The sequence below is a fragment of the Phytophthora cinnamomi genome, assembly GCF_018691715.1.
Source record: "Phytophthora cinnamomi strain GKB4 chromosome Unknown Contig50, whole genome shotgun sequence".
Classification (NCBI taxonomy): Eukaryota; Oomycota; class Peronosporomycetes; order Peronosporales; family Peronosporaceae; genus Phytophthora; species Phytophthora cinnamomi.
The window spans coordinates 1,393,545-1,462,871 of NW_027150983.1; the positions used below are offsets into that span (position 1 = coordinate 1,393,545).

The window sequence follows — 69,327 nt, forward strand, 5'->3', positions numbered from 1 at the left end:
ATTCATTGCGCGAGAATCTAGCGACGACATTGCTGATCACTGTGCCCAGCGCAATAAGAGCCGCGAACAGTGCGAAAAGAGAGAAACCGACGCTCCCGTTTTGTGCACCCCGGGTCTCAGCTTCCTTCCCCTCCGTTTTCCCCGTAGTGCGAAGTGCCACCGTTTCCCCCAGAAACTCCGCGTCAGAGGGCCCAATCACCCCCGCCGGTAGCTCCTCGGACTGCAGCGGCATGTTGCTGAGCACAACATCGGCCGTCGAGTTGATCGGGTGCGACGTCGCAGCTCCCTTGGCGAAGGGCACGATTCCCCAGAGAGAACCGCCGTACAGTGGTGTCGTCTGTGAGAAAACGAGCTCCTCGTCCGAAATATCGGGCGTAACCCAGTGGCAGTCCGACTCGATACCGAGGTTGTTGACTCCGCGTACGATCTTGAAGAAGCCTTTCATACCCCAGTAGGTTCCCCACGAGTTGCGCACGTTCCAGAACTTGGTGCCGTCGGCGTCCTCGCCCCAGCCTACGATCTCCACGTCGTGGTCGATATCCAAGAAGCCCGTCTTGTCGTGGAACACGCCCGCGGAGTAGTTGAACGTGAACTCATCACTGCAGGCGATGCCGCAGGTGATGGGGCCGTTCAGCAGTTCCTTCATCATGGCGTGTTCGCCCGACACACGGCCGTACTCCTTGGCTCGGTACCGCACCACCGTCTTGACCGGGAAGCAGTGGGGTCCCTGTGGATGGTCGGGCGTCGTAATGCAACTAAAACATGATTAAATAAAACATGAGAATGACAACCGTTATGAGGTCAAGTTGAAGGTGCCGTGCCACGTACTTCATGCAGTAGCCCTCGGGGGGACACGTGCCGTTGGTGGCCGAGTACTTGCGATAGTCTGTAGCACTGTAGGGAACGCAGGTCTCGTCCGGCAGCCCGTAGTGGTGCATGAACTCGAACACGTCAGAGGGCTCGCCGCCCCCGCAGCCGTCCGACAGGCCGTGCGCCGGTCCGCAGTTGAGGAAGGTCTGGCGTCCCAGCTGCACGTCCGGGCCCACGCGGCCCTGCGCGCGGTGCAGCATCTTGATGCGGTCCTGCGCCGCCGACAGCGCCCCGTGGGCGAAGCATGAGCCGCAGTACTGCGGGATGTGCTGGTTCCACGACGGCGTGCACAGGCCGCGCTCGCACCAGTCCAGCTGCTTGGGCAGCGCGCTGAGCTCCGCCGTCTGCGCCTCCGTGAGGGCCGGCAGCGTGTGCAGCTTCGGGTGCAGGTGCTCGCGCTGCTTCCACGTGCGGGCGCACAGCGGCGCAGCCGATGTGCAGCACGAGAGCGCCGCAGCGGCGACTAGAGCGAGGAGCTTCACCATGGGCGGGGAGGAGAGCGTACGAGAGTGACGCCCTGATGCTGCAGGCGGGACGCCATGCTCACGGGATTTGATGGCCAATCAACCGCTCGGTCTCATCCATCAAAGGGATGAGCGAGTTCTCTCGCTTTTGTATGGGCTGATGGACGCTCAAAGTTAGCAGGGTTGAGGGCGGCTCGTATCGTCAGCGGAAATACTACTGGTACCATAATGGTATGCAAGTTTGCTTTGGCCCGAGTATCCGCCGAGTCTTGCTGCAGGCTCTCGGGTGAGCGTGCGAGTCAAGAAGTACGCGAGGCAGCTTTATTTTTTGACAGCGATCAAGAGTCTGTGATACTAGTACCGGTAGTTGGGAGCTGGGAAGGTTGTGTGTTAAAGTCATATCTCCCGCCTCTCGCAGATCACTGCTACATTAAGTAGTTTCATTCTGGCCCAGGTGCACAGATTCTCGATCATCTCATTTGCCTCAATCAACTGGTTGTTGTAGATAGTCTACAAGCTCGAGTTGTAGGCACTGTCATCAGCTTCATCCGAGCTCGGGTAGATGCACTGGTAATCGATTGGCGTGGTCAGGCTGAGCGGTGGCATCTCGTCCACGCACGCGTTGTCCAACTTGCTCAGGTCTCCGCCGCTGCTCACGAGCACATTCATCCCCCACGTCTCCCTGGTATAAAGGTTATCCACAGGAAACGACCACGCAACAGCCTGTGTGCCGTGTGGTTGGGCGTCACCAGCTCCTTGTTGTCGGACTCGGCAAACTTTTGTGGCGTCTTTGGGTCCAGTTTGCTGCTCGGTAGCAGCATACTCGTCTGACTCAGAATTGTGGCACTCTAAATCCAGTACTGGCTGCGCTCGTACATGATGGCATTCGCGTCGTAGCCTCCAAGTCCCAACTCTTCGCTCCGTTTTGCTTTCTCCTTCGAGAACGCGCAATACACTGGAGCATGCTGGTAAATAGTCCCGTCGGAAAGCCTGGTACTGGCGAATCGGCGTTCATCTCATCGGCCGACGGACCAGACAATTCCCACAGCTCCGAGAAAACGGTCTGGAAGTAAAACAGGTTCGAGTTATTATAGCACACGTACATAAATGTACTGGTAGGGTACAGTTGGTAGGTTGAAGTGACTCTATCCCAGTATGACGATTGGTTTGACTTTCGTCCAATCGGAAAACTGACCCATAGACCGGTACAGTGTACCGCATCGACTAAATCGTCCCATCGGTATCCAGACTGATTCAGTCTTTCCCTCCCTAATAGGCAACAGTCATGTGGCGTCGTGGTCTCCTCGCCGGCGCCGCCTCCGCGCGCGTGCTCTCTCCCCGCCCCTCGACGCGTCTGCAGCTGGCGCGAGCCATCGCCACCTCCGCGCCGCTTCAGTACGGCCGCGCGCGCGCCATCGAGCTCAAGTACCACGACGGCACGTGCACGCTGGCGGTGCCGCTGCCCCTCAGCGGCTTCGACGAGGAGCGGGTCTTCAGCATCCCTCCAGGTAAAAATAAAAATATTTAAAAAAAAGAAAAAAAAAGTGTGTATGCAGGTTCTATTTCTATTTTTTATTTACTAACTGGTTGCTTTATTGTAATTTACTTTACTATTTTGTTGATAGAGACGACGGTGGCCGACATCGTTGCACAGATTGAAGCGGAGGACAAGTCGGTGCAGAGTGTAGCCATCCGCTCTGCCAGGGGGGAGACCTTCCAGCCCGATGACACGCTGCAGAAGGTGCTGACCGACGACTTCGAGCTGCTGCTGAACGACCAGGTGCTGCCCGTGCGCGCGCCCGTGTTCACAGGCAGCGCGTACCAGAGCCTGGCGGACGACGGCGACCTGGACGTGCGCTCCGTGGCGCAGAAGGCGGCCATCATCATGCTGCGTAGCGACCTGGAGCGGCTCGGAAAATGGAAGATCAGCCACCCGGAGTTCCTGCACATGTGCCAGGAGAGGGGCATCCCCAAGAAGCAGGCGCCCGAGGTGCTGCAGGCCTTCCACCAGTCCGGAGTCGTCTTCTACTTCGGCAAGTCGGACGACGAGGACCTGGCCCACTCTGTGTTCCTGCAGCCGCGCAGCATCCTGGACTCGTACTTGGAGTCCATCGGGCTCTCGCCGCTCTCGTCGCAGCTCTTCCAGCAGCAGCGCGAGGCTCTGCTGGCCAAGATTCAGGCGCTCGAGCCCGAGCATGTGGCGTTGGTGAACTTGCGGCGTGAATTGGAGGCTACGGCAACGCGGCAAGCGAACATCATTGCGTACGGACTGTCCACTTCGCTGGTGGGAGCCTTCGGCCTCTACTTTTGGCTGTCGTTTATTCACTTCTCGTGGGATATCATGGAGCCGGTGACGTACTTCACGGGCTTCGGTGTCTCCATCATCGGCTACGCGTGGTGGAGTATCACGAACCAGGAGTACGAGTACGAGAATATCTACCACTACGTGTACACCCGGCGCCTGCGTCGGCAGATGGCCAAGGCGAAGTTCGATCAGGAGCGGTACGCCGCACTAACGGAGGAGCTGCGGCTTGCTCGCGAGCAGCTGGCGCAGACGGAACTGGTGCTCAGCAAGTCCACGCCGCTGCAGGCCTACTACTTGCATCTGCTGGACACCAAGCGTGAGCTGAAGCCGCCAGTCCTTGCTGCTCTACGGGCGCCCATCAAGGCCAAGGACGTACCAGCAGCTTCCTAGACGATGCGCTCCAGCTGACTGAGTGCACGGGTACCAAAATTACGTTGTTGTTTTAAAAAGGTCTGCCGCCGCACGAGTGGAATGCAAAATGGCAGGCGTATACATTGTAATACGAGAAAGTAGGCTAGCTAAGCCTCCCGAAAACTAGTTGGTTGCTCACACACATTTCGACTCGAGTAAATTAGCATAAATCTAAACCCTTTCGGTGGACTGCGCCACATGGCGGATAGCACACAAAATGGGAGTAGTGCACCGTTCGGACAGACAAATACGAAACGGATCGAGTGTTTGATGTGCAGTGCTGTGCCGAGCGGAGTTGTCTGCTCTCCAAGAATCTTCGGCGGACAGGCCACCCGTGACGGACCAGCCAGCTCATCGAAGTCCTACAATCTTCGGCGAGACGGCGGCGAGCGACAAGTGCTCGAATAGATAGCGGTGACTACTGTCTACATCCTGTAATTGGAGGCGTCGAAGTATCTGTTGGAGTGTAGCGAGTAGATGGAGCGTGGTGAGCTGTCGTCGGGGCGGCATCTTGCGCGCGTCGCCAGCATCGAAGTCTCTACGCGAGATTGTAAGTTCGTCGGTTGACGTGTAGGCCACCAGCGCTAGCTGAGGCGGAGCGGGAGGTCTAGGTCGTTGGGCACTTGAAGGAGGGGGTTGCCGATGGAAACGGCAGCAATTGGCACGACGGTGGAAACCGACGGGGATAGGATAGTGGCGCAGGCCAACCTCGACTGCTCAGGCTAAAGTGTTGGGTGTGCTCTATCTCTACGCATCTCGTTTTGTCTCTCAAGCCTGTCGCGCTGTCCGTGTCTTTAATCGCGCTCGGGCCCGTTAGTAGCAGCAGCAGCAGCAGCAGCAGCAGCAGCAGCAGCAGCAGGGTGAGGAGGAGGAGCACGTCCTAGTCTGGCCGATACGTTTTCGCGAAAATCAACGCACAGCGATCTGGAAACTATCAAGGAAGCAACAGTAACAAATCCGCGAGTTGGCTGCGCTGACGAGTTTTGTTCAGGCGCGTAAAAACGATGGTAGATAGAGTCTTTTTTGGTAATACAATCCGGAACATAAGCAGAACTCACAATAGTTTCTAGAGGTAGAACTTCTAGAAGTAGAACCTTTAGACGTTCCAAACTGTGCGATCTGATTCAGGATGCAATATGCTCCATGTTACGAAAAGAACACGGATCATATCTCCGACGCGAAACGATCGTAATTCACTGACTCGTTCGCGTCGTGATCAATTCAATCCACGTGGGGCATGCTAGTCCCCATCGAATTTCTTACGCACGAGGTCTATGGTAACCAAACAGCAACGTGTATTAATTAACAACGTAGCAATTCAAAAGTCTGTGCAGATGCGCAAGTCGGATCGCTCGCCCACAGCGAACGGTACCAATTCCCAATGGCGCCGCTGTAGCAGCGCAACCCAATCTGACGCTGAGCGAAAGCTTAACGGAGCGGTGCCCGATGCTCGCAGCCGATGTCCCCAGGAACAAGCCACGCTTGGCACACGTTAGTCGCCACCGGTGTTCGCACGCGGCCTTGGACTACCGCTGCGACGGCGGTTGGGTGAGCCCGGTTGCGAGGGGCGAGGCGAACGCGGAGGTGCGGTCGTGCTCCACCGGTCCCTCTCGTCGTGCTGGTCGTGCTGGTCGTGCTGGTCGTGGAACGGCTCGCGGTGGTCTTGGTCTCGGGCTGCTGGCTGGGCCGTCGGGCTAGACGGGTGCTGCCAGTGGCGCGGCGAACGGGGCGGCTCCGTCGTGCCCCAGTGGTCCCTGTCACCATGTTCGTCGCGGAACGACTCGCGCCTCTCGGGCGCAGCCGTGGGCGACGGAATGTAGCGCAGCGAGCGAGGCGGCTGACTGCGACCCGGGGAGCGAGGTGGCTCCGTCGTGCTCCATCGGTAGCGCTCATCATGGCCATCGTGTCCGTCGCGGAACGACTCGTGGTGATCGCGCGTCTCCGGTGCTGCCGTCGGACTAGAGGGATGCTGCCAGTGGTTTGGCGAGCCCGGTTGCGACGGGCGCGGTGAACGGGGAGGGCGGTCGAGCTCCACCCGTTCCTGTCATTGTCGCGATCGTGGAACGAGTCGCGACGAGCTCTCGCTTGTGGTGCAGCCGACGGACTGGAGGGGTGCTGCGAGCGCCCAGGCGACGACGGCCTGGCACCCACGGGGAGTGCGGCGCCATGTCGTTGCTATGCAGCTCCCGCACGACGGAGTTCGACTGTGTCTCGACCGACGCATCGGTGGCGGAGGCAAAGCCCAAGAAAGTGGCGACGACAAGTGTTGTGGCGAGCTTCATAGTAGGCAGGAAGGCAGGAAGGAAGGCAGCTAGGCTGGTGGTTGGTTGCCTGCTGGGGTGGGTGAGTACTTGGGTCTTGGACCGAGTTGGTGAGTTGAGGAATGAGATCGGCTCGCGACTCCGCTCGCCTGGTCCGAATAGGCTTCTCCCTTCTGCCGTCGACGACGAGCTGCACAGCACTACCGTTCGTTTCAGGCGAAGCGTCTGGGCCCGTAGCCTTGCAGTGGTTGAAGCGGTCGTAGCGAAATGGCCTCGTTCGGTTGAGCGTCCGTTCGTTTGGAGGCAAGGCTCTAGTTACCTATCTCTCCGATCTACCTCCGTGACTCGACCACACACCTCGGATGCAGCCTGCATCGGGGGCCACTCAGCTGATCTCTGTAACCCTCGATTACCGAAACGGTGAGCACGGTGGGTGAGCGCACTCCGACTCGGCCGACGGTACGTAAACCTCTCGCGTGTAAAAGCATAAACACTAGCCGCGCCCTCCACCAGTTAAGAACGTTGGCATCCGTTTCACGATGTAGACAGTAGTCACCGCTATCTATTCGAGCACTTGTCGCTCGCCGCCGTCTCGCCGAAGATTGTAGGACATCGATGAGATGGCTGATCCGTCACGGGTGGCCTGTCCGCCGAAGATTGTAGGACATCGATGAGCTGGCTGATCCGTCACTGGTGGCCTGTCCGCCGAAGATTCTTGGAGCGCAGACAACTCCGCTCGGCACAGCACTGCACATCAAACACTCGATCCGTTTCGTATTTGTCTGTCCGAACGGTGCACTACTTCCTTGCGCGTGTGTACTTCAGTATCCGCCAAGTGGCGCAGTTCACCAATCGCCATGGCGTGTGCAGATATCTCATGGGGGTAATTGTCAGAAAGCCTCATTACGCACCACTCTCGTGTGTAACGGCAAGCAGTGGTAACGGCATCTCGCTTCAGCTTACAACTGATGCTTGTCAGTCCTGAGTTGCAGATCTTACTCAGTCACCGTACCGCTCACGGACTAAAAGCATAAACACTAGCCGCGCCCTCCACCAGTTCGGAACGTTGGCGTCCGTTTCACGCGAGAGGTTTACGTACCGTCGGCCGAGTCGGAGTGCGCTCACCCACCGTGCTCACCGTTTCGGTAATCGAGGGTTACAGAGATCAGCTGAGTGGCCCCCGATGCAGGCTGCATCCGAGGTGTGTGGTCGAGTCACGGAGGTAGATCGGAGAGATAGGTAACTAGAGCCTTGCCTCCAAACGAACGGACGCTCAACCGAACGAGGCCATTTCGCTACGACCGCTTCAACCACTGCAAGGCTACGGGCCCAGACGCTTCGCCTGAAACGAACGGTAGTGCTGTGCAGCTCGTCGTCGACGGCAGAAGGGAGAAGCCTATTCAGACCAGGCGAGCGGAGTCGCGAGCCGATCTCATTCCTCAACTCACCAACTCGGTCCAAGACCCAAGTACTCACCCACCCCAGCAGGCAACCAACCACCAGCCTAGCTGCCTTCCTTCCTGCCTTCCTGCCTACTATGAAGCTCGCCACAACACTTGTCGTCGCCACTTTCTTGGGCTTTGCCTCCGCCACCGATGCGTCGGTCGAGACACAGTCGAACTCCGTCGTGCGGGAGCTGCATAGCAACGACATGGCGCCGCACTCCCCCGTGGGTGCCAGGCCGTCGTCGCCTGGGCGCTCGCAGCACCCCTCCAGTCCGTCGGCTGCACCACAAGCGAGAGTTCGTCGCGACTCGTTCCACGATCGCGACAATGACAGGAGCGGGTGGAGCTCGACCGCCCCTCCCCGTTCACCGCGCCCGTCGCAACCGGGCTCGCCAAACCACTGGCAGCATCCCTCTAGTCCGACGGCAGCACCGGAGACGCGCGATCACCACGAGTCGTTCCGCGACGGACACGATGGCCATGATGAGCGCTACCGATGGAGCACGACGGAGCCACCTCGCTCCCCGGGTCGCAGTCAGCCGCCTCGCTCGCTGCGCTACATTGCGTCGCCCACGGCTGCGCCCGAGAGGCGCGAGTCGTTCCGCGACGAACACGGTGACAGGGACCACTGGGGCACGACGGAGCCGCCCCGTTCGCCGCGCCACTGGCAGCACCCGTCTAGCCCGACGGCCCAGCCAGCAGCCCGAGACCAAGACCACCGCGAGCCGTTCCACGACCAGCACGACCAGCTCGACGAGAGGGACCGGTGGAGCACGACCGCACCTCCGCGTTCGCCTCGCCCCTCGCAACCGGGCTCACCCAACCGCCGTCGCAGCGGTAGTCCAAGGCCGCGTGCGAACACCGGTGGCGACTAACGTGTGCCAAGCGTGGCTTGTTCCTGGGGACATCGGCTGCGAGCATCGGGCACCGCTCCGTTAAGCTTTCGCTCAGCGTCAGATTGGGTTGCGCTGCTACAGCGGGCGCCATTGGGAATTGGTACCGTTCGCTGTGGGCGAGCGATCCGACTTGCGCATCTGCACAGACTTTTGAATTGCTACGTTGTTAATTAATACACGTTGCTGTTTGGTTACCATAGACCTCGTGCGTAAGAAGTTCGATGAGGACTAGCATGCCCCACGTGGATTGAATTGATTACGACGCAAACGAGTCAGTGAATTACGAGCGAGTTTCGCGTCGGAGATATGATCCGTGTTCTTTTCGTAACATGGAGGATATTGCATCCTGAATCAGATCGCACAGTTTGGAACGTCTAAAGGTTCTACTTCTAGAAGTTCTACCTCTAGAAGTTCTTCCTCTAGAAGTTCTACCTCTAGAAACTATTGTGAGTTCTGCTTATGTTCCGGATTGTATTACCAGAAAAGACTCTATCTACCATCGTTTTTACGCACCTGAACAAAAGTCGTCAGCGCAGCCAACTCGCGCATTTGTTACTGTTGCTTCCTTGATAGTTTCCAGATCGCTGTGCGTTGATTTTCGCGAAAACGTATCGGCCAGACTAGGACGTGCTCCTCCTCCTCACCCTGCTGCTGCTGCTGCTGCTACTAACGGGCCCGAGCGCGATTAAAGACACGGACAGCGCGACAGGCTTGAGAGACAAAACGAGATGCGTAGAGATAGAGCACACCCAACACTTTAGCCTGAGCAGTCGAGGTTGGCCTGCGCCACTATCCTATCCCCGTCGGTTTCCACCGTCGTGCCAATTGCTGCCGTTTCCATCGGCAACCCCCTCCTTCAAGTGCCCAACGACCTAGACCTCCCGCTCCGCCTCAGCTAGCGCTGGTGGCCTACACGTCAACCGACGAACTTACAATCTCGCGTAGAGACTTCGATGCTGGCGACGCGCGCAAGATGCCGCCCCGACGACAGCTCACCACGCTCCATCTACTCGCTACACTCCAACAGATACTTCGACGCCTCCAATTACAGGATGTAGACAGTAGTCACCGCTATCTATTCGAGCACTTGTCGCTCGCCGCCGTCTCGCCGAAGATTGTAGGACATCGATGAGCTGGCTGATCCGTCACGGGTGGCCTGTCCGCCGAAGATTCTTGGAGCGCAGACAACTCCGCTCGGCACAGCACTGCACATCAAACACTCGATCCGTTTCGTATTTGTCTGTCCGAACGGTGCACTACTTCCTTGCGCGTGTGTACTTCAGTATCCGCCAAGTGGCGCAGTTCACCAATCGCCATGGCGTGTGCAGATATCTCATGGGGGTAATTGTCAGAAAGCCTCATTACGCACCACTCTCGTGTGTAACGGCAAGCAGTGGTAACGGCGTCTCGCTTCAGCTTACAACTGATGCTTGTCAGTCCTGAGTTGCAGATCTTACTCAGTCACCGTACCGCTCACGGACTAAAAGCATAAACACTAGCCGCGCCCTCCACCAGTTCGGAACGTTGGCGTCCGTTTCACGCGAGAGGTTTACGTACCGTCGGCCGAGTCGGAGTGCGCTCACCCACCGTGCTCACCGTTTCGGTAATCGAGGGTTACAGAGATCAGCTGAGTGGCCCCCGATGCAGGCTGCATCCGAGGTGTGTGGTCGAGTCACGGAGGTAGATCGGAGAGATAGGTAACTAGAGCCTTGCCTCCAAACGAACGGACGCTCAACCGAACGAGGCCATTTCGCTACGACCGCTTCAACCACTGCAAGGCTACGGGCCCAGACGCTTCGCCTGAAACGAACGGTAGTGCTGTGCAGCTCGTCGTCGACGGCAGAAGGGAGAAGCCTATTCGGACCAGGCGAGCGGAGTCGCGAGCCGATCTCATTCCTCAACTCACCAACTCGGTCCAAGACCCAAGTACTCACCCACCCCAGCAGGCAACCAACCACCAGCCTAGCTGCCTTCCTTCCTGCCTTCCTGCCTACTATGAAGCTCGCCACAACACTTGTCGTCGCCACTTTCTTGGGCTTTGCCTCCGCCACCGATGCGTCGGTCGAGACACAGTCGAACTCCGTCGTGCGGGAGCTGCATAGCAACGACATGGCGCCGCACTCCCCGTGGGTGCCAGGCCGTCGTCGCCTGGGCGCTCGCAGCACCCCTCCAGTCCGTCGGCTGCACCACAAGCGAGAGCTCGTCGCGACTCGTTCCACGATCGCGACAATGACAGGAACGGGTGGAGCTCGACCGCCCCTCCCCGTTCACCGCGCCCGTCGCAACCGGGCTCGCCAAACCACTGGCAGCATCCCTCTAGTCCGACGGCAGCACCGGAGACGCGCGATCACCACGAGTCGTTCCGCGACGGACACGATGGCCATGATGAGCGCTACCGATGGAGCACGACGGAGCCACCTCGCTCCCCGGGTCGCAGTCAGCCGCCTCGCTCGCTGCGCTACATTCCGTCGCCCACGGCTGCGCCCGAGAGGCGCGAGTCGTTCCGCGACGAACATGGTGACAGGGACCACTGGGACACGACGGAGCCGCCCCGTTCGCCGCGCCACTGGTAGCACCCGTCTAGCCCGACGGCCCAGCCAGCAGCCCGAGACCAAGACCACCGCGAGCCGTTCCACGACCAGCACGACCAGCTCGACGAGAGGGACCGGTGGAGCACGACCGCACCTCCGCGTTCGCCTCGCCCCTCGCAACCGGGCTCACCCAACCGCCGTCGCAGCGGTAGTCCAAGGCCGCGTGCGAACACCGGTGGCGACTAACGTGTGCCAAGCGTGGCTTGTTCCTGGGGACATCGGCTGCGAGCATCGGGCACCGCTCCGTTAAGCTTTCGCTCAGCGTCAGATTGGGTTGCGCTGCTACAGCGGGCGCCATTGGGAATTGGTACCGTTCGCTGTGGGCGAGCGATCCGACTTGCGCATCTGCACAGACTTTTGAATTGCTACGTTGTTAATTAATACACGTTGCTGTTTGGTTACCATAGACCTCGTGCGTAAGAAGTTCGATGAGGACTAGCATGCCCCACGTGGATTGAATTGATTACGACGCAAACGAGTCAGTGAATTACGAGCGAGTTTCGCGTCGGAGATATGATCCGTGTTCTTTTCGTAACATGGAGGATATTGCATCCAGAATCAGATCGCACAGTTTGGAACGTCTAAAGGTTCTACTTCTAGAAGTTCTACCTCTAGAAGTTCTTCCTCTAGAAGTTCTACCTCTAGAAACTATTGTGAGTTCTGCTTATGTTCCGGATTGTATTACCAGAAAAGACTCTATCTACCATCGTTTTTACGCACCTGAACAAAAGTCGTCAGCGCAGCCAACTCGCGCATTTGTTACTGTTGCTTCCTTGATAGTTTCCAGATCGCTGTGCGTTGATTTTCGCGAAAACGTATCGGCCAGACTAGGACGTGCTCCTCCTCCTCACCCTGCTGCTGCTGCTGCTGCTGCTACTAACGGGCCCGAGCGCGATTAAAGACACGGACAGCGCGACAGGCTTGAGGACAAAACGAGATGCGTAGAGATAGAGCACACCCAACACTTTAGCCTGAGCAGTCGAGGTTGGCCTGCGCCACTATCCTATCCCCGTCGGTTTCCACCGTCGTGCCAATTGCTGCCGTTTCCATCGGCAACCCCCTCCTTCAAGTGCCCAACGACCTAGACCTCCCGCTCCGCCTCAGCTAGCGCTGGTGGCCTACACGTCAACCGACGAACTTACAATCTCGCGTAGAGACTTCGATGCTGGCGACGCGCGCAAGATGCCGCCCCGACGACAGCTCACCACGCTCCATCTACTCGCTACACTCCAACAGATACTTCGACGCCTCCAATTACAGGATGTAGACAGTAGTCACCGCTATCTATTCGAGCACTTGTCGCTCGCCGCCGTCTCGCCGAAGATTGTAGGACATCGATGAGCTGGCTGATCCGTCACGGGTGGCCTGTCCGCCGAAGATTCTTGGAGCGCAGACAACTCCGCTCGGCACAGCACTGCACATCAAACACTCGATCCGTTTCGTATTTGTCTGTCCGAACGGTGCACTACTTCCTTGCGCGTGTGTACTTCAGTATCCGCCAAGTGGCGCAGTTCACCAATCGCCATGGCGTGTGCAGATATCTCATGGGGTAATTGTCAGAAAGCCTCATTACGCACCACTCTCGTGTGTAACGGCAAGCAGTGGTAACGGCGTCTCGCTTCAGCTTACAACTGATGCTTGTCAGTCCTGAGTTGCAGATCTTACTCAGTCACCGTACCGCTCACGGACTAAAAGCATAAACACTAGCCGCGCCCTCCACCAGTTCGGAACGTTGGCGTCCGTTTCACGCGAGAGGTTTACGTACCGTCGGCCGAGTCGGAGTGCGCTCACCCACCGTGCTCACCGTTTCGGTAATCGAGGGTTACAGAGATCAGCTGAGTGGCCCCCGATGCAGGCTGCATCCGAGGTGTGTGGTCGAGTCACGGAGGTAGATCGGAGAGATAGGTAACTAGAGCCTTGCCTCCAAACGAACGGACGCTCAACCGAACGAGGCCATTTCGCTACGACCGCTTCAACCACTGCAAGGCTACGGGCCCAGACGCTTCGCCTGAAACGAACGGTAGTGCTGTGCAGCTCGTCGTCGACGGCAGAAGGGAGAAGCCTATTCGGACCAGGCGAGCGGAGTCGCGAGCCGATCTCATTCCTCAACTCACCAACTCGGTCCAAGACCCAAGTACTCACCCACCCCAGCAGGCAACCAACCACCAGCCTAGCTGCCTTCCTTCCTGCCTTCCTGCCTACTATGAAGCTCGCCACAACACTTGTCGTCGCCACTTTCTTGGGCTTTGCCTCCGCCACCGATGCGTCGGTCGAGACACAGTCGAACTCCGTCGTGCGGGAGCTGCATAGCAACGACATGGCGCCGCACTCCCCCGTGGGTGCCAGGCCGTCGTCGCCTGGGCGCTCGCAGCACCCCTCCAGTCCGTCGGCTGCACCACAAGCGAGAGCTCGTCGCGACTCGTTCCACGATCGCGACAATGACAGGAACGGGTGGAGCTCGACCGCCCCTCCCCGTTCACCGCGCCCGTCGCAACCGGGCTCGCCAAACCACTGGCAGCATCCCTCTAGTCCGACGGCAGCACCGGAGACGCGCGATCACCACGAGTCGTTCCGCGACGGACACGATGGCCATGATGAGCGCTACCGATGGAGCACGACGGAGCCACCTCGCTCCCCGGGTCGCAGTCAGCCGCCTCGCTCGCTGCGCTACATTCCGTCGCCCACGGCTGCGCCCGAGAGGCGCGAGTCGTTCCGCGACGAACATGGTGACAGGGACCACTGGGACACGACGGAGCCGCCCCGTTCGCCGCGCCACTGGCAGCACCCGTCTAGCCCGACGGCCCAGCCAGCAGCCCGAGACCAAGACCACCGCGAGCCGTTCCACGACCAGCACGACCAGCACGACCAGCTCGACGAGAGGGACCGGTGGAGCACGACCGCACCTCCGCGTTCGCCTCGCCCCTCGCAACCGGGCTCACCCAACCGCCGTCGCAGCGGTAGTCCAAGGCCGCGTGCGAACACCGGTGGCGACTAACGTGTGCCAAGCGTGGCTTGTTCCTGGGGACATCGGCTGCGAGCATCGGGCACCGCTCCGTTAAGCTTTCGCTCAGCGTCAGATTGGGTTGCGCTGCTACAGCGGGCGCCATTGGGAATTGGTACCGTTCGCTGTGGGCGAGCGATCCGACTTGCGCATCTGCACAGACTTTTGAATTGCTACGTTGTTAATTAATACACGTTGCTGTTTGGTTACCATAGACCTCGTGCGTAAGAAGTTCGATGGGGACTAGCATGCCCCACGTGGATTGAATTGATTACGACGCAAACGAGTCAGTGAATTACGAGCGAGTTTCGCGTCGGAGATATGATCCGTGTTCTTTTCGTAACATGGAGGATATTGCATCCTGAATCAGATCGCACAGTTTGGAACGTCTAAAGGTTCTACTTCTAGAAGTTCTACCTCTAGAAGTTCTACCTCTAGAAGTTCTACCTCTAGAAACTATTGTGAGTTCTGCTTATGTTCCGGATTGTATTACCAGAAAAGACTCTATCTACCATCGTTTTTACGCACCTGAACAAAAGTCGTCAGCGCAGCCAACTCGCGGATTTGTTACTGTTGCTTCCTTGATAGTTTCCAGATCGCTGTGCGTTGATTTTCGCGAAAACGTATCGGCCAGACTAGGACGTGCTCCTCCTCCTCACCCTGCTGCTGCTGCTGCTGCTACTAACGGGCCCGAGCGCGATTAAAGACACGGACAGCGCGACAGGCTTGAGAGACAAAACGAGATGCGTAGAGATAGAGCACACCCAACACTTTAGCCTGAGCAGTCGAGGTTGGCCTGCGCCACTATCCTATCCCCGTCGGTTTCCACCGTCGTGCCAATTGCTGCCGTTTCCATCGGCAACCCCCTCCTTCAAGTGCCCAACGACCTAGACCTCCCGCTCCGCCTCAGCTAGCGCTGGTGGCCTACACGTCAACCGACGAACTTACAATCTCGCGTAGAGACTTCGATGCTGGCGACGCGCGCAAGATGCCGCCCCGACGACAGCTCACCACGCTCCATCTACTCGCTACACTCCAACAGATACTTCGACGCCTCCAATTACAGGATGTAGACAGTAGTCACCGCTATCTATTCGAGCACTTGTCGCTCGCCGCCGTCTCGCCGAAGATTGTAGGACATCGATGAGCTGGCTGATCCGTCACGGGTGGCCTGTCCGCCGAAGATTCTTGGAGCGCAGACAACTCCGCTCGGCACAGCACTGCACATCAAACACTCGATCCGTTTCGTATTTGTCTGTCCGAACGGTGCACTACTTCCTTGCGCGTGTGTACTTCAGTATCCGCCAAGTGGCGCAGTTCACCAATCGCCATGGCGTGTGCAGATATCTCATGGGGGTAATTGTCAGAAAGCCTCATTACGCACCACTCTCGTGTGTAACGGCAAGCAGTGGTAACGGCGTCTCGCTTCAGCTTACAACTGATGCTTGTCAGTCCTGAGTTGCAGATCTTACTCAGTCACCGTACCGCTCACGGACTAAAAGCATAAACACTAGCCGCGCCCTCCACCAGTTCGGAACGTTGGCGTCCGTTTCACGCGAGAGGTTTACGTACCGTCGGCCGAGTCGGAGTGCGCTCACCCACCGTGCTCACCGTTTCGGTAATCGAGGGTTACAGAGATCAGCTGAGTGGCCCCCGATGCAGGCTGCATCCGAGGTGTGTGGTCGAGTCACGGAGGTAGATCGGAGAGATAGGTAACTAGAGCCTTGCCTCCAAACGAACGGACGCTCAACCGAACGAGGCCATTTCGCTACGACCGCTTCAACCACTGCAAGGCTACGGGCCCAGACGCTTCGCCTGAAACGAACGGTAGTGCTGTGCAGCTCGTCGTCGACGGCAGAAGGGAGAAGCCTATTCGGACCAGGCGAGCGGAGTCGCGAGCCGATCTCATTCCTCAACTCACCAACTCGGTCCAAGACCCAAGTACTCACCCACCCCAGCAGGCAACCAACCACCAGCCTAGCTGCCTTCCTTCCTGCCTTCCTGCCTACTATGAAGCTCGCCACAACACTTGTCGTCGCCACTTTCTTGGGCTTTGCCTCCGCCACCGATGCGTCGGTCGAGACACAGTCGAACTCCGTCGTGCGGGAGCTGCATAGCAACGACATGGCGCCGCACTCCCCGTGGGTGCCAGGCCGTCGTCGCCTGGGCGCTCGCAGCACCCTCCAGTCCGTCGGCTGCACCACAAGCGAGAGCTCGTCGCGACTCGTTCCACGATCGCGACAATGACAGGAACGGGTGGAGCTCGACCGCCCCTCCCCGTTCACCGCGCCCGTCGCAACCGGGCTCGCCAAACCACTGGCAGCATCCCTCTAGTCCGACGGCAGCACCGGAGACGCGCGATCACCACGAGTCGTTCCGCGACGGACACGATGGCCATGATGAGCGCTACCGATGGAGCACGACGGAGCCACCTCGCTCCCCGGGTCGCAGTCAGCCGCCTCGCTCGCTGCGCTACATTCCGTCGCCCACGGCTGCGCCCGAGAGGCGCGAGTCGTTCCGCGACGAACATGGTGACAGGGACCACTGGGACACGACGGAGCCGCCCCGTTCGCCGCGCCACTGGCAGCACCCGTCTAGCCCGACGGCCCAGCCAGCAGCCCGAGACCAAGACCACCGCGAGCCGTTCCACGACCAGCACGACCAGCACGACCAGCACGACGAGAGGGACCGGTGGAGCACGACCGCACCTCCGCGTTCGCCTCGCCCCTCGCAACCGGGCTCACCCAACCGCCGTCGCAGCGGTAGTCCAAGGCCGCGTGCGAACACCGGTGGCGACTAACGTGTGCCAAGCGTGGCTTGTTCCTGGGGACATCGGCTGCGAGCATCGGGCACCGCTCCGTTAAGCTTTCGCTCAGCGTCAGATTGGGTTGCGCTGCTACAGCGGGCGCCATTGGGAATTGGTACCGTTCGCTGTGGGCGAGCGATCCGACTTGCGCATCTGCACAGACTTTTGAATTGCTACGTTGTTAATTAATACACGTTGCTGTTTGGTTACCATAGACCTCGTGCGTAAGAAGTTCGATGAGGACTAGCATGCCCCACGTGGATTGAATTGATCACGACGCGAACGAGTCAGTGAATTACGAGCGAGTTTCGCGTCGGAGATATGATCCGTGTTCTTTTCGTAACATGGAGGATATTGCATCCTGAATCAGATCGCACAGTTTGGAACGTCTAAAGGTTCTACTTCTAGAAGTTCTACCTCTAGAAGTTCTACCTCTAGAAGTTCTACCTCTAGAAACTATTGTGAGTTCTGCTTATGTTCCGGATTGTATTACCAAAAAAGACTCTATCTACCATCGTTTTTACGCACCTGAACAAAAGTCGTCAGCACAGCCAACTCGCGGATTTGTTACTGTTGCTTCCTTGATAGTTTCCAGATCGCTGTGCGTTGATTTTCGCGAAAACGTATCGGCCAGACTAGGACGTGCTCCTCCTCCTCACCCTGCTGCTGCTGCTGCTGCTACTAACGGGCCCGAGCGCGATTAAAGACACGGACAGCGCGACAGGCTTGAGGACAAAACGAGATGCGTAGAGATAGAGCGCACCCAACACTTTAGCCTGAGCAGTCGAGGTTGGCCTGCGCCACTATCCTATCCCCGTCGGTTTCCACCGTCGTGCCAATTGCTGCCGTTTCCATCGGCAACCCCCTCCTTCAAGTGCCCAACGACCTAGACCTCCCGCTCCGCCTCAGCTAGCGCTGGTGGCCTACACGTCAACCGACGAACTTACAATCTCGCGTAGAGACTTCGATGCTGGCGACGCGCGCAAGATGCCGCCCCGACGACAGCTCACCACGCTCCATCTACTCGCTACACTCCAACAGATACTTCGACGCCTCCAATTACAGGATGTAGACAGTAGTCACCGCTATCTATTCGAGCACTTGTCGCTCGCCGCCGTCTCGCCGAAGATTGTAGGACATCGATGAGCTGGCTGATCCGTCACGGGTGGCCTGTCCGCCGAAGATTCTTGGAGCGCAGACAACTCCGCTCGGCACAGCACTGCACATCAAACACTCGATCCGTTTCGTATATGTCTGTCCGAACGGTGCACTACTTCCTTGCGCGTGTGTACTTCAGTATCCGCCAAGTGGCGCAGTTCACCAATCGCCATGGCGTGTGCAGATATCTCATGGGGGTAATTGTCAGAAAGCCTCATTACGCACCACTCTCGTGTGTAACGGCAAGCAGTGGTAACGGCGTCTCGCTTCAGCTTACAACTGATGCTTGTCAGTCCTGAGTTGCAGATCTTACTCAGTCACCGTACCGCTCACGGACTAAAAGCATAAACACTAGCCGCGCCCTCCACCAGTTCGGAACGTTGGCGTCCGTTTCACGCGAGAGGTTTACGTACCGTCGGCCGAGTCGGAGTGCGCTCACCCACCGTGCTCACCGTTTCGGTAATCGAGGGTTACAGAGATCAGCTGAGTGGCCCCCGATGCAGGCTGCATCCGAGGTGTGTGGTCGAGTCACGGAGGTAGATCGGAGAGATAGGTAACTAGAGCCTTGCCTCCAAACGAACGGACGCTCAACCGAACGAGGCCATTTCGCTACGACCGCTTCAACCACTGCAAGGCTACGGGCCCAGACGCTTCGCCTGAAACGAACGGTAGTGCTGTGCAGCTCGTCGTCGACGGCAGAAGGGAGAAGCCTATTCGGACCAGGCGAGCGGAGTCGCGAGCCGATCTCATTCCTCAACTCACCAACTCGGTCCAAGACCCAAGTACTCACCCACCCCAGCAGGCAACCAACCACCAGCCTAGCTGCCTTCCTTCCTGCCTTCCTGCCTACTATGAAGCTCGCCACAACACTTGTCGTCGCCACTTTCTTGGGCTTTGCCTCCGCCACCGATGCGTCGGTCGAGACACAGTCGAACTCCGTCGTGCGGGAGCTGCATAGCAACGACATGGCGCCGCACTCCCCCGTGGGTGCCAGGCCGTCGTCGCCTGGGCGCTCGCAGCACCCCTCCAGTCCGTCGGCTGCACCACAAGCGAGAGCTCGTCGCGACTCGTTCCACGATCGCGACAATGACAGGAACGGGTGGAGCTCGACCGCCCCTCCCCGTTCACCGCGCCCGTCGCAACCGGGCTCGCCAAACCACTGGCAGCATCCCTCTAGTCCGACGGCAGCACCGGAGACGCGCGATCACCACGAGTCGTTCCGCGACGGACACGATGGCCATGATGAGCGCTACCGATGGAGCACGACGGAGCCACCTCGCTCCCCGGGTCGCAGTCAGCCGCCTCGCTCGCTGCGCTACATTCCGTCGCCCACGGCTGCGCCCGAGAGGCGCGAGTCGTTCCGCGACGAACATGGTGACAGGGACCACTGGGACACGACGGAGCCGCCCCGTTCGCCGCGCCACTGGCAGCACCCGTCTAGCCCGACGGCCCAGCCAGCAGCCCGAGACCAAGACCACCGCGAGCCGTTCCACGACCAGCACGACCAGCACGACCAGCACGACCAGCACGACGAGAGGGACCGGTGGAGCACGACCGCACCTCCGCGTTCGCCTCGCCCCTCGCAACCGGGCTCACCCAACCGCCGTCGCAGCGGTAGTCCAAGGCCGCGTGCGAACACCGGTGGCGACTAACGTGTGCCAAGCGTGGCTTGTTCCTGGGGACATCGGCTGCGAGCATCGGGCACCGCTCCGTTAAGCTTTCGCTCAGCGTCAGATTGGGTTGCGCTGCTACAGCGGGCGCCATTGGGAATTGGTACCGTTCGCTGTGGGCGAGCGATCCGACTTGCGCATCTGCACAGACTTTTGAATTGCTACGTTGTTAATTAATACACGTTGCTGTTTGGTTACCATAGACCTCGTGCGTAAGAAGTTCGATGAGGACTAGCATGCCCCACGTGGATTGAATTGATTACGACGCAAACGAGTCAGTGAATTACGAGCGAGTTTCGCGTCGGAGATATGATCCGTGTTCTTTTCGTAACATGGAGGATATTGCATCCTGAATCAGATCGCACAGTTTGGAACGTCTAAAGGTTCTACTTCTAGAAGTTCTACCTCTAGAAGTTCTTCCTCTAGAAGTTCTACCTCTAGAAACTATTGTGAGTTCTGCTTATGTTCCGGATTGTATTACCAGAAAAGACTCTATCTACCATCGTTTTTACGCACCTGAACAAAAGTCGTCAGCGCAGCCAACTCGCGGATTTGTTACTGTTGCTTCCTTGATAGTTTCCAGATCGCTGTGCGTTGATTTTCGCGAAAACGTATCGGCCAGACTAGGACGTGCTCCTCCTCCTCACCCTGCTGCTGCTGCTGCTGCTGCTACTAACGGGCCCGAGCGCGATTAAAGACACGGACAGCGCGACAGGCTTGAGGACAAAACGAGATGCGTAGAGATAGAGCACACCCAACACTTTAGCCTGAGCAGTCGAGGTTGGCCTGCGCCACTATCCTATCCCCGTCGGTTTCCACCGTCGTGCTAATTGCTGCCGTTTCCACCGGCAACCCCCTCCTTCAAGTGCCCAACGACCTAGACCTCCCGCTCCGCCTCAGCTAGCGCTGGTGGCCTACACGTCAACCGACGAACTTACAATCTCGCGTAGAGACTTCGGTGCTGGCGACGCGCGCAAGATGCCGCCCCGACGACAGCTCACCACGCTCCATCTACTCGCTACACTCCAACAGATACTTCGACGCCTCCAATTACAGGATGTAGACAGTAGTCACCGCTATCTATTCGAGCACTTGTCGCTCGCCGCCGTCTCGCCGAAGATTGTAGGACATCGATGAGCTGGCTGATCCGTCACGGGTGGCCTGTCCGCCGAAGATTCTTGGAGCGCAGACAACTCCGCTCGGCACAGCACTGCACATCAAACACTCGATCCGTTTCGTATTTGTCTGTCCGAACGGTGCACTACTTCCTTGCGCGTGTGTACTTCAGTATCCGCCAAGTGGCGCAGTTCACCAATCGCCATGGCGTGTGCAGATATCTCATGGGGGTAATTGTCAGAAAGCCTCATTACGCACCACTCTCGTGTGTAACGGCAAGCAGTGGTAACGGCGTCTCGCTTCAGCTTACAACTGATGCTTGTCAGTCCTGAGTTGCAGATCTTACTCAGTCACCGTACCGCTCACGGACTAAAAGCATAAACACTAGCCGCGCCCTCCACCAGTTCGGAACGTTGGCGTCCGTTTCACGCGAGAGGTTTACGTACCGTCGGCCGAGTCGGAGTGCGCTCACCCACCGTGCTCACCGTTTCGGTAATCGAGGGTTACAGAGATCAGCTGAGTGGCCCCCGATGCAGGCTGCATCCGAGGTGTGTGGTCGAGTCACGGAGGTAGATCGGAGAGATAGGTAACTAGAGCCTTGCCTCCAAACGAACGGACGCTCAACCGAACGAGGCCATTTCGCTACGACCGCTTCAACCACTGCAAGGCTACGGGCCCAGACGCTTCGCCTGAAACGAACGGTAGTGCTGTGCAGCTCGTCGTCGACGGCAGAAGGGAGAAGCCTATTCGGACCAGGCGAGCGGAGTCGCGAGCCGATCTCATTCCTCAACTCACCAACTCGGTCCAAGACCCAAGTACTCACCCACCCCAGCAGGCAACCAACCACCAGCCTAGCTGCCTTCCTTCCTGCCTTCCTGCCTACTATGAAGCTCGCCACAACACTTGTCGTCGCCACTTTCTTGGGCTTTGCCTCCGCCACCGATGCGTCGGTCGAGACACAGTCGAACTCCGTCGTGCGGGAGCTGCATAGCAACGACATGGCGCCGCACTCCCCGTGGGTGCCAGGCCGTCGTCGCCTGGGCGCTCGCAGCACCCCTCCAGTCCGTCGGCTGCACCACAAGCGAGAGCTCGTCGCGACTCGTTCCACGATCGCGACAATGACAGGAACGGGTGGAGCTCGACCGCCCCTCCCCGTTCACCGCGCCCGTCGCAACCGGGCTCGCCAAACCACTGGCAGCATCCCTCTAGTCCGACGGCAGCACCGGAGACGCGCGATCACCACGAGTCGTTCCGCGACGGACACGATGGCCATGATGAGCGCTACCGATGGAGCACGACGGAGCCACCTCGCTCCCCGGGTCGCAGTCAGCCGCCTCGCTCGCTGCGCTACATTCCGTCGCCCACGGCTGCGCCCGAGAGGCGCGAGTCGTTCCGCGACGAACATGGTGACAGGGACCACTGGGACACGACGGAGCCGCCCCGTTCGCCGCGCCACTGGCAGCACCCGTCTAGCCCGACGGCCCAGCCAGCAGCCCGAGACCAAGACCACCGCGAGCCGTTCCACGACCAGCACGACCAGCACGACCAGCACGACGAGAGGGACCGGTGGAGCACGACCGCACCTCCGCGTTCGCCTCGCCCCTCGCAACCGGGCTCACCCAACCGCCGTCGCAGCGGTAGTCCAAGGCCGCGTGCGAACACCGGTGGCGACTAACGTGTGCCAAGCGTGGCTTGTTCCTGGGGACATCGGCTGCGAGCATCGGGCACCGCTCCGTTAAGCTTTCGCTCAGCGTCAGATTGGGTTGCGCTGCTACAGCGGGCGCCATTGGGAATTGGTACCGTTCGCTGTGGGCGAGCGATCCGACTTGCGCATCTGCACAGACTTTTGAATTGCTACGTTGTTAATTAATACACGTTGCTGTTTGGTTACCATAGACCTCGTGCGTAAGAAGTTCGACCGTAACTTCTCTATTCGCGCATCTGGAAGAGCTCCAGACTATATTATAGTCTGGGAGTGCCCTAATCTGGGAATCCAGATTATGCTATGTACTGTACCAACAACAACAAAAAATCAACTCCGAAATGATTGGCGGCCTAGGACATGCCGGACGCCTAGACTGCTGGGTGGGTCTCTTGTTACTAGGCTGGCGCCAATGCGGCCATACCAGTAAACGGATCTCCAGGAGGCCACCAGGATGGGACGCAGTCTCGTGGGTCCATGCACCCACCTGCGAGTCGCTTTCGTCTGCGTTGGAAAGGCCGAGCGCCGTCCCCGGTGCAGCAATTGAGCTCCAGCACGGAGCAACGTGCGCTTCCTGCTCGTGGTGGATACCCACCTACCTACGTACTTACCTACTTGCAGTCTAGTGCACACGTCAACTATGGGTCAGCCATTTCGCGTTCCGACCTTTCGGTGCATGGGCGCCTCTTGCTGGCGGATCTTTAGCGCGATGTCCTCGTCCCGCGTGACATGCTGCTGCCTGGGGCTTGCAGGGCTCGTGCTGGTGGTCGTCACCGCTGCGGTGGCGACAGTCGCAGCGACCGACCTGACCCCGGAGCAGGTGCAGGCGTGGATGCTCTCGAACGAAGACTTCGACTGGCAACAGCCCGAGGCGGCGGCCGTCGTGCGCATCGACGGCAAAGGCGCGCAGGACGCCGCCGGCAACCTCTACTTCTCGGGCTCCAAGACGCTCGACAGCAGCGACGTCGACCTGTTGGACATGTTCGTGGCCCAAGTCAAGGCGGACGGCTCGCTCGGCTGGACCAGACAAGTACGTGGCTCGACCAAGTCGTCCGACGATCAGGGGGTGGCTCTAACGAACGGGTGGGGTGTTGCGGTGGATGGACGAACTGCAGTGGGGGACGGACCAGGCGGACGCCGCGACCTTCATCACCGTCGTCAACGAGACGGACGCCGACACCGGCGCGACGACCCAGTACCTCTACGTGGCCGGGTATACCTGGGGGTACCTGGACGAAGGCGGCCACGCGCTCAACGGCTTCGGCCAATACGGCGGCCGCGACGTCGTGCTGGCCAAGATCTCGCTCAGCGGGGACAAGCTCTGGATGCGCCAGGTATAATAATGTCGGCGATGGATGACGACCAGCTTGTGCTCATTTGTTTGTGTTTCTTGTTGCTGCCAGTTCGGAACGACAGCCAACGATTTCGCGTATGGCGTGGCGCTGGACGGCGGCTTCAACACGCTGCTGCTGTCAGGCGGATGTGTGACCAACCAGGTGGATGAGACTGTGGAAGTGGACGTAGCGCAAATGCTCGAGACCAGGACGCACGCGGGGATAATGTTCGACTACGAGGCACAGGTCATGGACCCGAACGCGCGCTCCAGCGTGGATAACCGGCAGTACGACTTCGCCGTAAGCCTGAATTTTAAAGGAGACATATTAGACTATGCTATGGACGGCGGGGTGACGCTCACGCCGAGAAGGAGGAGGATCAGAGAAGGAGGGCTGGTGGCGGAGTACGCCGTGGTGCTCAATCGCCAGCCACTCGCGGACGTTGTGGTTCAAGCCGAAGACGTGCGACTAGTAGACCCAAGCGGAGAACTCGTTCAACAGCTTCAGTTTTTGACGTCTCAGCGCGTCGTTTTCACGCCGGCAAACTGGAATCGGGAACAGTACGTACGCCTTACTGCGGTGGACGACGCTCTGGCTGAAGGTAGGCACTACGCCGTTGTCACCCACTCCGTGGCTAGTGCCGACCCAAATTTTGATGGAGATAACACTCCTTTTCTTACCGGCCGCAATGTCACCGTGCAGATCGACGACAACGACCTCGCCGGAGTATCCTTATCGAGACAACACGCGTTTGTTGCTGAAGGTGGTGGGAAAGATAGCTACGATGTGGTGTTAAACTCGCGTCCGTGGCACCCTGTCAAGGTCGTGATCGTGCCTCTGCATGGCATGCAAACGGCTGTAACACCAGCGACATCGAACACAACGGCGGTAAACGGCACTACTGTGCTTAATTTCCTTCCTGAAGACTGGGATAAACCGCAGCGTGTGGTGGTGAGTGCCGTGGACGATTTCGATTCAGAGGTGGAGTTCGGTGGACTTTACGACGGCGGCCCTCTTCTTCATTACACTGAGAGCAAGGACATTCGATATCATACCCGTCGACCGCAATGTTTTGATGTGCCGAACTGCGACCCTCTCAATTCGTCCGTGTGTATTTTGTCTGAGGTAGAGCTTCAAGATGGCCAAACTTCCGTCCGGGTATGTGATATTACGAACGAGTGCGCATTCGCACAAGGCAATGGGGCATGTATCGCGAATGTGGCGAATAGTGGAACGGGATCTGTACCAGCACGCTTCGGAAATCCGCCGCTAAACCCCGGAAGTATTGATGACAATGTGACAAACATGAGCTATGTGACTCTTATTGACATCCTCGCATCTGAAGAAAATGATACCGATCTTGTGGCGCTGTCTGATGCTGCGGCGGATCGAAACGTGTCGACATTGGACTTCGTGCCACCACCACCTGAGCTGCGGAGCTTTGTGTTAAGTTTCCTGGGTCTGATGAATGTGGAGCAGGCTCGGAAAATGAGTGCGAATCCGAGAAATGTGGTGCATACCATCTGCGCTGGATTAGTTCGCCTTGAAACAATGCGCTGGGCGTTCGAAGAGTGGCCAGCTGGCTATGCTGATCGCGTCCTGGATGCCGTGCTCGCTATGTTTCCGCAGGGCTACGCGTTAGAGCGGCATTCGTGGAACTGTGGCATGGCGAGCTTTCTTCCGAGTAACAGCATCGATGTGAGTATTTGGGACAATGACCCTGGCGTCACGCTATCTACCGCCGCGTTGAACGTTACTGAAGGCGACACTGTCGGTTCGTACTACGACGTAGTTTTGAATGCCCCGCCAGCGATCGGAGGCCATGCACAGATTGTTTCTAGCGCCGACAAAGCCCAGATCTCGTCCGCATATTGCTCCGTCAAACTGTCGGATACATGTGGGTTCTGGGGCAAGAACTTTTCAGCCCTCGCCTATGTTGTCTATGACCAATCTGCATGGAGTTCACACAGTATCCTAGCTCCAAACGTGAGCATAGCGATTGTGGGGAACTCACAGGTGGCGATAACGCCGTCAATCTTGACGTTCACAGCAACAAACTGGTTTGTACCACAACGCGTCGTGGTGCGTGCAGTAGATGATGCTATCGCAGAATTCAACGCGAGCTATACGATCTCTCATCGCGTGCAGAATTCCCCCTATGGATACACGAACACCACAGCGTTTTGGTTTCAAGGCACGATCGCACCTGCAGGGCTAGAGCTTTATCCGTCGTGGAATGCTGTGGGTGGGGGTGCAATTCCTTACAACCCAGTGCCAACGGTCATCCACTCGCCGGACCACATGCGCTTAAATGTGTTCGTGCGAGATAATGATGTAGCAAAGGTGAATGTGGTAGTCAACCAGCCTCAGGCAAAGCTTGCAACGAAAGAGGTACGCGACGCAACTGACTGGGTGGGGGATTACATCACGGCGCTTGGGTTTCACGATTTATCGGTCTCAACTACTGCTACAACCAGCAAAACGATTGATTCAGCGCTCCAGAACATCCTGGTGTTTGCCTCAGGTGTCAAGACGTTTGTGAAGTTCCACTTGCCGCATTTGCACGACGGAGATACGTCGCTCGCTTTCTCCGGGGCTACGCTAGTGCTCCATCAGACCCCGTACAAAGTATTCGACGTGTCCGAGCTGGATGGTGGAAGCAGTTCAAGTGATTCCTCCGGAGAAGTCAGCTTCTCAAAGGAATACGAGCTAGAGGTTACGGTGGTGGACAACGCGTGGACAACAGACGGCATCCGTAATGCCACAGCGTCACCCAAACCGTTAGCATTCCTCTCAAATGGCGCGTCGATGCAGGTCACTGCGACAGTGGAGAATAGTCGTTCCATTGAGGTGGACATCTCGCTGTTGCTGGCCCAAGTCTTGCCCACCCGACTGTCCGTTGTATCACTGCAAATTGAGGTGCTATCGGAAGGAGGCAGCACTGAGGCCATCGCCGCTACGCAATTATGTTCGTCGGTTTTCGAGCGGAAGCTCCGCCCCCTTTTGTCTCTTTCATACCAGTTTCCAAATATCCTAAGTGGTCTGCCAGCCACACAGAGCTCAACTGCCGTATCGCTGACAACGAAAAACCCTCTGGAAGCCTCGCTTGCCACAAGTGGGGCGAAATATAACGATTCGGTCGACAGCACCGCCGATGTGGCTTCCACTGCAAGCGAGAGCGAGCCATGGTGGGAGGTGACACTGCCTCAACTGACGAAACTGGGCACGCTGGCGGTGTTTCTACCAGCATCTATCGTTGAAGAGAACACAGATTCCGATACTCTTAATATCGTTCTGATTGCATCACTGAAGGCGTTTGGTTCCAAGGCGATGTCGCTGGAAGACGCGCTGGCGTATGGATGTCCAAGTGCGTGCCCTCATGTACAGCAACTACCTGTTCGGAAGGGTATTCTTCTCTGGGACATCCAAGCTGGTGCAATTGCTGTGCGTATCTACCGTGAGGGGACGGGAGCGTTGCAGCTTTCACAGGTTCAAGCTTTCGAGCCGTTCATATCCGTGACACCGACAGCAAATGGGGCTGGGATTCGCTCTCGGCTGAAGATGGATTGGGGGACGAACACTGCACTGTTGCAATCGTGGCGTCTTTTGCAGACGGTGAGACGATCCGAAGACGAAAACCTAGCCGTTGGTATGGCAACCAGGCAGAGCAGCACGAACCCGAGCGATGCGCTGTCGTATTTGGCTGTGGACGGCCTGAAGCACACCGAATGGGACCCTCTAATCGTTCAGGACGAAGGGAATAATGATACAATGGCAGCAGGGAGTACACGAACCGATGTGGATAATAATCCATGGTGGGAAGTGGACCTCGGCAGCGTGAAGCCTATTCGTTCTATCGTGTTGTATCCGTACGTGGGAAGTCACTACGACGAGCTCTGCGCGCCTGTGGCACCTACCGGAAGCAATGGTTTCCCAGCATGGAGTGGCGACCTGTACGATTACAGTCACACTGACACGTTGTTACAGCTCACGGCTCCATTTGTGCAGCAGTTCGACGTACTGCTGTCCACCCAACCACTGACGAACACCGACGGCACTGGTTCTGGGGTTTCTGCTACTGCCACCAAGACGCTCTCGTTTTCGTGTGCCAACTACACCAACGCAATCACGTGGGATAACATTTTCTCGACAGCTCAGTTTGTGACTGTGCGAAAGCGAGGCACTGGAGTATTGATGCTGAATGAGGTGGAGGTCGTACGCTGGAATCCAGCCACAGTGTCACGCTACTTGCTGCTTGATTTGTTTGGTTCCGGAGTAAAGCCACTTGCTGTTGCTAGTGTTCAAGTCTTCCCACCTAGCGATGTGGGCCCCACGGACTCAACAACGCTAACCGTGCCGGCTCCGATACCGTACACAATCCACAGTGTGAGCTCGCAACTAGCGAGTACAGGTGCAGGCTCCGCAAGCGCGCTGCTGAACGCTAAGGACAGCACTCAGTGCTATATAGCGGGCTCCTCGACCTTCCACGAGTGGGTCGTTCTGGATTTCAATGCGTCAGTGGAGATTGGGCTTGTCGACGTCAATGTAAATGTGAGTAACTGCTCAACAGCCAACGTGGAGTCTGTAGCAGAGTTCTCTGTTGCATCTCATGGCTCGGTGCTGGATGGAATTCGCAGTGACGTTGCATCTCAAGCTTTAACTTCGGAGGGACTGTCAAGTACATGCGCGCTGGATGCTACGGGGGCTGTTGTCGCTCCATCTTCGCAATGTAAAACCTACGTTTGTGGAGGAACGGCATGTCAGGCGCCTTTGAGTGTGACGAATGCAGCTGGGAGTAGCTTGGTAGTCAGCGACTTCGTGGACGTTGCCGTCCTTGGGAAATCGGAACTGCTGCCAGTCGATCGACTTCCGTTCTCTGTGAACGAGCATCGCACCTTGTTACTACGTGACAACCCTGTGATCATCTGGCCGTTCGATGATGCAACCAAAGTGCTTGTTAGCACTGACGAGAGTGAGACAGCGTGGGAAGGGAATAATCGAGCTACGGGCGCGTTAACACTGCCGACCACTACGACTTCCGTGGATTTGGCTATAGATGATGTCTTGGAAGCTACTTTCTTCTCGGCTGCTGTTGCAGTTCAGCCGGCCATGAGCTCATTCTCGCTCGAGTTTTGGTTCGACATTAGCGCGGAGTTCATCGCTGCAGTGGAGGACAATCTCCCGGCTGAGACTGTCACAATGTACGGCAACGATGCAAACGGTGATCAAGTGCCCTTCGGTAGTGTTGGGGTTAGCAGCAAGACTGGTCGGTTCTACTTCGAGATGACAAACTCAGCTGACGGAACGGTGTGTAGGACGGACCTCGGTGAAGATGCCGCTGTGCTGCCAGTCGCTGACAAGTGGCACCAAGCAGTAGCAACCTACGACCCTGCTTCGTCGAGCATCTCCCTTTTCATCTGCGTTGCTGGGCAGCTGCAGGCTACGAACTGCTATACGAACACAATAACGTGCAACATGGCGTTGCTGAGTCTTACGCAAAAAATTCTTCGATTCGGAGCCCCAGAGCTGAATGCTGATGGTGGTGGATTTATTGGGAAGCTCACCAGTGTGGCGTGGTTCGTTGGAGCATTGACAACCACGGAGATCATGGACCATTATCACGACTTTCTCGATGGTGTGGTAACTGATGCGACTGCGGCGCACAACACGTACACGATCGGGCTGTCATCTGAGCCTCTGAGGCCTGTTACGGTGAAGATGAATGCGGAGAGCGCGTGTTATCGCTTCAACTTGTGCAACGTGTCTGTTATACCAACTGTGCTGGTGTTCACGACGGAAAATTGGAACCTGCCCCAGCTCGTGCACGTTCTTGCCACGGATGACCAGCTCTACGAGGGTTTACACACCACGGACGTGTTCCATGCAGAGTCAAGCCCAGAGTTGTATCAACTCACGTCCTCAGCTAGCACTGCTAGTGTGAACAATGTCACTGGGGGTCAGCAAGATATCGACGAGATTGTGTCCGCATTTTTCCGCGATCTAGTGCTCTACGGTGTCTTGCAAAGCAGTGACGAGCGCCTGGCTCGGCAAAACGTGTTGGTCGATTTGCAGATGCAATGGGCCCAGCAACCTGTGAAAGAGGTCGTTGTCGCTGCCAACGTGTACTCTGAGATCATCTCCATCTCGTCTGTGCTAGTAACTATAACCGATTTGACCGTGCCTGGCATCGAGTTCTCCACCGCATCTCTAAGCGTTTCTGAAGACGGTAAAGGCAATGATTACCAAGTGGTGCTGCTCTCAGAGCCAACCCAAGAAGTTCAAGTGAGTCTCCACATTGCCTCCGACTGCTATCGGCGCTGCGTGTCAAGCCCTGTTTGTCCGTCACACTCGGTTGAGCTCGCTAACGGCACGTTCGTAGCAGCAGGAGACGACTCTTTCTTGAGTTGTGGCGATGATACGGAGAGTATGAGCACGAGTGATCTGTTGTGCAACATCACCGTCTCCCCCGACATCCTGGTATTTACCCCGGAAGACTGGAGCTTGCCGAAAACAGTGCGAGTTCTCGCGGTTGATGACCATCTTGACGAAGAAGACGTGCACTTAACCATAATTCGCTCTACGTCAGCGAGCCTGGATTCAGTCTACAACCTGCTCGTGCTGCCAGACATTGTCGTGGCAATCGCGGATAATGACAACACGGACATGGAGTACTCGACGAAGGTTGTTTCTCTGTTTGAGAAGAGCTTAGCGCTGTCCACTCTCAAGTACCCGCACGCGGACTACTACACGCTCAAGCTACTGACTGAGCCGTATGCCAACGTTACCATTACAATGAGCAATGAAGCTAACGCCGCGTGCTATCGGCGCTGTGGCTACCCTTTTGATGAAGCCTCCTGCGGCCTACCACGTCAGGAAAGCGTAAGCTTGGTGCATTTACGGTCGAATTCGTCGCGGGAAATTCATCAGATATCCCTGAGCATGACGAAGATAACGGAAGTGCAGCGAATCGTGACCTACGCGAACCACGTGGACCAAATAATCCAGCTACAAGTCTCAGGTGGATTCGGTTCGGAGGTTCAAGCGATCGTTTTCCAGTTTACCGCTGCGTTTAAGACGCGATTCACTTCTAGCGATGCTATCGCTGTCGCTACAAGCTACGGAAGCACGTTTTCGATTTCAAACAGCGCAGGTACCAGTACAGCAGCTCTCGACATGTTCGCCACGGCTGTGCAAGTGCAAACAGCAATAAATGGGCTGTTTCCTGGAGCGACGAACGCCGTAAGTGTCACGCGGGACATCCAGTATACGGCATCGACACTAACGTGGAGTATCACGTTCCTGCGCTTTGTGAGTGCGGACGGCACGTTTCCACTGCTATCTGCAGCCGCGAATGGGGTGATTGAAGGTGCCGTGTCAAACCAACGCGTAAAAGCAAGTAGTGCTCCTACCGGTGCACTGACGCTGAGCTATGGTGCCGCGACGTTCTCAGTATCAATACCACCTACTGCCGCTGCACTCCAAACTACTCTGGGCTCACAAGCGGGGATCTATACGGCATCAGCTTCTCGACAGCTGCTCAGCAGCGGGGGCTACGGATTCCAGTATAGCATCACCTTTGTTAGCGTAGACACCTTTGCGAGTTTGGTCGTGAATTCCACTACCGGCATCTTGGCTTCCCCCGACGCTACGACCCCGGTATCGATATCGGTGGTACAAACCCAGTCACCGGTGCTGATCGGCGGGGCCTTCGTGATCGATTACTTCACCCCACTCAACATCACCACATCAGCCAAGGCGAGCCGCACAGCGCCGATTTTTTGGAATGACTCCGCAGATACACTCGCCACCAAGTTAGGACAGCTCCAAGGCTTAGCGAATGTCACGGTGGCTCGACAACAACTATCGCCAGAAGGAGGGATGGCTTGGACGGTCCAGTTCCTGCAGAACTACGGGAATCTACCCAGCATGATCGCAACTTCGGTAAACCTGACGGGGAGTGGCGTCGCGGTGGGGGTGAGCACTGTGCGGGACGGCGAACCCTTACGCGGAAACTTCACCGTGCAAATGGGAGGCTGGTTTAAGAAGACCGACCCGCGTACAAGTCGCGTGTACATGATGAACCTGCCGCTGAAGAACACTACGGCGTTGCCCTTCAATGCGACGGCTTGGAAGCTTCGCAGAGCCTTGTTTGCGCTGAACATCACGGAGTTGACCAACGTGACGCGGGCTGGAGTGGACTGCGACGTCTTTAACGTCTGCAACGGGTATACGTGGACGATCAGCTATCTCAACAGTCCAGGGAACCTGCCACCTATTGCTGTCTTCGCGGACAATACCATGCGCCAAGCCCCCGGCATGACTCTCACCCCCACGACGGTGGCCAACGGAACGTACTTGGGAGGTAGCTTCACGCTGCGGCTTGAACTGCTCGATCCGAACACGAATCGGACGTATGTTGGCACCACGTGGAAGCTGCCTGTGAACGTGAGCGCGATAGGCATGGACGAAGCGTTAGAAGCGCTGCCTTTTGTGCGCTCGAACCGTGAAGCAGAATATGATCCAGAAACGAAGGTGTGGCGAGGTATCAAGTTCGATAAGGGCGTGCGCGTTTACCGTGAGGGCCCCTATCTCGATGGAGGCCACACGTGGCGGCTGGAATGGGCGCTACAAGACTACTTGCGCTTCGCCGACCTAAAAATCACGATGGATGTATCGCAAGTAACGCAGGAAATTGAGCCTCTACCGGTGCCGTCGGAGCTGGATCTGCAGGGCAAACCGAGATGTTCAGCCATCCCCACAGCTCTTTTCCAAGCGGATCCGACGGATCCATTAGGCCTGCGCGGCTTTTGTGTCTACGCTATCGCCAACGAAACAGCTCAAGAACGATTCCTCTGCAACTACACAGTTCTGGATCCGTGGATCGTATTCACCCCTGAGAATTGGTGCGTTCCGCAGCAAGTTCAGCTTGAGGCTGTTGACGACTATCTCGACGAGTATACCGTTCAGAACGGCTCCGTGACGTTCTCCGTGGTGACGCATACCGTTTTCAGTGACGACTACATCTACTTGGCGCTTCCACTTCCAGATGTCACAGTCAAAGTTGAGAGCGACGACGTCGCCAAGGTTCTCGTGTCCGAGTCGGCGCTCGAGGTCAGCGAGGACGGCGTGCTCGTAGCTCAATACTTTTTGCAGCTGAACTCGGAGCCACTGGCTGATGTGGAGATCGTTGTTCTGCCGTGGCTGGACAGTGACAACACGAAGTGCTATCGCTTCGGGTTGTGTAACCTCACGCTTCCTGTGAGCGAGTACATCTTCACGCCGCAGAACTGGAATGTGCCCCAGAGGGTCGTAGTGCTCGCCACTGATGACAGTCTGGATGAGTACGATATACACATGACGGGCATCTCGCATGTCTCGTACAGTGCAGACCCGAAGTACAACACGATTCCTACGATCCCGAAGATCAATGTGGCCGTGCACGATAATGACGTGTCGGCCTTCGTAGTTAACAAGGCCAGCGTGTTTGTGACCGAGGGACTTGGGGCCATAGACTCCTACACCGTCGTGCTGGCGACGGAGCCCTTCGCGAAGGTGACGGTGACCGTCACGAACGTGGGGACTGTGGGGAATTATGTAGTGCCAAGCCCCACGAAGCTAGTTTTCACATGGCGCAACTGGAATACACCGCAGATTGTTAACGTGACGGCGTTTGATGACCATACGCAAGATCCCGTGGGCTCTTCCAGCACTCTCAATCACACTCTTACCACGAACGATTTGATCTACGCTGCTCTAAAGAATCTGGCAGCAGTGACGGCGTTTATCACTGACAACGACGTGTCGGGGATTGAGTTGTCCACACATGAGCTGCACGCACCCGAGAGTAACACGAGCGTGCTCTCGTACAACGTCCGCCTCACATCGGAGCCGTGGTTCCCGGTGGTTGTACATCCAAACGCCAGTCACAACTGCTACTTACGCATTCAGAGCGGAGAGCACATTTGCAACGCCAGCATTTTGAGCACCTCCACTTCACTCTACTTCGGCGCTACGAATTGGAGTGTGTGGCAACCTGTGTCTCTCATCGCTGTGGACGACTGGCTGGACGAGGCGAATGTCCACACAGCTCGGATCTCGCACGCGTCCATCAGTTCAGATCCTTTATACACCGTCGCGGATTACACAGCAACCGGTGGAGATCTCACACTATACATCACCGACAACGATGTTTCGTTCGTGAATATCTCCATCCAGAGCACGACAAACCAGCTCCACGTTGCTGAAGGCAGCTTCAACGACTCGTACAGTGTGTTCCTGAACTCGGAGCCGTACGAATACGTGACTGTGACATTGCGTCCCGCGATCGAAAAGATCGTTAGTCTCGCGGACTCGAAGAGCGTGTATACGCAGCCGCAGGTAGGAACTGCCTTCGGTTCTTTCTCGTCGTCGGGTATGACTCTGCTGGGTACGGAGACTATCCGCAGCATTCAACTAGTCTTCACTCCTCTGGACTGGTCGCTTCCGCGGGTTGTAACCGTGTTTGCCATCGATGACGGAATACCCGAGGCTCCCACGCAGTACTCTTCCGTTCTCCACGCCGTCTCTAGTGCTGATGCGAACTACAACATCTCCAACAGTTCTATCGGCGTTGTTAGCGTGTCTGTGATGATCAACGACAGAGAGGCGATTCCACCTCCACTGCCGTTAACTGCGATATTTGACAGCTCCGGTTCCAAGGTCAACATCGCCTTCGACTCATCGGTTTACCACGCGGCGTCGATGAATGTAAGCTCCTCGGGGACGTACGTGACTCTCCTCAAGACCTTTCCCTGCAGTCTTGTATTCAACCTCGCTACTGCCAAGTACTCGCTGGGCTCCGCGGCCGACTGCTTATGGGTGGATGGTAAAAACTTACGCATCGAGCTCAGCGCTGGAGCAACCTTGGCGGCGGCGGACAAACTGGTCCTGAACGACTGCAGCTCCTTCGTGGACCAATACTGCAACGCCACCGACGTGCTCCGCGCGCGGCCTACCAGCCGTGCGTTTTCTCAGGCCACCATCGCGGTGCAAGTTCCGAGTAACATTGTTCAGCCAAGCCCAGTGCTTGTGGTCCCCGAGAACGCTGGCAGTTGTGGTACCTGGTCGGCCGATGCGTCACTGTCGAGTGGAGCTGGTGGGCGGCCGTTTGCGCAGTTGCTCTGGTTCGCTCTTCCTGCCTCGCTGTACTCCAGCTCCATCTCGCAGACAAGCGCGGATGCTGGTTTGGCGTTGTATCAAAGACTCAACACCGGCCTTGAAGTGCTGTGCCAGAAGTACAAAGTCGACTGGATGACCGGAACATCGCTCATTACAGCAGTTCCTCCAGCAGACGTCACTCTGGCTGCCGCTGCGAATGCCAGTGCTGCGTCAGACTTCTCCCTGCTGTCCACCATGGCGCAACTTCGCTCCGCCTGCTATCTGCGATCCGCTGCGCAAAATGCTACGACAGCGGGGGCGTTACTGCTTCCAGTGAACAGTTCTCTGCTGGAACCGGGCACCGGATATCGCGTAGGCTTGAAGCTTGTGAATGCCTTCGCTCAAACGACGGTTGTCTCGAAGAACATCAGTGTACAGAGCCAACCAGGACCGGCAGTCTTCATCGTGGGCGCTTCCAACCAGACCGTGACGCGAGTCGGATTTCCAGTGGTGTTGCAGGTGGACGCTGTAGTGAGCTGTCCGACCCTGTCGAGCTCGGATGTCGCCTATCGCTGGACTACAACTAGCAAGAGCTCAGACGGCACTGGTTCTGTGGCCACGGTAGACCTCAGCCAGGCCAACTCGGCACGAGACCCACGCGTTTTCCGTTTGGCGCGTTCCATTCTACAAGCGGGTCTCACGTACACGTTCCAAGTCGAAGCGTACATGAAAGGAGCGTCGCCCAGCCAGTCGTCAAGCAGCTTTGCGTCGATGACGGTGGTTGTCTCGAGTAGCTTACCTGAAGTCACCATTACGGGCGGCAACTGCGCTCTTGGTGAGCGAGATACCTTGGTCCTTGATGGCTCCACAACGGTGGATCCTGACGCCTCAAGCACAGCGTTCACGTACGCGTGGACGTGCCAGGATGTCACGAACACATCCAGCTCGGCCGTGGCGGCCTGCATGAATGCGTCAGTCACACCGTCAGTTCCCCTGGCATTGAGCTCTGCAACTGGGGCCGTTCTACGAATCGCTCCATTCAACCTCGTCTCCAATCGGCAGCTGAACTTCTCGTTAACAGCGGGCAAGGACGCTCGCAGTGCGACAGCTTCGAGTACTATTTGGACCGTTGCGGGTTATCTCCCCGTCGTTCAGATCACCGCATCTGCCGCGAAGATCAATCCGTCCAGCCGCTTATCGCTCACGGGGGTGGTGAGCTCGGATTATCCCTATACGACGCGGTGGATTCAGACTCTCGGAGACCTCGTTCTCCCCACTGCAGACGTCAGCAACACGAGCGACGCGTTCACGTTGCCTCTTACGAGCGCGAACAACGCGATTCGCAGCTTTAAGCTGACGCCTGGACTCACGTACAACTTCCGACTTGTGGCAACCGACACTGAAGGCAACGTCGGCTTTGGATCCGTCACTGTGATCGTGAATTCCCCTCCTACATCGGGCACTTTCAGTGTGAGCCCGAGCTCTGGATACGCCATGCAGGACTCGTTCACGCTCACGTGTTCATTATGGAGCGACGATGTTGAAGACTACCCTTTGTCGTACTCCTTCGGAGTCATTTCCGCGGCGAACTTCGCGGTGCTGCAGAATAACGCGACTGATGTCAATTCACTGGTAGTCCAGGTGCGAAAGTCGATGACGCCGTTGGTGGCGTCCCAGCTGTCACCTTCAGCAACTACGAAGATGCTTCCCCCGGACAGCATGGCGGACAGCGAAAACGTCACCATTGTTGCGTTTATCAGCGATAGACTGGGCGCAGCGGCGCTGGCTTACACCACCATCGAGGTGCTGCTACCTGAAGCAGCCAAGGAGCAGCCTACAACGTTCGTTTCGAGTATGTTTGACGCGAACTACGATCTGATCTCTAGTGGCGACGCATCGGAGGACGTGCGCCAAGTATTGTCGGCGGCCATGGTGATGGAGAAGGCGTTCGGCTCGTCGTCATCGGATGGATCTACCACAGGAACACGCCGCCTTGCTGGTTGTCCGGAAGGATTCATGGGAGTCAACTGTACTACGGAGATTGCAGTCGTGCAGAAAATAAATGCTGCCATCTTGGCGACTGTGTCCACCGCGGTTAGTACGGTGGAGCCAAGTAGTTCAGGTCTCGGCCAACAAGCGCATGTCCTTGGTTCCGTAATGCGCGGCGCGCCACAAGTGTTGAGTACGAGTGAGATCAGTCTGGCCACGCAGCTCAGCAGCGGCATCGCGGGCACCGCGCTCACGTTAGACGCGCCGGGCGAATTCTTGGATTCGACGAGTGATACACTGCTGGAGGTGGTATTTGTGCTTGTTGGACTTGCTGGGAGCTCTAGTACCAGCACAGCCAGCAGCGCGCGCCGACTTACAAACTCGGAGAACGTCACGTGCTCGGATTCCAATGAATCCGCTCGTACCCAGGCGAACTGGGACTACATGGTGCGCACACTTCAATCCCTTGCTGCCCTGAGCAGTGACGGATTGCTCGCTGACGAAACCCCTGCAGTGTTGGAATTTAGTGGCGTGCGCACCTATTCTTCACGAGGTTCTAGCTTGACGGACAAGCCCACGAGTGACCTGTCAATGACGCTCACGTCGACGTCAGTATCGTGTCTCGGATCGGATCTCTACCTCGATGCCTTCTCTCTCACCAAGAGCCCGCACTCCGCGTGCACGTTAAACGAGTCCGAGGTGATTTCTCGACTCACTCTGTTCTCGGTGCACTCGCAGACCGGGATCGATCAAGCTGCCACGGCGAAAAATTCCTCTTCTGACGCGGGTGTGGACATGCAGATGCTAGCGAGTACGAGCACTTGTGTCCGAGCTGCTACCGAGTCAATGACATCGGATGGATCCGAGACTGAGACGACGACGAAGTGGGTGCCGCTGGTGGCTCTCACAATTCCGCACGAGCGTGAACTGTCGGCCATTGAACAGAGAAACTTCTCCACTGCCTGCAAGACTTGGGACACGGAGATCTCTAGCTGGTCGGTGGACGTGTGCTTCAAGGACGACAGCACGAGCACGAGCGAAATGACAGTGTGCTACTGCACAGAGGTGGAGTCGGCTCTGGAAGTGTTGGTGACGTTGGAGGAGCGCTTAGACTTCTACGCACTGCACCCGGAATTGTACCGGAATGACCAGCCCTCTCTCGTTGTCAGCGTCACGCTTGCTGTCCTCGTTGGAGTTTTTGTCATCATAGCTAAGGCTGGACAGACCCTAGATGCGCGTGACGCTCAACGGGAGAAGATCACGACCATCAAGAGACTCAACCGAGCCAAGTGGAGTGAACTGGAAGCCCGCACTCAAACGACAAACGTGTTCGAGGACTTTGACTCGTTTTACGTGGCCGAGAAGAAGAAGAAGAGACTGGAGGCTCGCCCCCCTTCGGAGGCACCGACAGCACCTACAGACGTGGGCGAGTCTTCGGCGGTGCTCTTTTCGTCATCTACGCGCGGGGTCCTCTTCGAGGAACCAACAAACGAGCCGATCGACACAACGGTGCAGCTTCCTGACGAGGCTCGTACCCTGTTCGGGTCATCATCCCTGGTAGACCGACAGTATCGCCGTGTTACGCTGCTCTTCCGCCTGAGTAACCTGGCATTGATGTTGCTCGGGATTTTGCTGCTGTTTGCGGGGATCGAAGTGCAGTTCGTGCTTGGACGGACTCCAGACGAACTTGTGCTGTATCTGTACGGAGGACCACTGGGAATCACGCTCATGGTGGGCGGTGCCACTTTGGTAGCAGGAGGAATCGCAGGGGTTGTTCTGGCGCGACGAGAGGCATCTCATGCAGCCCGGACAGCGTATTTATCTTCGTTGAGCTTTGGTTTGTTGGCCCAACTACTTGTTGTCATGTTCGCATTTCACTTGCTCGAAAACTTCAACGCTATGCCACGAGGTGTGGCCCTGGCACTGCGCTCTCACTGGGATGCCTTATCCTCCGACGACAAGACACAACTTCAAGTAGCGTATGGATGCTGTGGGTTCTTGGCTGTCAATGAGGAAGTCTCTTGTCCAGAGGAAGCACTCGATGCGATCCCTCCTCGCACGTGCTCGGCCGTTCTTGGTGCTCAGGCATCTACATTATTTTCTAGCTCGTTCGTCTACGTGGAGGCCTTGTTTTTCGTTGAGATCGCGTGTGTAGCGCTGGCAAATTTCCTCGTGCGGTGGCGTCGGATTCGGCTGATCCAGCTTGCTAGTGGTGGTCCCAACGCTAGTGCGGAGGCGTCGATTGTTCGCTCGCTGGTATCCGTTGCGCTATTGTGCTCGCTGCCACCGCTGTACGCGTTACTAGCTTGTGCTGCTGCTGGAGGTGTGTTTTTTGGGGTTGATTTGATGGTTCAGTGGGGTGCGATGGCTGATCAGCTCGTTGCTGCGCTGTTCGGAGTCGAAATTGGCGCCTTGATAGTCGCCGGAGCTGCCGTGTATTTTCTCATCACTATCTGGGCAATGTACGCGCTGGGCAGACGTGATGTCCGAGCTCTACGCTGGATCACTGGGATATCGTTTGCCTTCTTTCTGTTTACACTCGCAGTGCGCGCGTACTCGGGGCGGATTCGTTCCGACTTTTACGTAGACCCGTCTATCAGTCGAGCTATCGAGGCCAAGTACACCGCACTTTCACCTTCATCAAGTCTGCTGAGTCTGGAAATGGCTTTGGTCTGTTGCGGCTTCCGAGACCACACGCAAGGAACCTGTGTGAAAGACTTGTCAGATGCAGATGTGCCCACCTGTCGTGAACAAGTAGAGACAGCACTGCAGCGTGCTTTGGCCCTGGGGATTGACCGCCTCACAGGGTTTGTAGTGGCTGAAGCGGTCGTGATAGTTCTCCTCGCGTGGTTATGTCTACGCATTCGACACTTTGCTGCTTTGGCTGTAGTTGGTTCCACACAAACGACTATCGAAGTCCCCAGCGCTCGTCAACCATTGACACTGTCCCAACAAACCTTCGTAGCCGTGTTGGCATTGTTGAGCCTCGTGGCTGCTGCAGCCGGGATTGGCGTTCTGTGCCTGGGTATCGATGTGCTCTTCGAGCTCAATGTGCTACAGTTGTCGTACTTGCTTCGGGTGTTTGACCGTCGTCTTGGTGTGTATCTGCTCATTTTCGGTGGCGGAATGGAACTCTTTGCGGTATTCGGCGGTATCGTAGCGTGGTTTGGCGCACAAGATACCCATCGACGTCCAAGACTTAAGACAGTAAAGAAGTGGCTAGTTAATTGCTACTTGGTGGCGTGTGTTGTGTTGTTTATCACCGCATTCATGTTGGTTGGCGTGGGGCACAAGCTTTCAATTCGGTTAGCGCCCACGATTGAAGAAGAGGATGCCACTGCCAAGGAGCTAGCGGTTGATATGCGCCTCAAGGATCTATGGATCTCTGCACCGTCCAATACAAAACTGTTTGTACAGAATACTCTTCAGTGTTGCGGTTATGAGCGCGTTGAAGCGGCCAACGGATCCGTGTCATACACGCTGCAAGCTGAGCAATTTGGGTGGCGGCGCCTCACGTCCACGTCCACGTATCACGTTTACAGCTCGAGAACTGACCTGGAATCCCATAGAACGCGGGTGCTCGCAGAGACTGGAGCAGAGGTGACACTGCTAAGCGACGATACGCAATGCCCGATTGATGCTACCGACGGGTGCTCAAACCCCATGAAACAGTACGTCTCTCGTGTGGCCCGAATCGCCTGGCAATTATGCAGCGGGCTGGTCGCTTTCAGTGTTGCAGCATTATTTTGTGCCAGCGGCTTAAGTGACGTCGATCAACACGAGAGAAACTGGCACCCTGGTTGGCGACTTCGCATTGGACGTTCAGCATACCTGGTCATGGTTCTGGCAGGGACTTTAGCTGCGTTGGCGTGTTTTATCCTGGGCTTGGATGTGGCTGTGGGCTGGACGCTCTTCAGCTCCAGCGCATTCCAAATGGTGTTCGCTCGCTCAATGGGCTCGGTGTTGATGCTGTATGGTGTGCTTGCTCTACTCGCTCACGCTTACTCAATTCGAGCCGCTCTCCAGTTCAGCGTGCATCAATTATTCCTGCAATGTGTTGCACGACTAGTACTAGCTGCCGCTGTGTTTTCGGCTGTTGGGTTCACGGCTTATCTTTCGCATTATTCCTCAGCATCGGACGCGAGCTGGCGTGCGCGGCTCGCGGACTTTCTGGATGAACAATGGAGCTTATTGGAGCCATCCACACAGAATGCGATAGCGCTCGAGTTCTCGTGCTGTGGATTTAATGACCCTGTGCTGGTAGCTGGTCACGGTGTCGTGTTTGATCGCCCAGCACTTGGATACCCGGACTGTTCACTGGCGATCTCGCGCGGCTGCAAGGGTCCTCTTCTTACGGGAGTTGAGTCCTCGTTTGCTTGGTTGTTCGCATTCCTACTGGCACTTGCGCTGATGGAAATCGTGCTTTTCGTTCTTGGTGCACTTGTCCTGCGTGACGTCCGGAATTACGAAGGGGAAGCCTGGTTTGCTCTGGAAAGCAGGCTGCGCTACGTCGCGGGTAGCTTCCGGCGCGACTTCCGGCGACAGCACGTGCTGGTGTCTATTGGTGCGAGATTTGACGCTCGGCTCACCCGTGCTCAGCGTGCAGTGAGTGTACTTTGCGCTTGGGCGGCGTCACTTGCAGTGTATGCCGGTTATTATGCTACAAAAGGCTGCTACCGGACGTCGTTGAAGTCGTGTGAGCAGCCAGGTGCTGGCGAACTACTTGGCTTCGGGTTAATATATGGTGGTGCTGTCGGCCTCGCTGTGCAGACTGTTACCATCGCGTTATTTGAGCATGTGCGGCACCGAGCCGACGATGAAACCAAGGAGGTTGCTACGGCTAGACAGCGCAAGGAGAAGGTCCTGCTATTCCGTGCACCGTGGTTTCGACGACGACGAGCAGACACGCAAGAGTCTGTCAAGGTCATGGAGCAGTCGATCGTCAAGGGAGAAACTTCTACGCTTGATGCGACGCAAACCACGACCGAGGAGCGCTGGTTCGTATGGCTCACTCGCTTTGTAGCCTTGACATTTCAGACGTGCGGTGTGGTTTTGTTCTTGGGAGGTTGTGCCCTTGCAACACTGCTCGGGTTACTCCGGTTGGGCTACAATAATTCTCTGTATGGTGTGCCACTCGACGAGGACGTGCTTGAGCTGCTAGCACTTGCAGTTGCACTAATCGTCGTCTCCCTGCTCGCGGCACTGGCCAACGATCTACGCGAGCAGCAAATTAAGCGCCCACTTCGTCGAAAGATGACTCCGGTGGTTGTGACGCTGGTAATTGTGGCGATCGCTGCTGTTCTCGCGTTGGGTGCCGTGCTTCTCGCTGTGTTTATGATCCACGAGGTAGTACAGGACGACGCGAGCGCCCTCAATAGCTGGAGTGTCCGCACGACGGGCTTTAGTGTGGTAGAGCGTCTCGAGACAGCGTGGAAAGAAGAGCTCACAGGCTATGCTAAGGATTCCGCACAGCAAGAACTGCACTGTTGCGGGTTCTGGAGCGCGACAGACGCGCCGTTTCTCCCGTGTCCTGAAGGTGAACCCGTGGAAGTCACTTACGAAGCGCTGAGCGTCAGCGGTACGGTCGTGACCGAGACAAAAAATGAGTTTACCGCCTTGCCAGGGTGTCGTGCTGGGATGCTCGCGCGCTTCCAGCGTGGCGCGGATGTGGCGACGTACTGTGCACTTACCGCTGCAGGTTTGTTGTTCTTGATGGTGGTCACCTCGCTCTTTCTAGCGCGCGAGCTAGCGATTTCCAAGGACTCGAAGCTGAAGTTGCGAGTGCCAGACTCTGGCACCAACGAGGACGAAGGAAAGCGAGACGTACGCGAGACTTTCGAGACCGTGGTCGGGCTCAAAATCGCTGCACCAGCGCGGGGAAAGCTGCGCTCTCAGCTACTGGCTTCGAGTTTGGATAGTGTGGCGCCTACGGTGGCAAGTGAACTGGCGGCGGCACCTTTGAAACACGAGCAGGTAATTATCTCCAGCGAGCCATCAGACCAAGTGCTGCATGATGGTGATGATAGCGCGAAAGCCGCTGCTGATTCGGGAAGTGTTGGTGACGATAGCAGTGCTAGTGTTCCGTACCCGGCTTCGATTGTGTACGTGGTGTTCACGATTTGTCTGGTTTGGCTAGCAATCATGGCCTATGTCGTGGCGATTAGTGCGATGGAGCTGGGTTTGGCCACGTCTTGGCACTGTGTGTTGGCCTGGGCTGTGGGGGTGGCGACTCACGAGCTAGTAGTGGAGCCTGCAGTGATTTTCGCGTCCATCGTAGCGCGCACGCTGCGTGACTGGTGGTCGCGTACTCTTATTGCAAGAATCATCCGTCGGGGTCGCGCTCTGCTGCGTATCGGACCGCAAGACACGAGGGCATTGGAACAACTCGGCAAGTCATTGACATTGTACGACCGCTTGCGTTATGCTGCTGCCGTGCGAATTCAGCGCCGTCTACTAACGAAAGTCACGCGCTCACGCTATCTGCGTCAGCTGCGTGCTTACAAGCAGGAGCAGCATCGCCTTCTTGCAGTTCAGAGGCGCGAGACGCTGCGTAAGACGCTGACCAATTTCAGCGAGGAAGAGATCGAAGCCTTCCGCTTGTTGTTCGCCTCTGCGGACGCTGCGCAGCTTGGATTAATTTCGCACACGGCCATTGCGCAGGCCGTCTACGAGCTGGGTGTGCATGTGCCAGCTACAAAAGTCCGGGAACTGCTTGAAGACTTCGACCCAGCGTACGCAGACCTCGTGGACTTCGAGCACTTCTTGTACGGCATGCACTGTGTGCGCGTGTATCACCAGGAGCTACAGACTCAAGACGCAGAGCAGCCGAAAGCCAAACGGGTCGACGACGAGAAGCTCGTGAGCTCGTCCGATCGGTTCGGTCCTCGTGCCGACCCGAGAGCTGAGCTGCTGGTGAAGCGACAGAATCTGTTGCGTGAGCTGCATGATCGTCGCGAGTCACTCGCACACAAGCTGATGCGCAAAGTAAGTGGGAAGCTGCCTCCGGTGATGCAGCGAAGCAAGAGCGTGAAGTCGGGGGCCATCGACGAGGGCAGCGAGATGCAGGCTGATGAGGAGGAGGCCGCAGCAGGTGCTCAACCTACTGGGACTTACGTGTTCTGGCAAAACCGCAAGTTGTCGCCCAAGAAGCGCGCCCTCGAGTCCGTCCTGAAGAAGAAGCACCACGAGAGGTTGCAGTCGGAGAAGCGTGGGGCTGCCGAGGAGAACGATGATGTCCATACGACCGCTAGAACAGCCGTAGGGCTGGATTCAGGTCCTCGACCGAAGACGTCAATATCTCCAGCCAAGAGGGCTCTGAAGGCCATGGCCAGTAAGCGTGCCTTGCCCTCTCGGGGGGCCACGGCAGCAGCCAGAACGGAGACAGTAGTGCCACCGCAGTCACCGCAACAGGTCGAATCTCCAGCTCCGCCTGCACCTGTTCCAGCCAACGACAACGAGGAAGACACGCAGCCTGTTCAATCGGTGGATGCTATCGACGAACCGCGAGACGGCAGCAACAAGGTGGTGCCTGTCGTCACGGTCGAGCTCGAGGCAGGAAGCAGCGGTGACCTGGTCGAGAGCAGAGCTGCAACCGCAGCCGCCATCGTTGACGAGCCCAAGTCGTCTCCGAAGGCGCAGGAGACCAAGCCGTTCGGCGCGTACATGCTGCTTACCAAGCAGCAGCCGCCGTTCCAGCTGCAGAGGAGGCAGGAGGCGCCCGCAGCGGCAGGAGAAGGTGAGGAGGGCGAAGGCGAAGTTGACGCTGCTGCTACTGCTCCCGTATCTCGGCCTGTGACTGCAGAGAAGCCCAAGACCAGCGGCGCCCAGAGCGCGCTGGAGAAGGCGTTGCTCAAGAAGCAGAAGGCCAAGACCAAGCCCAAGCTGTAGCAGTTGGTGCAATAGAGCGTATCCAAAAAGTGCACGTTGAAGTTGTCACGTCCCAAAACTGTAGCCCCGCACCGGAAAGTGAGCAGTTCTGTAGTGCCTCCGTCGCCACTGTAGTAGTGGGATAAGAATGGCAACTATACTACTATTTCATGATTTAGTATTAGACAACTACTAACAAGTAATCACATCAGTACTATTGTCGAGATAAATTTTCTAGCAGTACTGAAAGAGTTAACTTGGTCATGCACTATGGCTACACCCAAACCCTGTTTACATTAAGCGTTCCTCTTGATATACTTCCCGCCACGCTTTGCGGTCACGTGCGAGAGCCACCCATGAAGTCCCGACGGGTGATACTGCTCAGCTTGTCCGCTAATCTTGTGTACATGGATGGACCACTGCCATAGCGCGGCACTCTTCGATCTTTCATGTATTAGGAGGGAATCACGCGTGAGTTGTCGCCAACAACACTGAGGCCGTGCATCGCCCGGGCGTAATCTCGACCCATGATAGCCAGACGAGGATACATTTTCTAGCTCTGACTTGAAGAGCAAGTCACGGTGAACTGCGCCCGTCCCATAATCTGTGCCCCGTAATCTGCGATGACGCTTAAATCATTTCAGGACGCAGAACTTGCACATTGATCCAATTTTTCAATTAGGGCAAGCATTAATAGAAGAGGCAGTCCACTACCGGTATCTTCTGGAATAGAACCCCCGAGGCACGTAGCGTCTTTTAGAGCTTTACGCTGGCTAAAATACTACCGATAGTGTTATATGAATCGGAAACCGGATGCGCCACGCGTGGCAAGAATGACCGCAGCGGAGGAGGAATCCTGGGACGAATGGGACGACGCCACCGCGTCTGCATCCGAGCCCCCCCCCCCCCCCCCCGTTGCATCCACTTTGCACGACCATGAAGCCACGACGCAGGCGCATCCAACCCCACCGGATTCGCCGTCGTCCGATGCCGGGAAGTGGGGGTTCGACCTCTCATTGTGATCACATGCCCACACGATCAGATAGCATCACGTACAGCGAGTGAACTAAACAAGCGCCTCCCCCCTTCTTCCCAGTCCAAACTGACACATACAACAAATTGATACTTCCCGAGATAGTACTATTCTCGCTATTGCTCGACAATAATACAGTAGCAGCTATGCTACTATATGTAGTACAGTACAGCACAGTACTATGCCTTTCCGGAATCCGCCGCCAGCTGGGGCATCCATCACTTCACTATCCCGCAGCCTCCAGGCTCGCGTCTCCTGCTCGACGCCCGCCCCGCCCCGCCGGTCCGCGCCCCGAGGCGCGCCGCCCATGCGCCGCGATGCCGACGCCGCCTGTCGCCCCCTCCGCTGCCGCCTCCGCTGCCGCCGCCGCCGACGCAGCGTCGGCCGCGGACGACGGCCTCGTGTTCCTGCCGCAGGCGTCGCCGGCGCTGGAGCTGCTGTGCGTGGCGCTGTACCTGTCGCTGGCGCTGGTGGCCGCGTGCCGCGCGCTGTCGCAGTCGCTGCGCGCCTCGTCCTTCCCGCGCAGCTCGTTCCAGCGGCTGCTGGTGGCGTTCGCGCTCGCGCGCGGCGCGTCCTTCGTGGCGCGGGGCGTGGCGCGCAACCTGCTGAACCGCGCGGCGCTGTGCCTGTTCTTCAGCCTCGTGCTGCTCCAGACGCTGCTGTGGCTGGACGTGGCCAACGCCAAGGTCTCGCGCCGCTCGCGCCGCCTCTGGGTGGCCTTCGTCGTGGCCAACGGCGCCTTCTACGCCGCCGTGCTGGGGCTCTCGCTGCTGCACGAGGCCGAGCTGGCCGAGGCCAGGCACGCGCGCGCGCGGCTCGAGCGCTCGGCGCTCTGGACGGGCGTGCTGCCCGTGCTGCTCGTGGCCGCCGGCAGCTTGGCCAGCTCGCTCGGGCTGCTCTACTCGACGTGGCAGATGCGCCAGCGCGTGGCGCGCCTGCTGCGCCCGTCGGGCGACGGCCTGCGCCGCCGCCTGGACGAGCGCGTGGAGAGGAAGCTCACGCGCGCGCTGCGCTTCACGGCGCTCGTCATGGGCGCGTGCGCCGCGCTCTTCCTGCTGCGCACCGTCATCTACATCCAGCGGCCCTTCTCGCACCAGGGCTGCGGCGACATCCGCAGCGCCGACGTGTGCGTCGTCGTGGGCTACGCGCTGCCCGAGCTCGTGCCCTGCGCGCTCTTCCTCGTGCTCATGTGGGAGGTCGAGCCCACGCTCGAGATCCCGTCGCGCCGCAGCCTCAGCTACACGTCCGAGGCCACGCCGCTGCTGGACCACCGCGACGTGCGGCCGCGCCCGCTGCTGGTGGCCGCCAAGAAGTTCATGGACGCAGGAATCGGAGCCGCCGTCACGCAGTCCAACTCGCCGCCGGGCATGCCGGGCGGCTACTTGACGCTGGGCCGCCGCCCCAGCCCGCTCTCGCTCGGGCTTGGGAACGGCGTGCTGGACCGCGCCAAGCGGCGGCTCGAGCTTGTCGTGCGTCAACATTTAGGTGGAGGCCACAGGGAACAGCAGCCCAGCGACAGGTCTGCTCGGCTCGATTCCACCGGCAGCGCCGACTCGCCTGTGGTGACGGACTACGAAAGACAGGCAAAGCAGTTGACGGCCTCCGCCGGATCGTGGGGAAATGACGCGAAATGGCCAGCCCAGTCGACTTCGTCGGTGCCTTCGGCGTGGCTGTCGTTCCAGTGCTTCAATCTGACGCTGCCGTCCAAGTCATCCGTGAGGTCATCGTCGTTTGTTGTGCTGCACTTGATGAATGCGGAGACAGGTGCGGTGATGGCGGAGGTTGGGCGAACGGAGATTTCGCATTCAGAGGACCCGTGCTTTCACATGATGCTGGCGGTTGAAATGCGCGAGCAGGATCTGCTGCGCGCTTCAGTGTACTCGGTCCGAAACCCGAACTCGCTGGACGACCTTGACAGCCAATGGCTTGTCGGCGACCCACTTGTACCGCTATCGTCCTTTATGACAGGCTCAGCCCTCGCTATCGGACGCGCCTGTATTTTCTCGTTGTACTCCCCGTTGTCTCGGACGCAGTCTTCCGGAGAAATTGTTATTCGCTGCGAGGCGGAGGTCAAGGGCTTGCATGCCGGAATGTCCACTGACGGGCTGGAGCGTATCACTCGTTCATTTATGTATATTGGAATCAAGAACACTGGCGCCGAGAACGCCTCTACTCCCGATGACTCGGGATATTCCGAGATAGCTCAGCAGATGATTAACCTTGCCTCGACCTCCCAACGCTCTCAAGGCAAAATGCTGGTGGAAGAAGAGCTGATCGAAAGTGTGTATACGTGGGAAGTACCTTATCAGTTGCTTCAGTTGATCTTGTCCGATTTACTGGTGAAACTTGACATGCTTAAGCGTGAAATTGCGCTCGACGATGGAGATGATAGCTCGTCATCTACCCCTTCCAGTCAACTATCAACGCCTAGTGTAGGTGGTTATTCACTCCCCTCGGTGATTCCTGCTTCGCCAAGAGCTCTCGGGACAGTGCAAGAAAATGAAATGGGTCACACCGCCCAGTCGTCGGATGACTCTGAGTCGTTGCCATCAGGAGCCTCAGCCTTGAGCTCCTCATTTCAACATGAGAACCGCGTGAGACCGGCAACCAGCATCGGAATGCTGTCCGAAATGATCATTCAGATTCAAGATGACGTTATTGAACGCAAAAAGCGGAAGTGGCGTTTGGATCTGGTCAAAACGATGGAGCAATATATCTCCGAAGTGGAAGATTCGATATTAAGATATGGAGCTACCCAACACGCTGGGCTCACTTTCAAGCCTAGCACCATGAAAGCAGACGCCGATCTTCGTTTCCTGGCGCTAAACCTTCATCAGCAGTTGATGACAGTTGGCAACGCAGCTCCTACGTCGGAAAACGACGTCCAATACGGCGACCAAACAAGTGCAGCGCGCTACACGCGCCTCGTAAATTCGTTTGTCGGTGCGCTCATGTCGTCGCCTTTGCACCTATCGGGAGAATCCAGCGTAAATGGACAACAGACCGACCTCGACTCCGTACAGTTTATCGACGATGACATTAATGACGACGACGACGTTGCTTCATCTTCCCCGCCCAACGAACTGCCACTGGAGCCAGTTGAGGCGCTACGTCGGCGCGTGATTTCATTTGATTCTGCAGAGACTATCGTTAACAAGGGAGCTTCGGGACAGGATATAGCGGTTCCATCTGAGCAGCGAAAGCTGGCGGAAACGCTCGTGGCAATGGGGATCACTGAGGAGGAATTCCAGAGCATCTACGGGCTAGACGATAATGTTGACCCTTCGGATGGCATGGACATCGTCGCTGATCTAACTCCGATCGGCTCTTATGGCGATGAACCGAAAATCGCAGTACCTAGCATTGAAGAGTACGGATCAGCAGTGAGCTCCGTATCGAGCGTGCAAATGAGGAAAGCGTCGATGTCGATCGATACAAACGCTAGACCTCGCGCTCCTTTTTACAAGCACCGGATGTACGGTACAACAACAGTAGGGGCCTTTGCGGCACACGTGTACGGGTTTAAGAGTGGCGGTGTGCGACAAATGCGCGAAGAACTTGAGAGGCTTCATGCGCGTTTGGTGAAAGAAGCCCAAGCAAGCTCGGATCTCACCATGGACGCGTTGGAGCGCAAGTATAACGAGCTTAAATGGGATGTGGAGCGGCGACTTGAAGTAGCATTTTGCCAGGCGATGAGCGCGCTTGTCACGTGCTTCCAGCAGACGCTTTACGTGCACACGCACGATCATCGGGACTTTGGTCCTCATCCCTTAAAGGCCTGTGGCGTCGACTACCTGGAAATGCTTACAAGGGTTGGCTTCCTGTTCTCGGTAGAAAGTCTCCTATCTACGTATGGCAATGAACTAGGGATGCTGGGTGATACAGAGGCAGCTGTCAAGGAGCTTGGGAGGGTTCACATCAAGCTACGGCCTGTAAAGTCCCCGCGCGCTGCTGCTTTCCGTGTTTCCATCACGTCTGGCCCCTCAGGTATCGTCATCGAGCTCCCTATCATCACGCGTCGCGCCAGCGAGTTTCCGGATCGAAGTATGCACCGCGTTCCAGGACAGGATGCAGTCTCAGGGGCCATTTACCTCTCTCTGTCAACGCCCGAGCAGAAGATGCGCGCAAAGTTTTTATTCCAGAAGCCCATTCGAGTGGTGCCGGTCATCTTCTCGCAGGGTTTGAACGAGATGCAGACAGTTGCGAACACTGTGGGTAAGGCCTCTCTGCAGAAGGAGATCAACATGGAGAATGTCGTCCAGCTGGAAGCCTACGTGAACGATTTCGCCGACTGGTGTCTCAAGAAGCAGCGTCGGGACGAGGCGTCCGCTCCTATTTACGATGCCGAGGATCTGGACCGCATCCAGGCCTCGCTCACGGCGCTCAAAGTCAGCATCCAGCTATCGGGCCGATCGAAGCGGATGTCGATCCTGAGTTTGTCGTCCTCCATCGCGCGCAGCGTTGGCGGCGGCCGTGTGACGATGTGCAAATCGGCCAAGGACCGGACTTCCATGTCAATCACGCTCGAAGAAGCCAACTTGCTGGTGCGCTCGCACGGCCTCGTAGCGGACGACATGGGGGCGTTTACCAAGCTACTCCGCACGTACGGTGTTCGGCGCGAGAATGCTCGCAAGAACATTGGCAAGGCGCAGTACTGCTTCAGCGCGCTGCAGAACTACATGCTGCCGCAGGACTACCAGTGTCCGCCTGGCACAGGTGGCGGCAGTCGGGCGTATTCGTAGCATTCAGAGATGGCGAGCAGTGTACTGGAACCTGCTGCGCTGGCAACTGAAGGGTGTAATTTACGTTTTCGATTTTTTTTAACAGACTAGGGTCACGCTGATACGATGGACGGGGGATAACTGACACTACACGTGAGCTGCTCATTGTCGCAGCGTCAAGATGTCTTGCATCGACATGGTGCGGGTGCGGTGCTGGACTTCCTGCGTGGGCGAGAGTTGCGACGTCATGTCACGCTTGAAGGCAGTGAGGATGGAGGCATCGACAAGCAGGTTCAATGACGGCATGGGTGACGGCGACGCAACGCTTGACGGGGCCGGAGCAGCGAGGCTAGGTGCTGTCCAGGAGCTACTTTTGAGGCACGGGTTGGTCGAGAAGGCGAAGCTGGTCTCTTTGTTGGGACTCACCCGCTGCAAGTCGAGGTTGAAGCCGTGCATGGTGGACGGTGGCGTCATGAGCGGCGCCGCTGGAGAGTACGGAGGCGGGATTGCTGCCGTCGCTTGCGCTGCCATCGGCGCGTGTGTCATGAAGTCGCTTTCATCGACGTCGGACATGCGTTCGTCGTCGTCGGAGATGGTGGTGGTGGCATTTGAGAGCGTAGGGGAGGAGCACCAGGACTCAGCCCGTACTGCAGACAGCTTGGTGTGCGCGGCTCCCTGCATTGACGGCAGACCAACCTGCGGCATCTTCACCTGCAGTAGGCGCTTGGCGCTGGCGCCGCGAAGACTGGACGCGTTGGGGTGCAGTACTGCGGTGGGCAGCGACTCGCCTTCCTTTTCGAGCTTGCGCCGCAGGTTCTCCATTGCTTCCTGGCGGATCCGGTCGACGTTCTTCTCACTGCGGAAGCCCAGGTACGGCCAGCGTCGGATCCCAAGCGAGCGACACACGCGGATGAGCGTGCGGCTGCTGATCCCGAGGTCTTCGGCGGCTTTCTTGGCCGTGAAGGTGAAGAGCTCGGCGAGCACGTCGAAGGACAAGGTCTTAATGCCGTGTCGGGTGTGGACGCGCACGACGTATGACGCGTAGGACGCGGCCAGCGAGCTCGTGTGGCGCGCCATGCCGGGCAAGGACGGGAACGACGTCGCCGCCGGCAGTGCGATCGAGTGCACCGAAGGCAATGGGCTGGTCATCGTGGCGGTTGGTGTGAAGGGACTCGGAGCTGCGGTCGAGTGGGGGGTGTCAAGCAAAAGGGTTGCTGCTGGGCTACCAGAGAGAACGTGAGTCGCTGCGGACGGCGCTGGCGTTTTCTTGGTTTGTGATCTGCCACGGCAAATTCGAAAGTGAACAGCTTGGGCCACTTGGCCGGTGGATTTGGCGGTGGGGCTAAGAACGGTGGCGCGACATGCGTGAGGAGTGAGGACAGACCGAGCAACAATGCAGCCGATGGAAGAAGAAGGAGAAGAGAGCTCGCGGCCAGCATGGCATGGCGCGGTAACCGCAGGCTGTCTACGCCACTCTTCCACCCTGGTACGTCTTTCCATCCTCCCCTGCTTTTGGTCGCCAAACTGTGCCGAACGTGACGCACGCGTCGCCGCTGACTTTCGACGGAACTCGCACGGAAGGCCGGCCGCCGCGTCGTCGCACTGAAATGCCGGTCAACGTTAAACCTGGGTCGAGGAAGGGGTCTCCACCGGCACGCGGAAGGAAGAACATTGTGCGGAAAGCGCACTGACACGTTGAGCCCGTCCGTTCCGACTTGCGGGAGTCAGCGCGAGGAGCCAGTAGCGGTAATTTCGGTCTCAGCGCGACTACCCAAAGGGCACTTGGAGACGGGGCTCTGGGTGGACAACAGCGGCAGCGGGGCTCGCAGCCTGTCCCTCTCGTGGTGCCCGGCTGAGTCCGCTTGGCGGATCGCGCGTTCAGCGCGAGCGTTTGGTCGAGGCGCTACCAGCGGACTGGCGTCAGGGCGCCAATAACCGGAAATTCGATGGTCGATGGTCTCGCGAGCTGATTCACGGCGCACTATCACTCCGATCACGAGCGACACGAGCGACATACACACTCAAAGGCGGATAAAGGGTGCGTCCGACATAACGAGAGCACGCAACCCAACGGGCCGACGGCACTGAATGCTAGCCTAGTTAGCGACCCTGCAGCGAAAAAAAATACCAGTGCTGGAGGTTTAGTGCACCTCAACTTGCAAGTACGGTAGTACTGTACTTTGGTCTTCACGTAGTAGTGAGTGAAGATCCAACTACTCGTCCGAATGGCGTCTGGCCGATTCGACTCGAGCGCTAATGCTACCAACGCGCTCTCGAAACACGAACCGGCAAGTAAACCATAGAAACGAAGTAACCTTTTAGTCGAGACGAAACTCATAATAATGGAAGGAGTTCACGAAGAGCGGAAAGCGGTGCGTCCAGACGATAGCAGACCTCGTAGGTCACGCTGTTCGAGGCGACACCGGCAAACTGGGTTTCGTCGAAGTTGGAACAAATGAGGTCGTGGTGGCAGATTTGGGAGGCCGAAGTCGGCGCTTCGAGTTGCCTCGGAATGGGATCTTTGCAGACAAAGGTAGCCAGCACCGACAACCGAGCGGTTGAACTCGAAGCAGCTGCTGCTCGAGCGCCATGAGTGAGCGTGACTATCCCCGTTGTAGTGTGAGCAAGCCTTTCCCGAGTAGCGATTCCGATCGTGCGAAAGTGACCTAGGTAAACCCAAGACCGACTAGACTATAGTTTACAGTGCCAGCACTCCGTGTGCTCGTAATAGGAGCTTCGTGAAGAGCATTCCTTGAAGAGGGTCAAACTTGTGCAAGTGTGCTCCTGCTCTAAAAAGTCCTATGGCAACCATATGTGCTATCTTCCTAGAAACATTCCGTCCTTGAGCGGCACGAAATCAGTCAGACCTCTACAGCAGTTCGACAAGAATGATCGGCCAGCGACCGTGTCGTCAAGCCGGCGTATCGATCTTCACCAGCGATAGCGACAAACACACGGCCATTCTCGATGATTGTCGTCCGCTCTCGGCTTTGATGGTTAACAAGAAAAAAAAACGCAGAAATTCAAACACAGTCACCTGCTTTCGCGCTCTCCTGGAACTTCCACCCTCGCTCGTCGAGCTTAGTCCTACACAAAGCAGACACACTTGTGTCACACAGTGCCTTACAGAGCCGCCTGGTCGTAAGGCCGCCAGCAATAGGGTCACCAACTTCGACATGATTCCCTACTCGCCACAGGTCACACAAATTGTCGGCCGCTCTTGACAGTCCCAGACAGAATTCTCCACGATGAGACTTCTGCATCTCCAGCTCGTGCTCTCACTTCCTCTCTCTCTTTATTACTCGTACACTGCCGTGGCGTGGGCTCAGAGCGCGCCCAGCCCGACGCCCTCGAAGCCGGCGCCCGTGAGCTCCATGGCCTCAGCGGCCGCCGACTCGTCCTGCACTCGGCCTGCACGTCCGCCCGCGCTCTTCTGCTTCTGCTGCTTGAGCTTGGGCGACTTGGCCGGCCGCGTCACGTTCTACATAAAAAATAAATAGCAACATATTTTTAGCCCAGAATGCAAATAAATAAATAAAACCGGCGCCTTAGGATATCTACTGCGTACAATGGACACGCCCAGCTTCTTGCACAGCGCCTCGGCCTCCGTCCACTTGAGCACGCCGTACTCGAGGCACCACTTCTGCGCCATGCGGCTGTCGGGCCGCTGCTGCAGCAGGCTCTCGTAGAACACGCGGTCCGCGAAGCCCTGCGCCGGCACCAAATATTACAATTCAGAGGTTAAATAAAAATAGTAAAAAGAAACACCAGGCACGCGCTATGGCCCTGGAGCTGCAAGCTGCGGCCGCAGCCGCAAGCTGCGAGCGCTCGACGTACGGGCGACGGCGTGGGGTGCTTCTGGCCGGGCTTGCGGTTGGCCTCCAGCTCCTTGGACCACTCCTCCTCTTCAATCATCGTCCGCGTCTGCTGCTCGACTTGGTGGCGACGGTTGGATGGATTTTGAGAGGAAATTAGTCGAATTTAATAAGCAACGTTTGTTTTGTATTTATTGAGTTTTTTATTATTTGATGAGGGGGGGGGGGGGGCATCGAGGCTGGTCACGGCCTGTCCCCGACGGTCATCAAGCTCACAGCACGAGCGCGTGCATGTAACGAGCACTGCGATGGTCGCACCTGCAACTTGGTTGGTGTTGCTGGTGCTGGCTGCGCGCGCGAGTTTGTTGGTTGGTGCGCCTGTTGATTCGAAGGTTAACACAGTGCAGAGCTCAGACCGGAGCTCGCTGGGCCAGGAGTCCATGGTGAGGGTTCAGCGCGTGCGGGGGAGTCAAGTCTTAACGTCTCAGGTCTCAGCTCCCGCCGATGAGTCAAAGTGGCGGCCTCACGAAAGATATTTGATGGCGCTGCATGAGCTAATGCGTTCGCGCGGCGAGAAGCGAAATCGCATGCGGAGCTATCGCCAAGACCCGAGCGTGCTCGGTTTTCGCTGTGACGGACGCTTTCCAGCAGGACACCCAAACCGAAGCCAACGCCGGCCCGAACGCCAGCGCTCGATGGGCTTTCTTCCGGCCCCGAGCTGCAGTGGGTTGCTTGGTTGGTTGCGCAACGACACCCGGACAACCGTTGACTCAACGACACCGCTCCTGCATCTGAGAGAAACCGGCACGACGCGCAGCCTTATTTATCCGTCTGTGGGCTGGAGACGTGCGTCTGAACTGCCGCTGGCGCGTGTCGTCGCGAAACTGGTGCTCATTCTGCTGGACTTCGTGGTCCCGACTTCTTTCGCGATGAATTCGTGGTCGTTTCGGATACGCCAACCCACCGGAGGCCACCTCAGCCAACAACGGCGGGGGTGCTGTTTGTGGCATCGCGATCTCAAGGTAATGTGAGGCTTGGACGAACGTAAAGAGGAACATGTACAGGTGTACGAGCACGTAATTGGGTCGCACGGTCTGTTGTACCAGCTCCGCGGACTACGGAGATGTCTCGCTGGCCATGGTCGGGTCCACTAACTTTGAAACCAAGAAACTAACTTTGAAACCAAGAAACTTACGATGAAAAATGCAGTACATTTCTGTCGCTTAGGCTGGCCTGACGACTACAATGTCTGTTACTTCGCTGCGCTTAAGCACCAACGACGGTCGAGTTCGAGGCCGAGCCGTCGGCAGAAGCCGTAGCGGCGGGGGTCGTGGTGGGAGGAGCGGTGGTCGCCGTCAAAGACGCGCACGTGGAAGAGAAGCCGTTGGCGTACTCGTACACGTTGAGCACCAAGCCGCTGGTCGGCACGGTCAGGTCGCAGTTGGGCGGGTTCAGCGAGATGATGGTCTCGATCATGCTCTCGCACGCGGTCGAAGCGCACATGAGCTTGTACTGAGCGGTGGTGGGCAACGAGGTGGCCGTCAGCATCGAGTAGCCCGAGTCCTTGGAACACTGGGTGAAGGACGACTTGGACAGAATGCTCACGAGAGCCACGTACGCGGCGGTCTGCTGCGTCGACGTGCAGGCCGTGGCGTTGGCGGTGCCAACGATGGCGGCGATGGAGGCGGCAAGGCCGGCAGTGAACTTCATCTTGGTGCTGCTGCTGGTAGAGTGGGGTGTGGCTGGCAAAGCAAAGTGCAGAATGAACAGGTAGGGTGGTGGCGAGCAAGCGCCTCTCTCAAACCCAAGGCGTGACAAGGTTTTACTGTACGAATCGGCCCTCAACTCGATGGTTCAAAGTATCGGCTCAGCGTAAACGGTAGGCACCAGTATGTCTGCATGCAATGACGTGACTTTCTTCAGTAGGCGGCGTCTGACCGTGCCTTGCGCTGCTGAAAGACGCTATGGAGCCGCGCTTCCACAATTTTGCTGTTGTGATCGCATTTCCTCGCCCCCGAACAGGTCTGGAGTTACGAATCTGCTCCGCTAGAGAGCGCCATCAAATGCTCATCGCCGCACTAATTTTCACTAACTTTGCGAGCTCGTGTATCTGCGCTCCCGTCTCAGTGGCTCGCATGGCCCGTTGACTCGCCCCGAAGCTTACCTTCCCTCGAAACAGACCGCAGACTCCATGCCAAAGGGATCCAATGCACGAAGCAGTTTCCGCGTCATGATCCAAGCCTGGTTGCCTGCACTGGGGCATGGTACCACCATGCTGCTCGAACTGCTGTTCGGTGTACCCTTGCAGCAAACCTGCTGAGATGTTAGTTACGACATACTCGTGTGCCAGCCTGGCACTGCCAGGCGAGCTCGCGAGCTCGTTGTTGTTTTCAAGAGGGGATGGTCACTATGGATACGCAGTGTGGCGTGCACTGAAGGATTGGACACCAAGCGAATTTGCGACTCATTCCTTGGTGCTAAAGTAATTGAGATCCGAAAGATACCTTGGGAGGAATCTACTGTTCGTCGTTAGCTAGAACTGAGTGACATCAATGTACCTCACTGAGAAACGAAACGAAAAACGAGGAATCTACCGCAAGCAGGTCCATACGGACTAGACTCTAGAAATGGTGAGCATCTCTAGTCAGTGATGCTCAACATTTCTAGTTTTCGCTATGGCACCCTACCACTCTCTATAGACAGAACTGCACCGTGGACAATTAATCAGCCAGCCTTACGCGTAAGGTTACGCACGAGCATCGACTAATAACGCTACCCCGACTCAAGTACACGTACCTCCGGGTCCTGCACCGCATTATCTACAGTGTATTATTTTCGTCATTAATAGTTCGATCAGCACAACAAATAGGAGAAGTACTAGTATCGAGTACAAAAATTTTCATTCATTCAAAAGCCTGACAAACGCTCGAGCGACAGCCAACTTACGCCGAAACTATCTGCTCAAGCTGCGTACTTGACCCAAAGACAAGTCAGCATGCCACACACATCGGCACCTTATAGATGAAACGCTGGACGCAGTGTGGCGACTCACACGAACGAAGCTGCTTACAGCGACGCGCACGTGGCCGAGAAGCCGTTCGCGTACGAGTACACGTTGAGCACCAGGCCGCTGGTGGGCACCGTCAGCTCGCAGTCAGGAGGGTTCAGCGTCACGATCTTCTTGATCATGGTGTTGCACGCCGTCGACGCGCACATGAGCTTGTACTGCGCCGTCGTGGGCAGCGAGGTGGCCGTCAGCATCGAGTAGCCCGAGTCCGTCGCGCACTGGCTGAACGACGAGTCCGAGAGGATGCTCACCAGAGCCACGTACGCGGCGGTCTGCTGCGTCGACGTGCACGTGGTGGCCGAGGTGGAGCCGACGAGCGCGGCGACGGTGGCGGCGAACAAAGCGCGGAAGTTCATCGTGGAGGTGGTGGGGAGGAAGGGTGCTGGTGGGGTGTGGGCGACAGAGCAAATTGCACAATGCCAGCAGCGGTGGCGGTGGCAGGTCGTGTCATGTTATCTTGACTCGGCGGCGTTGGTGCGAGGGTGAATTAACGCCGATGGCTCTGGGTAAGGCGTTGCCGTGGCTTGCGCGCGCAGTTCGAACGGCAAAGCTTTCCGCTGTCGGCGACTGCCGAGACGAGCAGAGCGGGCCGTCGAGCAGCATCATGCTGCCAGCGTGAATCACGCCGTGATCGAGCGTGATCAATTTTGGCTGGATCCGCCGTAGGACGAGAGAGGGGCGCGCATCTGGTCCTGGGCTCTCGCGGGATCCGCTCGGCCTGGCTGTGACTGCGCAGAGATGCCGGCCGGCAGACATCTTTCGTGCTCATGAAATCGCCAGGATGTCTTTCAGCCTGAAAGTTTCAGGGACCGAGCCAGTTGACACTGCAAATTCAGCGAACCGTGCGTTGGGTGTTGTGCAGCCTCGATAGTATGCTAAGGCTGCAACACGCGCTGCGTGCGTATTTTAGAGCAGTGTATGGCAAGCCAGGCAGGTAGGAGCGTCCTGGGAAACGGGGGCCGTGGCCGTTGACGAGGATGCCACGCGCTGCCCGCACGAACGGCTATCCCAGAGCAGTTTCTCGCGTCTTCCGCAGCCGCAGCGCAGCATTGCAGCCTACGGGCTCACGCAGTGAACCGCTTGGCTGCACCGCGCGCTTGACCCGCTTTGCTTGAGGATCTGCTGGCAGCAGTGCCGCCGATTGACAGGATACATGCCACTCTACAGACATGAAGCCGAACTTCGGCTGCCGAAGACAAGATGGGGGGTCCTGCACTTTGGATCAACACCTGATAACCACACACACGCACACCACGCTGTCTCGCCACGGTGCATGGATGCTGCTTGAAGGGATCCGTTGCCTAACGGGTCGAGATCCACTCCTGGTCGCCAGCTTTCGCACTGCCTGGGATGCCCCCGGTGAGGTCACATCGACTGCGAGTGAAAAGATGGATGCAGCGAACCCAGTCAGCCTACGTTACGCGTCTGCCAACTTGGCACTGCCAAGCAAGTCGCAGCCGACAATAGTTTGGCTCACCTGATGCCAGCCGCTCTCGACCACTTGGTAAGCGACCTGCTTGAAGCAGAAAGAGATAAATAATCTAATCGGGTGGACGCAGTTGATGCACAGCCTGTGGGTGGAAGTTCCACTTGAACGGGGACCGAAAACGTTTGTCCCGACGTGCGTTGGGTTTGTGGTGGCAGCTGGTCACAGTACAATCCCGTTCTTCTGGTTTCAGCGCGGGGGCGACAACCTAGCGTTCGTTAGTGCCTTCCAGTCACAGTGTGTGGTGGACCGAAGGGCGGATGATGTGCACAGCGATTCATGGCCCGCCACTTCATCGTGCTTTACTGTCGATTCTCCGTTCAGTGCTCTCTTACGCGACAGATAGGTCTTGTAGCTACGAGAACAGCAGCGGAACCGGTATATTGTGGTATCATGTAAGAGCAACAGGCCGAATCGCGAGCAAGTTGGTCTAGCAACATCAAACATTTGCAGACCCCGCCTCATTTGACGTGACGTCCACCGAAAAAAACATGCAACTCGCACTGTAGCGTAGACTCGATCTGATTGGCTGTGCCACTTCAACTTGAACAGATTTGTATCTTATTCGGTGATCGAGACTGCTGTGCCAAGGGCGATTCCAGAGCTCCACATTTGCTTAGTAAGTCACGTCAAAAAGGCAGAGGTGAAGACCAACACACAGGCTCGTATCAAATGCACCAACAACGGGTTAACAGAGTCAAGCGTCAATTCATTCGATCGTTACTGTGCATTCATAAAGCTCGCCCTCATAGCCAAGCGGGCGGGCCATTCCGTAAGAAGCGCCTGAAACTTCAGTCTGGACATCGTGGCGCTACCAAAAGCGACAACCCTTGAACATTCGTTCAGTCCAGTGACGTCACGGCCGGTGAAGCGACCGCCACCAGCGCTTCAGCGCTTAAGACGACGCCGAAGACGACAGCGACGCGCACGTCGACGCAAAGTCGTTCGCGTACTCGTACACGTTGATCACCAGACCGCTCGTCGGCACCGTCAGGTCGCAGTCGGGCGGGTCCAGCGCGATGATCTCCGTGATCATCTCCTGGCACGCGGTCGACGCGCACATGAGCTTGTACTGAGCCGTCGTGGGAAGCGCCGTGGCCGTCAGCATGGAGTAGCCCGAGTCGCTCGCGCACGTTGAGAAGGACGACTCCGAGAGGATGGTCACGAGCGCGACGTAGGCGGCGGTTTGCTCGGTGGAAGTGCAGGCCGTGGCGGAGACGGATCCGACGAGGGCGGCGGCGGTGGCAGCGAGGAGGGTGGCGAAGTTCATCTTGGGGAGCGGAAGTGGGGCTTCAGTGGTGGAGGCTTGTGGTTGGCAAGGCAAATTTCAAGTTGCGGAGTGCGAAGGCTATGTTGTGATGCACCTGCAGGAGGCGGTCGTTGGGCTCTGCTGCCTGGGGAACAGCCACCAGCAGCGGCCAGGTTACAAGGACCCGTTACTTCTAGCAGGCATCGTAGGCGCAGGCAAGGATGTATCCGTGAGCGGATCGGTAGCTCACAAAGACGTCATATACAATAGCACGCAATGACTGGAGCTGTGGACAAGCTGTCGCAGCGGACGCATGCCGAGCATATCCCCCTCCTTCATCAGGCTCAGCGAGTCCGTTCCCTGTTGCTCTCAGGTGATCCTGGAGTTGCGCAGTCTCGTTGAAGACAGGATAGCACAAGAAGACAGTCGTTCAGCACCTCAATGGCTAGACGGCTTGCCGAAGATGTGGCATGATATCGTTACGGCCCCGCTGATTCCACGCAGATGTCATCGAAATGCTTAGCGCTCTTTCTGTTCGATGGATCAACAAGTGACGCAATGAGAAACGGCAAGATCTTGCGGAGATGCAACCATGGAAGGAGCACAACAGCGGAATCCGCGTGTTGCCCCCCGTTGGCGTTTTAGACGTACAATAATTATTTTAATAATATTAAAATACCACGACTGTGTTCTCTTTAGTTGTAGTATTAATACACTAAACTGTAAATGAAAACGATGCACGTTATTATTGACTCAGGAATAATGGACTGCTGGAGTCTGCAATCTAGCCCCGAAGACTAAGAACGGTTGCGAAGATAAGCACTGATCACTCTGGAACCAAAGCTGGCTAGTCCAGCTCGGACACGTTGGGAAATGCTTGACTGTACCTCATGCAGGAAATATGCAAACCCACGGCCTAGGGAATACACCGTCGGAAATCAAGGAGATCATAGACTATGATTCATAGTACTGTATTACAGTACAGACAGAACTCCCAGAAATGATTATCACCGTGGACTGAAAATCGTGAATCATTTATTAACAGTAGCAGATTATCATTTGATAGAATGTAGTGTGGACCACACATACAACGGAGCCAGTGGGTTTCGCAACCGACAGACGCGAACAGGAAAGAGAAGTGCAAGCCGTCGTAGCGAAGATGCCCACCAAGCCAAGAACTCTGCGCGAGGGCAACTTGACTGAGAGCGAGAAGTACCAGATAGCGGAGAAACGTAAGCGAGAGCCTAAAATGACGCAGGTTGAGCTCGCAAAGTGGGCGAAAACAAAGTTTAACCTAGCCAAGGCGCCAGTACAGGCAACCATCTCCAATATTTTACGCGCTTACAAGGACAAACCAGCTCCAACTACATCTGCGACCCGCAAAACGAACCGTGCTGTCACTTACCCTGAGCTTGATGACGCTCTAGCACTGTGGGTGCACTCCAAACAGGCAAACAACATCCCCATAACGGACGAGCTCATACAAGCCAAAGGCCGGCAGCTTTTCGACGCTCTGAAGGAACGTGGGCTAGCTACAAAGGACTTGCCCTTCTCTGCTGGGTGGCTAGGAGCCTTCAAGAAACGACACGACTTCAAGCATATCCGACTACATGGCGAGGCAGCTAGTGCCGCCAGTGAGGTAGCAGGAGCGTTCTTTGCTCGAGTTCAGCCGAAGCTGGACCAGTACTCACCGGATGATGTGTTTAACTTTGATGAATCTGGCCTTTTTTTACAGAAGTGCACCTCGCTATACAGTTGGAGTGCCAGATCGAGCTGCACGTGGCGTCAAGCAAGACAAAGCACGGATTACGGTGGGTTTGGCGACGAACATGACGGGTTCGAGCATGCTCGAACCGTTATTCATTGGCCATGCAAAGAAGCCTCGAGCGTTCAAGAAAAAATCGGCTCAAGAGCTGGGCTTCTTACACTATTATGCCAACAAAAATGCGTGGATGACTACTATTATATTTCGCCACTGGATTCAGAAACTTAATGTGGTAATGGCTCGCCAAGACCGTAAGATTTTGCTACTAATCGACAACGCTCCGTCGCACATTGATGTCCAGCTTACCCATGTCGAGGTGGTTTTCTGCCTCGTAACGCGACGGCCGTGTTGCAGCCATTAGATGGGGGAATCATTGCCTGTTTTAATGCTCACTATCGGGGCTTTCATCTCATGCACGCACTGGAAGTAGCTGACCAGCAACAGAAGAACTTGTTTAAGGTGGACATTCTGACAGCAATGAAGTGGGTTGCGACGGCGTGGAGCGAAGTTTCTACCGATACTGTGGCAAACTGTTGGCGAAAATGTGGTATCTCCTGCAACTTTTCTACTAGCTCGAGCGTGTATCCGTTAAGTGTAAAGCGCTCCATGGCTGATTCCGTTGCTGACATCCAGGCTGCTGTCAACGCTCTCAATCTGACCAATGCTGTCTCAGTTGATGATATTCTCAACCCAACGGGAGAAAACGAAGTGCATTTTGCCTACTCTGATGATGCAGTGTTAGATTTAGTGATGTCAAGCCCAGAGAATGCTGATGAGGAAGCAGAAGAAGTGACCAACGCACCTGATTCTCTACTGGAAGGCGCTCCAAGCGATGCAGAGTTTGCTGCAGCTGCCAGTGTCGTCATGCGTAGGCTGTCGAGTGAAAACGAGACGACGTGTGCTGTAAGTATGACGAAAAGCTTCTTAAGCAAATGGATCTTCGAGCATAACCTGAAGAAGCTCGCAAACAAGAAGCAAGAGCCGATCACTTCGCACTTCAATCCGGTCTAAGCTCTTAATAATCGTCTGCGGGGATGATCAATTATTAGCTTAAAGAGAGAATATCAACTAGTATACAAATGCACTGTTTGTGAAAACGGTGGATCCCAGATTTGAAGATTATTATCACTTATTGCGCCATATCAAGTGATAGAAAATCATTTCTGGGAGGTCTGTCTGTATATTGCTACAATTCGACGACGAGCACCAGCAGCGCCGAAGGCACCACGAACGCAAGTACGCAAGTGTAGCTCTCTTCTCCGCAGGTATGATACATAATAAATAGAGGCTCTATGCTGGAGGTATGGCGTCGTTGGTGGCGGTAACTAAGCACCAAGCCACGACTTTGTGACTGCACCGTACCCTCCAAGAACTCTCTCTCTGTCTCTGCGTTCTCTATCCTTATTCATTACATGCATTATATGCATGCAGCCGTTCTTTCGAGGGTATTGCACAATGACTGGGTCATAGGTCCTTCATGTATCTACACGGAAACCGCTGGAGCATGTTTAACGCATACACGTACATGTTTTCGCTCGATAGTAGATATCGTACTATGGATATGTTGCTTGAGCAATTATGATCCAAAGTCTGATCGTCCGTTCCGAGTGGTGTCTATGGCGTGAAGTCGATGGCTTTGAGTGTACCTCGGAGATTTGCGCTCTCGATCTTTCTGAGCGTCAACGTTCTCTATTAGTAGCCCTGGAAGCTTTTCGAGGGCGAGCTAGGTTGTCTTGCCCTCGCAAAGCCCTCGACACTGTCTCAGAGTGGCTCGAAGCTGAACGGACCGGGCTGGTGTTGTCGCCATTCGGGGGTCCAAAAGTGGGCTGATACATGTATTGCGAACTGTGTGCTCTCTATTCGTTTTCTTTGGTTTTGCTATGGCAATGCTACTACATGTACAGTACGCATGCGCAGGAACTGACCGAGTGAACACCTACCCCAGTACACAGCTCGCTGATCGTATTGATACATGAAATCGGAGAACAAAGAAGCAGATGTCAACGCAGCAAGAACATTTGTTTTACCTAAATGCGCCAAGACGAACTAAAACTCAGCTCCGGCTCCAGGCAGCTCTCTGGCATTATGGTTTCCGAGTGCACCACGGACACTTGTGCTCTCTGTCCGTGAGAACGCGCTCTCTGTCAGCAGCAACGCTCCCCCGCTCTCTTGGGCAAGCGTACAAAGCTCTCGGCAGTGCCTCAGGCTCTGCAACGACTCGCTTAAAGTCATGAACTCTGTATAGACTGGACATGTGTTGGTCAGTTGGTGTGCCGTTGTTTAAATTTTGATGAGGCGGGCGATGGATAGAAAGGTAAATACAGAATCAACAAGAAGACACCTCGCAGTCTTCGCCATTCCCCAATTTGCGCCTCGCAACTACAACCCTTCTTTCTTCAGACGCCATGAAGACCTATTTTGCTCTTGCAGCAATTTTCTCCTCTTCCGCAATCTCTGTGGATGTCACGGCCTGCACGAGCACGCAGCAGCAGAGTGCGTATATAAACATGACCGGCCTGCTTGCGGGTTCATCGCTCACCACCTGCGCGACGAACTCGGGTTACAACATGCTGTACGCCACGGCCCTGCCGACGAACTCGGAGATGGTCTCGATGTGCGGCATGGAGGCATGCCACGATCTGGTTGTGGCTGTGCTCGCGACCAATCCCCCCTGACTGCGACCTGACCATCCCTACGAGCGGCACCGTCATGAACGTGTACCAGCTCGCTACCAACTTGGAGTCGGACTGTGACGCCTTGACCAGCACGACGGCTCCTCCCACGGACGCCCCCACATCCGCTCCGACCGAAGCCCCTGCGACGACCCCCACTGAAGCCCCCACATCCGCTCCGACCGAAGCCCCTACGACGGCCCCCACCGAAGCCCCGACAAGTGGTCCTATCACTACTGCGCCAACGGAAGCGCCGACGAACGCGCCAACTGAAGCTCCTACCTCTGTGCCAACGACCACAGATGCTCCTACTGCTGCTCCCACCGAAGCCCCAACTTTTGCTCCGACCGAAGCTCCTGCTGATGCTTTCACCGCCGCCCCCACCATCAGCCCGTGGTGCGATTTGTAGATGTGAGCGAGTGGGATGGATCCGTGTGGCGGAGTTGGTAGCACGCCACATTTGGCAGTAGCTCCTGCATGCCGCCTTTATCCAACCTAGGCATCAGTCCCTACCGCTTAGCTGCTTATTAAAAACTACGTGTGGATAGATTGTCTTATCCACAAAAATCTTTCGGGCACTTGAGAAGATTTTACATTTTGAAACATGGTCTTCTCTTGGCAAACGTATTTTGGCGCGCCAAACTTTTGCCCATGTGCAGTTCGTCGTTTCTTGGTGATATGTGCGGATAAACCCATTTATGGAGTATACTGCACCAGTAGGACTTGTCCCTTCGAGCTGGTGTCCGTAACCCTTGCTAACTAGGCGCCATTTTCTTTCTTTCTCCTGCTTCAGCCTGAAGCGAATTCCAGATATTTCGGTAGTCGATTTCAGTGGTCGACATGCAGTGCAGGAATTCATATGCATGTATACACAAATATGCAGCGTTTACACTGTACATATCTCGTGACAGTAAGTAGGCGAACGCTGCACTTCTCGTGGACATGTGCACACTGTTTACTTGGAGGGTCGTTGTGGCATGGGGCTGGCCGTCATCGATGAGAAATTTTCCTGTATTGACATGTAAGTCAGACTCTCGTGGTGTGACTGAGCACAGAAAAACAATGAAATCGAAAGAGACTTTAATCTCGTTGACTGACACGGGCTAAGTGCGTAGAGATTGTATAATATACAATACGATACCGCGTCAATGCTAAAGCCACCTTTTGGAGTTTTTGAGATAATCACGTTTAAAGTTGACCAGTCAAAATTCGTACATAACCGGACATCAAAAAATTAAAACTAAAACACTCGTCAAAAGTGAAAACAACACTAATTCGCTTGGGTTTTACACAATCCGTCCGACAACATACAATAGGTTAAAATTTAAAAAATAGAGAGGTGGACTTACGCATTGACGAATATCGACCAAAAAAAAAAATAACACATCAGAGATATTTAAAAACGAAACGTAGTCATTAGCGTTCATAAGCTCGCCTCATCGGGAAAGTCTTTTGCAATGAAGCATCTGTAGCTTCGGTCTGAGTAAGGAGCCCCTTGAACTCGAGAAACCCGCACAGCGCACTTCGCTAACCACAGGGGCACGTCCATTTAAGCTTAGGCCGACGACGACGACAACGACTCGCACGTCGACGCAAAGCCGTTTGCGTACGTGTACACGTCCAGCACGAGACCGCTGGTCGGGACGGTCAGGTCGCAGTCAGGCGGGCTCAACGAGATGATCTCAGTGATCATGGTGTTGCACGCCGTCGACGCGCACATGAGCTTGTACTGGGCCGTCGTGGGAAGTGCCGTGGCCGTCAGCATGGAGTAGCCCGAGTCGCTCGACACGTGAAGGACGACTGGACAGAATGGCTCACGAGAGCGCACGTAGGCGGTGGTCTGCTGGGTGGAAGTGCAGGCCGTGGCGTTGACGGTCCGACGATGGCGGCGATGGAGGCGGCAAGGACGGCAGTGAACTTCATCTGCTGGAGTGGCTGTGGAATGAACAGGTTTGTGCAGTGTAAACTTGTGATCGGCAAAGCAAATTGCAGAATGACTTTCTTCAGTAGGACTGAAGATGGAGCTTCCACAAGCTGTTGTGACGATATTGCCATCGCGGGTCTATACGAATTCTCCGCTATGGAGTCAAATGCTCATCGGCACTAATTTTCGCTAACTTTGCGAGGATCTGCGCTCCCGTCTTGATCGATGCTGACCTTCCCTCGAAACAGACCGCAGACTCCGCCATTGCACGAAGCAGTTTCCGCGTCATGATCGCCATGCCTGCACTGGGGATATGCTCGAATTCTGCCTTGCAAACCCCGACAGTGTCAGCCTGGGCAGCGAGCTCGCAGCACGGAGGGGATGGTCACTATGGATACGCAGTGCGTGCAAACCTTGTCGAATTTGCGACTCATTCCTTGGTGATCCGAAAGATACCTTGCTGTTCGTTGCACAGTGAGCTGTACCTATGAGAAACACGAATCTCGAGGACTTTGGTGAGTCCGTAGTCACGCATAGACAGAACTGCACCGTGGACAATTAATCAGCCAGCCTTACGCGTAAGGTTACGCACGAGCATCGACTAATAACGCTACCCCGACTCAAGTACACGTACCTCCGGGTCCTGCACCGCATTATCTACAGTGTATTATTTTCGTCATTAATAGTTCGATCAGCACAACAAATAGGAGAAGTACTAGTATCGAGTACAAAATTTTCATTCATTCAAAAGCTCTACAAACGCTCGAACGACAGCCAACTTACGCCGAAACTATCTGCTCAAGCTGCGTACTTGACCCAAAGACAAGTCAGCATGCCACACACATCGACACCTTATAGATGAAACGCTGGACGCAGTGTGGCGACTCACACGAACGAAGCTGCTTACAGCGACGCGCACGTGGCCGAAAAGCCGTTCGCGTACGAGTACACGTTGAGCACCAGGCCGCTGGTGGGCACCGTCAGCTCGCAGTCAGGAGGGTTCAGCGCCACGATCTTCTCGATCATGGTGTTGCACGCCGTCGACGCGCACATGAGCTTGTACTGCGCCGTCGTGGGCAGCGAGGTGGCCGTCAACATCGAGTAGCCCGAGTCCGTCGCGCACTGGTTGAACGACGAGTCCGAGAGGATGCTCACCAGAGCCACGTACGCGGCGGTCTGCTGCGTCGACGTGCACGTGGTGGCCGAGGTGGAGCCGACGAGCGCGGCGACGGTAGCGGCGAACAGAGCGCGGAAGTTCATCGTGGAGGTGGTGGGGAGGAAGGGTGCTGGTGGGGTGTGGGCGACAGACCAAATTGCACAATGCCATCAACGGTGGCGGTGGCAGGTCGTGTCATTTTATCTTGACTCGGCGGCGTTGGTGCGAGGGTGAATTAACGCCGATGACTCTGGGTAAGGCGTTGCCGTGGCTTGCGCGCGCAGTGCGAACGGCAAAGCTTTCCGCTGTCGGCGACTGCCGAGACGAGCAGAGCGGGCCGTCGAGCAGCATCATGCTGCCAGCGTGAATCACGCCGTGATCGAGCGTGATCAATTTTGGCTGGATCCGCCGTAGGACGAGAGAGGGGCGCGCATCTGGTCCTGGGCTCTCGCGGGATCCGCTCGGCCTGGCTGTGAAAGAGTCCACCTGCGCAGAGATGCCGGCCGGCAGACATCTTTCGTGCTCATGAAATCGCCAGGATGTCTTTCAGCCTGAAAGTTTCAGGGACCGACACTACAAATTCAGCGAACCGTGCGTTGGGTGCAGTGCAGCCTCGATACAGCAGTATGCTAAGGTTGCATGCAACATGCACTGCGTACGTACTTTAGAGCAGTGTATCGCAAGATAGGCAGGCATCAGCGTCCTGGGAACGAGGGCCGTGGCCGTTGACGAGGATGTCACGCGCTGCCCGGACGAACGGCTGTCCCAGAGCAGTTTCTCGCGTCTTCCGCAGCCGCAGCGCAGCATTTGTAGCCTATGGACTCACGCAGTGAACCGCTTGGCTGCACCGCGCGCTTGCCCCGCTTTGTTTGAGGATCTGTTGGCAGCGGTGCCGCCGACTGACAGGATACATGCCACTCTACGGACATGAAGCCGAACTTCGGCTGCCGAAGACAAGATGGGGGGTCCTGCACTTTGGATCAACACCTGATAACCACACACACACGCACACCACGCTGTCTCGCCACGATGCATGGATGCTGCTTGAAGGGATCCGTTGCCTAACGGGTCGAGATCCACTCCTGGTCGCCAGCTCTCGCACTGCCTCGGGAGGCCCCAGTGAGGTCACATCGACTGCGAGTGAAAAGATGGATGCAGCGAACCCAGTCAGCCCGCGTTACGCGTCTGTCAACTTGGCACTGCCAAGCAAGTCGCAGCCGACAATAGTTTGGCTCACCTGATGCCAGCCGCTCTCGACCACTTGGTAAGCAACCTGCTTGAAGCAGAAAGAGATAAATAAGCTAATCGGGTGGACGCAGTTGATGCACAGCCTGTGGGTGGAAGTTCCACTTGAACGGGGACCGAAAACGTTTGTCTCGACGTGCGTTGAGTTTGTGGTGGCAGCTGGTCACAGTACA

General features: G+C 56.7%; 10 protein-coding genes across 10 annotated transcripts in view; 3 read left to right on the forward strand and 7 right to left on the reverse strand.

Annotated features, from left to right (window-relative positions):
* IUM83_06720 (Cathepsin B, cysteine protease family C01A) overlaps positions 1-1,355 on the reverse strand; it is a gene marked incomplete at both ends in the record, with an annotated part of 1,375 nt that extends 20 nt beyond the window's left edge. The window contains 2 exons of the mRNA XM_067930950.1: positions 1-755; positions 829-1,355. The exon at positions 1-755 is cut by the window's left edge and continues 20 nt beyond it. Coding sequence (XP_067789733.1) covers positions 1-755; positions 829-1,355 — 1,282 coding nt within the window. The remainder of the gene's footprint in view (positions 756-828) is intronic.
* A 1,264-nt stretch (positions 1,356-2,619) lies between these two features.
* Positions 2,620-4,029, forward strand: IUM83_06721 (putative transmembrane protein; the record flags this gene model as incomplete). Its single annotated transcript, XM_067930951.1, has 2 exons — positions 2,620-2,842; positions 2,960-4,029. 2 exons carry the CDS (start codon positions 2,620-2,622, stop codon positions 4,027-4,029), a joined length of 1,293 nt encoding a protein of 430 aa, XP_067789641.1.
* Positions 4,030-23,405: 19,376 nt separating this feature from the next.
* IUM83_06722 (putative transmembrane protein) lies at positions 23,406-45,042 on the forward strand (the record flags this gene model as incomplete). Its single annotated transcript, XM_067930952.1, has 4 exons — positions 23,406-23,726; positions 23,812-24,030; positions 24,100-38,886; positions 41,926-45,042. The coding sequence occupies 4 exons, from the start codon at positions 23,406-23,408 to the stop codon at positions 45,040-45,042; spliced, it is 18,444 nt and encodes a 6,147-aa protein (XP_067789780.1).
* A 1,329-nt stretch (positions 45,043-46,371) lies between these two features.
* Positions 46,372-50,796, forward strand: IUM83_06723 (Type I inositol-3,4-bisphosphate 4-phosphatase; the record flags this gene model as incomplete). Its single annotated transcript, XM_067930953.1, has 1 exon — positions 46,372-50,796. The coding sequence occupies one exon, from the start codon at positions 46,372-46,374 to the stop codon at positions 50,794-50,796; it is 4,425 nt and encodes a 1,474-aa protein (XP_067789779.1).
* Positions 50,797-50,937: 141 nt separating this feature from the next.
* On the reverse strand, positions 50,938-51,924 carry IUM83_06724 (protein NLP5-like; the record flags this gene model as incomplete). The annotated part of the gene is made up of 1 exon (XM_067930954.1): positions 50,938-51,924. The coding sequence occupies one exon, from the start codon at positions 51,922-51,924 to the stop codon at positions 50,938-50,940; it is 987 nt and encodes a 328-aa protein (XP_067789712.1).
* Positions 51,925-54,100: 2,176 nt separating this feature from the next.
* IUM83_06725 (uncharacterized protein) lies at positions 54,101-54,690 on the reverse strand (the record flags this gene model as incomplete). The annotated part of the gene is made up of 3 exons (XM_067930955.1): positions 54,101-54,256; positions 54,344-54,484; positions 54,613-54,690. 3 exons carry the CDS (start codon positions 54,688-54,690, stop codon positions 54,101-54,103), a joined length of 375 nt encoding a protein of 124 aa, XP_067789711.1.
* A 2,966-nt stretch (positions 54,691-57,656) lies between these two features.
* IUM83_06726 (elicitin) lies at positions 57,657-58,013 on the reverse strand (the record flags this gene model as incomplete). Its single annotated transcript, XM_067930956.1, has 1 exon — positions 57,657-58,013. The coding sequence occupies one exon, from the start codon at positions 58,011-58,013 to the stop codon at positions 57,657-57,659; it is 357 nt and encodes a 118-aa protein (XP_067789778.1).
* Positions 58,014-60,038: 2,025 nt separating this feature from the next.
* IUM83_06727 (highly acidic elicitin) lies at positions 60,039-60,413 on the reverse strand (the record flags this gene model as incomplete). The annotated part of the gene is made up of 1 exon (XM_067930957.1): positions 60,039-60,413. One exon carries the CDS (start codon positions 60,411-60,413, stop codon positions 60,039-60,041), a length of 375 nt encoding a protein of 124 aa, XP_067789777.1.
* A 5,971-nt stretch (positions 60,414-66,384) lies between these two features.
* IUM83_06728 (Acidic Elicitin) lies at positions 66,385-66,594 on the reverse strand (the record flags this gene model as incomplete). Its single annotated transcript, XM_067930958.1, has 1 exon — positions 66,385-66,594. The coding sequence occupies one exon, from the start codon at positions 66,592-66,594 to the stop codon at positions 66,385-66,387; it is 210 nt and encodes a 69-aa protein (XP_067789776.1).
* A 1,062-nt stretch (positions 66,595-67,656) lies between these two features.
* Positions 67,657-68,013, reverse strand: IUM83_06729 (elicitin; the record flags this gene model as incomplete). Its single annotated transcript, XM_067930959.1, has 1 exon — positions 67,657-68,013. The coding sequence occupies one exon, from the start codon at positions 68,011-68,013 to the stop codon at positions 67,657-67,659; it is 357 nt and encodes a 118-aa protein (XP_067789703.1).
* Positions 68,014-69,327: the final 1,314 nt, after the last annotated feature.